This window comes from Ochotona princeps, chromosome 10 (genome assembly GCF_030435755.1).
Source record: "Ochotona princeps isolate mOchPri1 chromosome 10, mOchPri1.hap1, whole genome shotgun sequence".
Taxonomy (NCBI): Eukaryota; Metazoa; Chordata; class Mammalia; order Lagomorpha; family Ochotonidae; genus Ochotona; species Ochotona princeps.
In genome coordinates this window covers 55,663,905-55,734,867 of record NC_080841.1, presented here as the reverse complement: position 1 = coordinate 55,734,867, position 70,963 = coordinate 55,663,905, and the positions used below count along the sequence as shown (strand labels likewise).

General features: G+C 47.5%; 1 protein-coding gene across 2 annotated transcripts; it reads left to right on the top strand.

Moving 5' to 3' along the window:
- The first annotated feature begins 11,048 nt into the window (after positions 1–11,048).
- On the top strand, positions 11,049–67,250 carry PROSER2 (proline and serine rich 2). Of its 2 annotated transcripts, XM_058669477.1 has the most exons (5): positions 11,049–11,066; positions 11,561–11,726; positions 47,679–47,897; positions 62,919–63,171; positions 65,712–67,250. In XM_058669477.1, the coding sequence occupies exons 3-5, from the start codon at positions 47,760–47,762 to the stop codon at positions 66,752–66,754; spliced, it is 1,434 nt and encodes a 477-aa protein (XP_058525460.1). In that variant the 5' UTR covers positions 11,049–11,066; positions 11,561–11,726; positions 47,679–47,759; the 3' UTR covers positions 66,755–67,250. The 2 variants fall into 2 exon arrangements, with proteins under 2 accessions (XP_058525460.1, XP_004588576.2); XM_004588519.2 differs by lacking the exons at positions 11,049–11,066; positions 11,561–11,726 and adding an exon at positions 24,463–24,500.
- The last annotated feature ends 3,713 nt before the right edge of the window (positions 67,251–70,963 follow it).

Below are 70,963 nucleotides of genomic sequence, written 5' to 3'. Positions count from 1 at the left end.
AAAGCCACTGTGTGTGGTGCTCCTAGGAGAAGGAGGAGTGGTCTGCCCAAGGGTCAAATGCTTATCAAAGTCAGTCAGAGGAGGCCTAATTATCATCCTACTGTTGCTATGGCAATTATATCAAATTTGGTGGCTTACCAATTCAGATTTATTACTGTATAGCTCTGGAGGTCGGAAGTCCAACCTGGGTCTCAGTGGGCAAAAATCCAAGCATGTGCAGCGCCGCATTCTTTCTGGAAGACAGTTTTCTTGCCTCTTCCAGTTTGCGGGAACCACCTGCAGTCCTGGATTTGTGGCTCCCAGCTACGGTTCGTCCCAACTTCCAATTTCGTCTATCCGACTCTGCCTGGCTCCCACTTCCTACCTTCGTCCTATACACACTTAGGATTACATCAGGCCCACCTGGATAATCCTAGATTGTCTCCCCAGCTTGTGAGCTTTTCCTTAAATACACGTGCTAAGTGCCTTCAGCCTCATAAATTAACATTCATGGGTTTTGGGAATTTAGCAGGTGGGGAGCTTATGGGTCTGCCTGCTGTAGGCATCGTTGAGATTCTGGGTCCTCACTGCCTCAAGCACCCAATGGGGCTCCTCACAGTTCAAGGTCATTTCTGAGGCTCAGGCAGCAACAGTTCCTCAGGAAGGGTGGTTTAATGTTGTGCATGCCCCCAATGATTCAACTGGCTAATCCTCCACCTGCAAGCACCAGCATCCCATATGGGCTCTAGTTCATGTCCTGGTTGTTCCACTTCCCAACCAGCTCCCTGCTTGTGGCCTGAGAAAGCAGTGGAAGACAGCCCAAAGCCTTAGGACCCTGCACCCATGTGGGAGACCAGGAAGAAGTTCCTGGCTCCTAACTTTGGATTGGCTCAGCTCAGGTCTTTGCAACCACTTATGGAGTGAATCAGTGGATGGATGCTCTTTCTCTGTATCTCCTCTCTGTAAATCTGACTTTCCAATAAAAACTAATAAATCTTAAAAAAAAAATTGTGCGTGTTCTATATACCCTGCTCCCCCACAGCGTGCACGCACACACACACACAGTCTTTCCTTTCCTACACAACTGGCCAAACTGAAGTTCAATGATGACTTGTACTCAGGATAAGGCCGTAACTTAGAGACCGAAGGGTACTTTGTTGTACTTCAAGGAAATAGTGTGGTAGCCCATGTGTGATGGGTTCATAAACAGGTTCCTATAGAAGATTAGGGCTCTGCAGCCTCAGGAGAAAAGCTGAGCTTCCAGAAACCAGCTTGCACCTTTTGGAATGCAAGTTCTTTCACAGGGTCAGCCATCACCATCAGAAAAAGGTGATGAGAATCATTCGCAAATTCAGTGGTGGTAAGACTTTAGCAGGATGACAAACACTGGAAGGCCCGGGACATGGGCTGCAGGTCATGACGTATATGTGTGGAGGTTGGGTGGGGAGGTATGCATCTCAGCCTCCCCCTCCAATCCCCTGAGGTTCTCTCATTCCAAGAGTTTCCATGGAATTTGCTGCTGGCTGGTGGCTGATTCCAGGCCAGGATCACACCCTCCAACTCCCAGAGCTGTGGGTTTTCCCTGTTTGTTTTCTGTCCGGTGGTCTATTGGACTGTCCACCCCGTGCGGTTTTGCCCTCTACTCAAAATCCATTTGTCCCCTCCTGTAGCAGAGCTGACGTTTTTCTGGCCAGCTCCTTGCAAATAAAACCACTGTGCTGACTGGGGCACGTGGACCAGGGATAGGAGGAGCAAGTTCCACTGAAGGGCTGTAGGTGCTTGCTACCCTGACCTGAAGCTCATGCTGTCTTTCCAAAGTTATTGCTGCTCAACATGTCTGCCTCTCGCCAATTTTCAGGGCAAACTTGCTCGTATTTATATGCCATTAGAGCTTGAAGGCTTCCTAAAGTTTGAAATGTGCTGAGGCGTGGTTTTCGCCACTTTGTGCTGCTGCCACCATTGGCCTGGTCTGACCCTCACCTTGCTCCAGTCATTCATATATTCTGCCTGGAAGTGGGAAGGTCTGGGAATTAGACATCCCGGCCACAGTGTGGGAGTGCAGAGGAATTGCCATTTTTTTTTTGTTCTAAGGTTGGTTTTATTTATTTGAAAGGCAGAGGGATACAGAGACAAGGAAAGTCGAAGAAAGAAATCTTCCATCTGGGGCCAGTGAGAGGCTCAGTTGGCTAAATCATCTGCTTGTGGCCTGGGAGAGCAGCAGAGCATTGCCCAAAGCCTTCAGGGACAAGGAAGAAGCTACTGGCTTCAGATCAGCTCAGCCCTGGCCCTTGCGGGCATTTGGGGAGTGAACCAGCAGACGGAAGATCTCTCACCCTGCTCTCACTCTCCTTCTCTGTTATAACTCTGCCTTTCTCATAAAAATTTATTTATTTTTTTTAGTGCAGAGTGGAATCTGTAAAGAATGCTGTTCCTGGTCCCTGTGCGGTGGCCTAGCCCGATGTTAAAGGCCTCGCCTTGAACATGCTGGGATCCCATATGAGCGCCAGTTCTATTCCCAGTGGTCCTGCTTCCCATTCAGCTCCCTGCCTGTGGCCTGGGAAAGCAGTCAAGGACAGCCCAAAGCCTTGGGATTCTGCACCCATGTGGGAGGCCCGGAAGAAGCTCCTGGTTCCTGTCTTTGGATTGGCGCAGCATCAGCTATTGCCATCACTTGGGAAGTGAATCATCAGATGGAATATCTTCCTCTCTGTCTCTCTTCCTCTGTATATCTGCCTTTCCAATAAAAATAAATAAATCTTAAAAAAAAAAAAAAGAATGCTGTTCCTTTACAAACATCTACCTTACTCAAGATAACCCCCTCTGGATTGTCTCAGACCGAAAAGCACTGAGAGCAAGGCCCCTGTCTTGAAGGCACTCTTCAGGGGTTGGTGGGGGGTGCGGAATTGGAACAGGGACTCAGCATGCTCACCCACAGTGCACCAGCACAGTGTGTGACAGGCACAGAAAAGCCTCTCACCCCTTGGGGACACAAGAGGTGATTTCCAAAGAGAAGGACACACAGGAACTCTGAATGTGTTTTTGTTCAACTGCCAGGTATTCATTAGGAACTTTCACCTAAATACTTGAGATTGTTTTTGAATAAATTAGCACACCTGAAAAAGAGAAGTACTGAGCACTATGAAGTGATATGCTGCCTTATTGTAAGTTAAAGATGGACAGAGAAAAGAATCCTGAATTAAGAGCCATGGGACAGGTGCTTGGCCTGGCAGTTGAGATGTTGGCATGCTGGAGTAATCCCCATCTCAACTCCTGTTTTTGGCTTCCAGCCAGCTCAGATCCCAAAAGGCTGCAAGCAGCGATGGCTCAAGTACTTGGGTTTGTGCCACCCACATGGGGGACCCTGACTGAGTTCCAGCTCTTGTCTTTGACCCGGCTTATTCCTGGCTGTTGTGGGCATTTGGGAATTAAATCAGCAGATGGAAATTCTCTGTCTCTCAAATTCATGAATGAAAAAGGAAAGATAATCATCATAAAAAAGAACAAAAAGACCCGGCTTCCAGGCCCAGCGCTGGGCAGTGACCTTGCTGTGTGACTCACAACAAAAACATTGACCATTTTGAGAAATTGTGTGCATAGGGGCAAGTCCTTTTTAGTTCAAATGCTTTGTGGTTCTGAGAGTTTTAGGAAATTGGTGCAGAAAATGGGGCACTAAATGTTGGGAAAGAATTCCCGAAACAGAGAGAAGAAATGGGGAGTGAAGTCACAGCCAAATTGAATTATCAGAGATAACATTCAAACAAGTGGCCATCTGCCGGGTCTGAGAGGGAGCGAGCCTGTGGCACAGGCCCAGTCCTTCAGCAAGCTGGGCCCCTTACAGTTTGGCCTCTTGGGGGTGTTTCTAGGGCTCCAGGAATTCCAAGAAAACAGAGGATTGACTGGAACCAGAATATTTTAAACTTGGTAGGTCTCACTCCACCTGGGTGAGTGTGGGGTGGGGTTGGGGGCCAAGGTAATACAGCCACTGGGGTGAGGAGTTGGATGGTTCTTTCTCACAATGCAATGTGACAGTCTCTGGTGGGAAATTTTCTGTTTTCTAACTGGAGGACATAAAGCACAATTTTGTGCTCTTGTTCCCTTCAGGGAGCATAGGGTGACCTTTGTTGTACAGCAGTCCTCAGGGAAAGTCTTCCTTGGACCACAACAGGTGAAATCTGAGAGTTGCCTTAGACAATGCATGAATCCCCAGAATGGGCAGGGAGGGGTTGGGAAGAGGTGGGGCAAGGGCACATAATCCCATAGAAACCAAACGCTGTTTCTAATCTCTGGGAGCCACACTGCCACCCACCTCTGTGACCCCGGGCCATGGACTAAGGGGACTCTCCACAGCTCCCAGGGCTAACATTCAGCTCTGGGTGCAGGTGTCTCATTCTTTCTACAACAAAGGGAGGAAAAGTACAGGTCTGAATTAAACAGTAGGCTGAGAAAACTCTATTATAGGCAATGAGAAAGATTACAGAAAAAGAAAAACCACCCTCTCCATGGAATCCCAAACCCAGTGGAGGACCAGGCAAATGAAAAGGCATTAAAATTCATCATACTCAAAGGAGGAGGAGCTGCAGGAAGTGATTAGCAAGACCACAGTCATAATTACTGCCAGGCACAGGAAACTGAACTGTGCTTATCTCGTTAGTTAAATTGGATGCAAATCAACAGAAGGGGGGGTGACCATTTCCTTGAGTGCCTCAAGGGAGTCTTTATTTTTCATTACACAGAGCTGAGGAGTTGTCTGTTCTCAGCACACCCTCTGCACAGCAGAAGAGTAAAGAAAGAACTCTGCTAGGATGAGGGGTTTTACTTCAATTCTAGAACATTCTTGTTGGCTCTTCATTTTGAAATGAGGATGGGGTGAGTGTTTAGCACAGCCCATCCACATGAAAAGCTGTGATGAGCATAAGAACGACTTGTTAAAAATATAATTTTGTATAGCCTTCCCCCCTCCTTAAACTATGAAATGTGTCAAACATTAGCTCATAGAATGTAATGTTAACTTAGTATGATAATATTAACTTAGTATAGGACTAACTAGGAAGTATGTACTACTAAGATAATGATTCCCAACCCCAGGAATCTGAAAGGAGATCAGAGAGAAGCTGAAGGCCAACCAGTCGGCAGCCAGCACTGGAGAAACCAGGCCAAGAAGATGAGTATAAAAAGGGAGCCATCGACCAGCTCTCGACCAACTCATAGAGGGACAAATCTGTGTCTGCAGTGCCCCAAGCTCAAGCCTAAAAGAGAGACCAGCACTGTTGCAGCTCAGACAATCGCCTCTCCTTCCCCCTCATATTCCCTTCAGGGAACACCGAATAAGTAAGCACAACTATCTCAGGACACGATTCCTATGGCAAGTCCTTGGTTCAGTTCCTGTTTCTGGCTTCTCATGCCAGCTTCCTGCCAATGCAGACTTTGGAGAACAGCAGGTGATGGCTGCAAGTGCTGCCACCCACAAGCAAGGCCCGGGTTGAGTTCTGGGCTCCCAGCACACACCTCGGAGGAGGCAGTGTTTGGTTGGCGCAGCTGAGCTCCATCCCTGTTGGAGGCCTGGGAAGAACACGAGTGCCCCCACATAGAAATCAGGGTAGGGGAGCAGGGCCTGCCGGGAAGGCATTCAGAGGCACCTAAAATATTCATTTCTTGTCATTCTGACTCTGGAAAGTTCAAGATCAAGAAGATCCAAGGGTGTGGTGAGGGCTCCCTTCCTGGTTTGCAAGTGGATGGCTCCCTCTGTGTTCCCCCATGGCTGTGTCTCACATATCTTCTGAAAGGACACTGGCTCCACTCTCCCAAAGGTGCCACCTACTAAGGCTATCGTTCTAGGGGGTAGAATTTCAACAAGTGAATTTGGAACATGGAAGACCCAAACATTCAGTCCAAAGCATCCTCTCTACTCCTAAACCCCAAAGATTGCTTAACTCCTGTAACTCCAGCCTGTTTTTTCTGGCTGTAGATATTTTCTAGCCAGGTTGGCTGCTGGTCATCCAGCCTCCAGAACTTGCAGCAGACTGAGAAAAAGTAAGAATAACAAAAGCAGACATAAGACTCAAAAAAACATGATCACTTAGCCACAAAGGGAGCAAGAGCAACACAGTGGTTTAGTGGTGACATCTTATACCTCAGTACATCAGCATTGTTAGGATGACCCTGAAAAATAAAACAATTAAGCTCTATTCACTGAGAGGAAGCAAAGATGTCCATTGGACTTGGAAAACAATTCTACAGAAATACTAAATACCACAATTATGGCAATAGTTACTAACAATAGTCTCAAAGAGATGAATTTCAGTTCTCCTTAATGACACCAACTGCTGGTAGCTATAATTACTTACATCACAGTGAATTGAGAAGCCACCCTTCCTAAGGCTTCAGGGAACCTCTACCTATAACAGATTTAATTACTGAAAGATTGCAAAATGAGCAAAATGGGTGTTTTTTTTCATACAAAGCAGTTAAATAATTCCTTCCAATCGCAAATATTTTAAAAGAGCACTGAGATCTCATATCATTATATGAGGTATTTTTAAAAAATTATGAAAAATTACATTAAAAGATATTTATTTTTGTGCAAAAATTCTTCTTATTTTTATTGGAAAGGTAGATTTATAGAGAGAAGGAGAGACAGAAAGATCATCCATCTGCTGGTTCGCTCTCTAAGCGGCCACAAAGACTGGAGCTGAGCCAATCTGAAACCAGGAACCAGGAGCCTCTACTGGGTCTCCCACGTGGGTACAGGATCCCAAGGCTTTGGGCCATCCTCTGCTGCTTTCCCAGGCCACAGCAGGGAGCTGGAAGGGAAGTGGAGCAGCTGGGACATGAACTGGCACTCATAGAGGATCCCGGAGCATACAAGGCAAGGATTTAGCCACTGAGCCATCATGCTGAGCCCGCCAAAAATTTTTTGTTTAATTGAGGCATAGGTTTGTTGTTGTTTTTCTGGTTTGCTTTGTTGCTGTTGTTTTGCTGTGATTAAGCATATTCCATGAACTTTTGGAAGACCTCTGGTATTGCCCACTTGTAGGAAGAAGTATCCCCAGGAGTTGAGAATGCAATTGGTGCTCTCACTGTGTGGTGCAGTCTTAGCCCAGCCCAGGCTATCATGAAAAAGGAGGAAGAATGAACCAAGAGGTGGGAACTCAGGGTGTGTGTGTGTGTGTGTGTGTGTGTGGCCCTGCCCAAACATGAATACTTTTCAAAAAAAAATTCTTTATTATTTATTTGAGAAGCAGTTATGGGCTGGCAGTGGTGGAGGCAGAAATCTAAGGCCAGGAGCCTGAAGTTTCACCCACAACTCCCACATGGGTGCAAAGCCCTAGCATCTGCTGCTTTTCTGGGTGTAATAGGAGGGAGTTAAATTGGAAGTAGAGTAGCCAAGACTTGAACTGGCACCCATGCCAGATGCCAGGGCTCAGTTTAACCCACTGCACCACACTGCCAGCCTGGCAAATGAATACACTTAAAAAAAGAAAAACACAGCTTTTTTCAAGGCATGGTTTTGTAGTTTGCATATTCTTGGAAAACATTTCACACAGGGGATTTAAACCTGAAGGTTTGGGGCAGACATTGTGGCATAGAAGGTAAAACCACCTCCTCTGACACCGGCATCACATAAGAGTGCTGGTTCAAGTACTGGCTGTTTCGTTTTCCATACCCGTACCTATACACGAGTTTGGTCACTGCATTCTGCCTGGAGCACCCTGACTTGGCGGTTTGCAGGTAGCCACACTTGCATTCTCTGACAAGCGCCTCCCACTCTAAAGCATTTCAGCAATAAAGGGGGAAATAGCACTACTCCAGACATCAAAATCCCAAGTCCTGGCCGCTCTCCGCCCCACACTCCCCCATCCCCCTCCCACTCCAACCCCGGCTGAATCCTGGAGATCATGCAAACCCAAAGCTGGCAGCCACTGACCTGAGTCTCTGACTGACGCGGTTCTTCAGGCCCCTATGTCAGGATTCACCACCTGGGTCCCGCTGCGGGGAAGAACGGCCGTTAGTCAGTATCTGTGGCCAGTTCTCAGTGGGGCTTTACCCCCACACAGTGTAGGCATTCAAGCGGCCCGCTCCCAGAAGCCACACAAGGCCTTTCAGCCTTCATGCAGAAAAGGGAAGCTCCTGGGGACCCACCCTGTGTCAAGGAACCCCACGCATCCTTACCTCCATTTCGTGGCCAGAGCGGACCCCCGTTGTCACGCCTGCTTGCAGAACTGGATCTGGGGACTGCTCTCCCACCTGCCTTCCCTGAACGGGCCCTCCCAGGGCGTCCCCAGCGAGCTCCACACACAACCTGAGCTTCCCTTACAAGAAAGTGTGCCTACCGCCTCTCCCCAACCTCAACTACCCTCACAAGGTGTACCTACTGCCTCTCCCCTGTTCCCTGTGAAATAGATGGAGGTTTTCTGCGGAAATCCATAGCAATATGCGCCTGGTATTTCTCTTTGAGCTGAACCAATGGGCAAAAGGAGGAGCAGCCCAGAGAAGCATGCGCTCATCCACACTGGGGCTGCCCGGTGGCCCACCAAGTGGTCAGAGCAGCACTGGGCATGGGAGCTGACCATGAACGGCGTCCAATTATGCCATCCCCCGTTCCCCGCACCTGGCTCTAGCGTTATCATCACTGAGCTGAGAATGCAGACAGCTGTGGTTCGAATGAATCCCTTAAAAGGCCTTTAAGTTGGACCTGGCATCCACAGTTCGCAGAGTAAGCCTCAGAGGTGGGACCTTCCCCGAGAAAAAGAGGGTTATGTAAAGTCGTGAGGGCGGGGCTCCCACAGCAGCCTTAATGGTTTTCTGAGAGCCAGATTAGCATTGCTGGCTGTGTGTCACCACGGAATGGGCCTGCCTGGTCGTGATGCCGCCAGAGGGCTCTCAGCAGAGGACAGCGCCAAGCCCTTGGTTGTGCCAGCTTCCAGGACTCCGGGCTATGGAAGCCTTTCTTCTTTGTGAATGACCCATTCTGTTGGCATGCAACTAGAGGAGCAGAAACCAACTAAGATGGAGACTGTGTGCTTTGTATGCAGGCACCATCTGATATCTCCTCCAAGTGTCCTGGGCCATCTGGAATGTTCTTTGAGCTGTGTGCTCAACGATTGGCCACAGGCATGACTCAGAATTCAGTGTTTCTCTTTCTAGAATCTCCCACAGTGTCCTTGCCATATGGTCCCTTGTCCCATGGTCCCTTCTTCAGCCATCATTTACTAGAAAAACTACCTCACAGCCTCTTTGAACCATCACCACCCCAATCTCTTGTCTTTCACTTCCTTTCTGCTTTTGCTTCTTGATGAGTGGAGAGAAAAGATTTCTTTCTCCACCCATTGCAACATATATGGCTGAGACGCCTATAGCAGGAGACAAACTTCACAGAAGTATGACCAAATGTGTTAAAAATGAATTTGATGTCACTCAGGTGCTTTCAGAAAGACTCCAAGATACAGTAAAACCTGTGTTGTATTTTTACAGATGGTAGGTCGGTCTGCTGTGCAAAATATGGCTGCGGGACAGAAGGACGTGGCCTCACTGGTGGTATTAAACCGCGAGCTTAGCAAGGCCTGTGCCTTTAGCATTTTGTTCCGGCCCTGTGAGACATTCTTTCCCTCTGGGTCCAGGGCAGGATGCATGTCACAGGAGGGTCATCAGAGGAGAAAGGAGGAAGAAGACCAAAGACACACAGAGAGAACCTCCTGGGTCATGGCACTTGCTTCAGGGAGAAGAGGGAGGGGAAGGTGAGAGTGGCCATCCTGCCTCTGCTAGCATCTCCAGCACCAAGGTGCCATGCTCTGGGGTAGCAGGTTCTGAACTCCATCATCCCGCTTCGCTTCTGAACAGTCTTTGTTCTGCTTTCTGTCAATGCCAGGCAGGTCTCGCTTGTTAAACAGTGAGTCTGGCTCCTGCACTAAGAGCTAAGAGGAGTGCACGTGGCCCGTACTTCAAAGAAAATGAGACAGCCTTGACCCCCAGGGCTGTTGAGTAAGACAGGTGTGTGACCGTGGCAGCCAGCAGGAGTCAACAATCATGATAAAGAGAGAGAAAGGTCAGAGGCAGTTGACGTGGCTGTGTGGTGGGCCTGTGTGCTTTCTGGTTTTTCTAAAGATTTGTTTGTTTGCAAGTCAGAGTTGCAGAAAGGGAGGAACAGGTCTACCCTCCACTGCTTCACTGTCCAAGTGGCCACAACAGCAGCCAGGGCTGAGCCAGGTGAAAAACAGGAGCTGAGAGCTTCATATGGATCACCCACTAGGGTGTCAAGGATCCAAACACTTGGATTATTCTCAGCAGCTTTTCCCAGGGAGCCAGATCAGAAGTGGAGAATCCAGGACACAAACAGGCACCGTTATGGCATGCCGGCATCAGAGGTATGAGGTTTTACCTGCTAGACCACAACGCCAGCCCCTGGGCCTGTGTGTCTTAATCTTTATTCCCACAGGTTCTTGTTCCCGTAGAGATAAGAATTCAAAGCAGAGGTAACACTGCACACACAGGGGTCGGCATCATAGCACAGCAGGTTAAGCCACTGTGACGCCAACATCCCACATGAGCATCAGTTTGATTTCTGGCGTCTCCACTTCCTATCCAGCGCTCTGTCAATGCTCTTGGAAAGGCAGAAAAATATGACCCAAGTGCTTGAATCCCTGCCACCCACACAGGAGACCCAGATGGGATTCATGACTAATGGCTTCAGCTAAGCCCAGTCCTGGCTGTTGTACCCATTTGGGGAGTGAACCAGAGGATGGAAGATCTTTATCTTGTTTCTGTATTTCCCTCTCTCTCTAACTCTGCCTTTCAAATAAAATAAATAAATCTTTAGCTGCTTAAGGGGAAGAGGCCAAAGAAGGATCTGGAAGCATGGTCAAGCACACGAGAAAGATCCTTCCCACATTGCCAGTCTCTTTGAGGAGATAAGGGGTGGTGCCTGACTATACATACAGGGTGGAGGTTAGCGTGTGTGAGGCTGTCTGGGAGCCTCATGATGTCACCACGTGAAGTTTAACTTCCAGGTGGTGATCATGGCGTCTCCTCCTTCCAGGTCCTAGATGAGACACAGGTACAGCCTGGGATGAAAGAGGCTCACAGATCCACAGGTAAGCGGCTAGAGTTCTGATGCAAGGGCTGGCAGGAATTCTAGTTTACCTATTCTTACCCAGGTTTCCTGCCTGGTTCCCCTATAGCAGCCAAGGACACCAGGACAACCTTCCTGAAGGAGGGGGCATTCAAGCTGAATGTCCAAGGTCGATGAGAGTGTTATCGAGGCAGGATGAAAACAGTCCAGCAAAGGCCCAGAGCCCAAAAGCTCGAACAGGACTCAAGAAACCGTGGAGTCACAAATGTCTGGACAAGAGGAGGGGCAAGGGAATGGGGTAAAGCAGACCTGGGGTCTGAGAGGAAGGCAGGTCCAACCTAGTGAGCACCCGTGTGTTTGGGAACAGGACCTGACAAAGGAGACATCAGGCAACAGTAACACATCTCACAGATGTGGGCCTATTTCAATGTTCCATTTATTAGAACAAAGGAACACAGTCGCCATGACAACGGCCACAACCTATCCCCTGAATTCTTTGATGCATTTCCCATTAAGGAAGAAAAACAGAAGAGATAATCCAGCAGCTACATAATCAAGAATAGACCGCAGACTCTTCAGACGAGCAGGGTCACTAGTTTCCATGCTGAGCCTCACACAAATAGAGCCTGAGACACCAGCCTCCTCCCTCATCAGTGTGCCAAGAAAAACCACCAAGTGACAGGTGGGTCACTTCCCTGCCCCCTTGCCCACCTCTGAAACTACTCAGGAGCATCTCCTGTGGTGCTGAAGGGTCCTGGGCCACCCACCTCAAGACCCCTCATCAGTTCCCTGCCATGTGGACACCTGAGCGAACTGGGTCATCAGGGAACCACCTGGAAATGCTTGCCAAGAAAGTTCCTTCCTCAGAGCCTGGTACTCACCGATCCTGGAAGGCAAGGCCCACGCGGTAACAAACAGCACCATCAGGGGATAGCGATCCTCCTCAGGCAGGGTGGTCAGTGGCGGGCTGATGCTGAAATGTCACCTCCCTTGGCACCTTGTCATCCTCCTGTGTCAGTTACCAGATACATTTTCACTTAGTTAAACATAGCCAGCCAGTGCCACCCCAGAGCCATCTCTTTGCTAGGCAAGAGGACACAACCTGTGTCTTAAGAGGTATCAAGTATATATACAGACTTAAATGTCTTCCCTTCCCCCCTCCATTTTGACATAGGTGCATTTCTTTTTTTTAAATCAATGGTCTGACATGTAAATTTGCCAAGAAAAAAAATCACAGCATATTATTCTAATGTTGCTTCATTTTAATGTTATACTGATGGGCAACTTTTGAGCCTGGGGGTTAAGCTACTGCTTAAGACACCTATGTTGCATGTCAGTGGCTGGGTTTGCCACCTGGCCCCAGCTTCCTATTAATCCACATCAGGGGAGGCAGCAGTGATGGCCCCAGGGCTAGGATTCCTTCTTCCCAAGTGACAGACTTGCAGTGAGCTTCTGGCCTCTGGCCTTAGCTCCCCAGCCCAGGGTCAATGGAGGCATTTGGACAGCGAGCCAGAGGACAAGACTTTCTTTCTCTCTCAAATAAAAATTTAAAAATAGGGCCCAGGGCAGAAGCCTAGCAGCTGAAGTCCTAGCCTTGCACGTGCCAGGATCCCATTTGGGTGCCAGTGCGTGTCCTGACAGCCCTGCTTCCCATCCAGCTCCCTGCTTGAGGCCTGGGAAAGCAGTTGATGACGACTACCGAAAGTCTTGGGACCCTGTACCACGTGGGAGACCTGGAAGCAGCTCCTAGTTCCTGTCTTGGATCAGCTCATCTCTGGCTGTTGCAGCCATTTGGGGAGTAAACTAACAAATGGAAGATCTTTCTATAAAATCTGCCTTTCAATGAAAATAGAATTTTTTTAAAAAAGAAAAGAAAAACAGTTACAGAGAGAAGAGGAGAGAGAGGAGTCAATCAATCTTGCATCTGCTGGTTCACTCCCCAGATGGCTGCAATTGCTCTACCAATCCAAAGCCAGGAGCCAGCAGCTTCTTCTAGGTCTCCTACATGGGTCCAGAGTCTTAAGTCTTTGGGTCATCCTCCACTGCTTTCCCAGACCACAAACAGATAGCTGGATGGGAAGTGGAGCAGGCGGAACACACCATATGGAATGCTGCTAATTCTTGGAAGTGGAGGATTAGCTAGTTGAACTAAGCAATGGCCCTCCCTCCCACTTCTTAAATGAGACGACTTCTTGCTAGCATGTCAGGTTGAGTCTGTTATCGGATTGGACTGGGTTAACCTCTGCAACTGATGGATTTAGCCAGGCCTGTTTCTCTTTGGAGGTTGTAAGCTCTTTTTCCTCAGAGAGGAAGGAGAAGGGACAATCAATGAAAATTATATTTGTGCTATTTTTAGTAAACTGGAAAAGAGGACTGATGGAGAACAAAGTTCAGATCTGTTGTGGGATGAATTTTATTGCTGTTTCCAAGTGGATGCTTGGAAGGGGGCCTGAGAACAGCAACTCCGCCATCCTAACAGGGTTTGTTAGCCCAGATAGCTTGGGAGCGTGGGAGAGGGGAGGAGCTGGGTGGGAGGGAAGCCGGCCCTGGCCCCAGCTGCAAGGGGACATGCCCTGGGACACCCTCAGTGCCAAGTGGCTCCCATCGCATGGCTCTGTCTTTGCTTGAGTGTTTTGCTTGTATGGAGGGCTTCAGTCTAATGCAAAAGAGTAGATACTTGCCACACATTGGTTTTACTCACGGAATCACTGTGGTTGAATTTTTTGTAAGATTTCTTTATTCGAAAGGCAGAATTAGAGAGATCCTCCATCCACAGGTTTCACTGCGTTCCAAAGCATATCAACAGGAAACTGGAATGAAACCCAGACAGCAAGTTTAGGAAATAAACACAGAAAAAACATCAAGAGCCATTAATATGATCAGCCTGCCACATTTTCATGGGAATCATTTTCAAAGTTAGTAAAGATTTAAAGAAAAAGTCGGGACTCATTTATTATTTTCTTCTGGCAGCTGGCTGATTCAGGATGTTCAATTTATTGTGCTAGAAACATGGAATGATTTTATCCCTGTCACTATCCCTAAGTGCACTTGGTTGAATCCCCATTTCCCACAGAGTAGCAGTACATATTGGCCAGGTTCAATAATTTTCCTAAATTTTTGTATTATTATATCTAACTTTTGGAGTTTTTTTCAATCCTAATTATCATTATTGATTTATGAGGTAGAGCTAGAGTTAGATGATGGATAGCTAGGGGACGGGAGATCTCCCCTCCGCTGATTTACTCCCTAAATATCTAGACTGTCCAGGACCAGTTCAGTCAGATCCCAAGTAAAGAATCCCATGCAGGACTCCCATGTGGGTGTGGGGACTGAAGTTCTTGTCTCATCACTGCCACCTCTCAGGGCCTACTTTGGCAGGGGTAAGAGCCAGGAGTCAAACCCAGCCACTTCGGGGCAGGATATGAGCGTTTCAACTGCTAGGCTAAAAACCACTCTGTATATGTATATGTACATATATACATATATGTTTTTTAAGAAAAAGAAGTTGCAGATGTTGACAAAACTATATAATGGTGCATCAGAAATTTCCACAGGGAATTATCTTACGATTCAGCAAGTCCTATCAAAAATAAGTAGGGGCGATCACCATGGCAGACTAAGCAGTTCATGTTCCAGCTGCACTACTTAGCAACCAGTTTGCTTATGACCTAGGAAAGCAACAGAGATGGGTCAAGTCTTTGCACCCGTGTGCCCACGTGGGAGATTCGAAAGAAGCTCCTGGTTCCTGACCTTGGATCAGCTCAACTCGGGCCTTTGTGCCCATGTGGGGGAGTGAAACCACAAAAGAAAGACCTCTCTCTGTGTCTCTCCTTCTCTCTGTAACTCTGCCTTCACAATAATTTTTTTTTAAAGATTTATTTATTTGATTACAAAGTCAGATATACAGAGAGGAGGAGAGACAGAGAGGAAGATCTTCCGTCTGATGAGTTGCAACGGGCCGGTGCGCACCGATCCGATGCCGGGTACCAGGAACCTCTTCTGGGTCTCCCACGCGGGTGCAGGGTCCCAAAGCTTTGGGCCGTCCTCCACTGCTTTCCCAGGCCACAAGCAGGGAGCTGGATGGGAAGTGGAGCTGCCGGAATTAGAACCGGCGCCCATATGGGATCCCGGCGCGTTCAAGGCGAGGACCTTAGCCGCTAGGCCACGCCGCCGGGCCCAACACAATAATTTTTTATAATCATCTCAAGCAGAGTCTCAAACACATATTTGCACAGCCGTGTTCACCGTGATACTATTTGCAACAGCCAAATGTTCATGAACAAAAGAAGGGACAAACCAAATGTGGTCTGTGCATGCAGTGGAGTATCACTAGGGTTTAAAGAGATTAAATGTGAAACATGTCACAATGTGTGTCAACACTGACAACCTGCTAAATGAATAATAAGGACAACAATAATAATAGCACAAACATTGTATGTGTCTGCTTGCAGGAAGTCCTCCGAACAGGCAACTTCATCATCACAGGAAGTAGAGGAAGGATTGCCAGGGGCCAGGGATTTATTGTTTCCTTGGAACACAGTTTCCATTTGCAAAGATGAAAAAGTCTCAGAGATGGATGTTGATGATTCAAGCACAATATTGTGGATGGACTTCATGCCGTGGAATTAAATCCTCAAAATGAATGAAGTCTTACAACAAAAAAATACCTTTAAAAATTATTTACTTATTTTTATTAGAAAGGCAGATTTACATAGCAGGAGAGAAAAAAACATCTTCTACCTACTGATTCACTCCCCAAGTGGTAACAACAGATTGGCTGATCAATCTGAAGCCAGGAGCCAGGAGACTCCTCTGAGTCTCCTATGTGGGTGCAGGGACCCAAGGTCTTGGGTCATCCTTTCCTGCTCCCAGGCCACAAGCAGGAAACTGTATGGCAAACAGAACAGCCAGGACACAGACTGGTGCTCATACGAGATGCCAGCGCTTTCAGGTGGAGGATTAGCGAATTGAGCCATCACACCAACCCCTGCTGGAAACAAAAAATTAGCTTTTTAAAGATGCAGTTCTAGACATTTAAAAATTTGTGTATCAAATTCAGCTGCCAGGCCCGTGAGTCTTACCCTGGGACAACCTGCTGGCTCAGCCCCACTGGTGAATTCTGTGCTCCTCCGTGTAGAGCCCTGGGAGCCCAAAGACCATCTTCCTTGCTCCTCAAGGGACTTGCATAACCAGCCTCTGTGGGCTTCCAGTCCATCCAACCCTGTTCAATGGGTCACTCTTTTTTTTTTTTTTTTAAGATTTACTTATTTTTATTTAGAAAGTCAGATATACAGAGAGGAAGAATGGTTCATTCCCCAAGTGGTCGCAACAGCCAGCGCTGAGCCAATCCAAAGCCAGGAGCTCCTCCGGGTCTCCCATGCGGGTGCAGGGTCCCAAAGCTTTGGGCGGTCCTCGACTGCTTTCCCAGGCTACAGGCAGGCAGCTAGATGGGCAGCAGGTTAACCGGAATTAGAACTGGCGACCATATGGGATCCCAGCACGTGCAAGGCGAGGACCTTAACCACTATGCTATCATACCAGGCCCTCAAAGAGTTACTCTTGTGAAATCTTCACTCTGGAAGCAGACACAAGTCTTTCCACTTTGCCCTCAACCTTAGTGGGAAGGTGAATGAAGCGGACTTACAAGCAGGCCCCTCGGGGTCCAGAATAGATGCTGTGGCCTCTTTTACCAGGCTTAGCTCCCCATGGCCTGATGGAAGCTCCGGGATCCGAACTTTAGCCAGCAAGAGTCCAACTGGAAAGAAGTGCTGACATCTCTACACTGCCCAGCCCCTTACTGTGACTGACTGCCTTAGCACCTTAGCCCTGCCTTGGTCCAACAATTAAAGGAATCCTCTTCCGGGGAAAGCAGAATTTTCCCCTTTTCTTTTTCCTCCTCCTCTTCTTCTTTCTTCCCTCCTTCTTCCTCTTTCTTGTATTTCTCCTTCTTCCATCTCCTTAACATTCTCTCTCCTTTTAAGGTTCATTTATTTGAACCTTAGGTAAAGGGATGGGCCCTGCACAATAGCCTAGAGGCTAAAACCTTCTCTTTGCATCTGCTGGGAACCCATATGGGCACTGGCTTGTGTCCAGGTTGCTCCACTTCCCACCCAGCTCCCTGACTGCTTGTGACATGCGAAAGCAATTGAAGACCACCAAAGCCCTTGGGACCCTGCACCTGCCTGGGAGATTCAGAAGAAGGTCATGGCTCCTGGCTTTGGATCAGCTCAGCTCTGGCCATTGCTGCCCCTTTTGGGGGTGAACCAGCAGGTCTCACTGTCTTTCACTCTGTAAACCTGCATTTCCAATTGAAGAAAAGAAAGGAAAGGAAAGGAAAGGAATGGCGGGGGGCGCAGGGAAAAGGCAAAGAGAGCCAGCTTGCATTTCCTGGTTGTCTGGCTGTTCCACAAATGCCTGCAGGTAACAGCCAGGGCTAGGTCATACCAAAGTCGGAGCCAGGAATTCCATGTGGGTCTCACACGTGGTTGACAGGCACCCAAGTCTTGAGTCATCACTGCTGCTTTGCAGGCTCTGTGTTGGCAGAAAGCCATAGTCAAAATGAGCACTAGGAATCAGACCCGGCTTTTGGACAGAGCATGCAGGGTTCTTAAGTAGTTTGCTAGATGCCTGCTGCAATTCCTTCCTTCCTTGCTTGCTTTCTTTCTTTTCTTAAGATTTTAAATTTTTATTGCAAAATCAGATATACATGGAGGAATAGAGACAGAGAGAAAGATCTTCCATCTGCTGATCCACTCCCCAAGCTGCCGCAATAGCCGGAGCTGTGCTGATCCGAAGCCAGGAGCCTGGAGCCTCTTCCAGGTCTCCCACAGGGGTGCAGGGTCCAAGGCTTTGAACCATCCTCGAGTGCTTTCCCAGGACACAGCAGGGAGCTGAATAAGAAGCAGAGCTGCCAGAATTAGAACCGGTGCCTATATGGGATCCTGGCACGTGCAAAGTGAGGACTTTAGGCACTAGGCTACTGCACTGGGTCCTCCAATTTCTTTTTTTTTTAACCAGGAAACTTTACCAACAAGTTACCTCTGAAATGTATCAATCCCCTTTTTTCCCTTCTACCTATTAAATATTTATTGGATGTGTGATATAAACCAGACTCACTACTAGGCAACTGTCATTTATTATTTCATCAGAAAAATAAAATGTATCAGTTTTGCTAGTTTTTTTTTTTTAATTATGAAAGGAATAGTTGCAATAGAAAACTAGAAATAGGGGCCCGGTGCTGCAGCCTAGCAGCTAAAGTCCTCACATAAACCAGTAGGAGCTGCAGCCTAGATGGAGTGACCCACAATAAACCCCACCAGACCCGCCCCCCTACCCTGGTTTGCCAGTATGTATCGCAGAGTAGTCCAGTCTGTCCCACATCCCAGTCGGCTCTCATACACGTCAATAGTTATTAAAACCTAGTTCCATCTAACCAGCTCAACTATCCAGCCCTCACGGATGTTGTTGAGTGTCTCTCTGTCTAGCCACCCCAGCCCCTGTCCTAGTTTTCCTGCCCTCTTGCGGGACTAGTGACCCAGGAAGGGGGAACCCACTATTTCCCTCCCTGGCCATTCCCACTCCCTGATTATACATTCCCCAGGTGGTTCTGTGGTTTGACTTGACAGAATTAACCCCCAGTGCCAGCTTCTGCCAGCTGATGCGGCTGCTAAGCCCAAGCAACCCTCATCCACTCTAATTTTGTTTGCACCAGTAGGAAGAGTCAGCCCAGCCTGGCTTTTCCCTGATCTAGTCCACACGAGGCCCACAGGTGTTGTAGCCCTGCCTAGTCTGGTCTGCTCCCATCCCAGCTCACACTCTCCAGTGGGAGTAGCTGTCCAGCAAGGGAACCCCCTCATATTCCCCCTCCGGCCCCACCTCCTCCCTTCCTGGTTCTCACGTGTGCTGGTTGGGTGCTGCAGTCATATCCGGTACAGATACCTCACCTTGGCATTCGTGTTGTGCACTGGTTTTTGTCGCAACCGAACCTGGCTCAACCCACACTCTGTTCCAGTGCTCGGATTTGCCAGTGGATGACGTGACGTGGTTCAGCCTGGTCTGCCCCCAACCCATGCCAAATGTATGTCAGTGGGAAACTTTCCGTGTCCTACTCTGGGCTGTTTCCTATCATGCTTCTTGCGCTCACTTGCCAGGTCTGTGTCCTGCCAGAGGAGTTGCCCAGGCTCCTCCATCAGAACCCTTCAAATGCCAAATTTCGTGTATACCATGGGGTTCATGAGCCAGCACTACTCAGTTTACCTCCTGTCCTAGCAGGAACAGCGGCTTTTCCTGACTGGCCTTCAACCCAATCTGGTTCTTATTGTTGACTGTTTCAGCCCAGCCATGGCTCGTCCATACCCATATACAGCTCACACATGGCTCAGTAGGGGTTGAGACCTAGCCTAGTCCGTCCCACATCTACCCTGGTCCTCCAGAACACCAGAAGGTGTTAGAGTCTGGCCCGGCTTGGTGCATCCAGTCCCAGTCCACACTTGTGCCAAGGGAGACTACAACTGTTTCCTGATCAGAATGCAGCCCCCATTCCAGCCCACGCACCCCTTGGTGGGAACCTCCACCCAGCTAGGGTGTCCCTTTAGCTCCCCAACTGGGCCTGTTCCCAGCCATAGATCACGCACATGCTAGTGGTTGCTCTGACCCAGTTGGCTTGGCACAGCCCCTCACCTGTCCTAACCCCCGCCTTAGACACTGTGGCTTAGCATCCCTGGGTCAGCAGACCAGTAGGTACAACAGCCTACCTCGGCATGACCTTTGCTCCATCCTGGTTTCTAGTTTCGCTTGTAGGCTAAGGTTTGCTCAGTCCGGCCCAGTATAGTCCATTCCAATACCAATTCACACATTGGCCAGCTGTTGGAGCTACTTTGCCCAGCTTGTCCAACCCTCAGGTCTGGACCATGTGTTCACCAGTGGGAGCTATGACTCGCCAGGGGAGTTTCCCAAGTTCCTCCACTTGATCCACTCCCAGACCCAGTTCTCATACATGCCATTGGGTTTTAGGCCAGTGCCCGGTATAGTCTGGCCTTCCATTTGGCTTTGTATGAGCTGGTGAATGTTGCAGCCCGGCCCACCCCACACCCTATTCAGGATGCACATTCGGGTGCTGCTGCCTTGACCAGTCCAGACTGATGTCGGTTCCTTAACCTGTGACTGATGGCAGGTTCCTTGGTCACACCTAGCTTGGTCCATCACTACCAAATCTCTTGAACTAACCCGTGGGCCTATAATTCCCACAGGGTTTGGCCCACACATCCCCCACAGAATCTACCCCTGGATATGGTTCTCTGGCATGCTGGTTAATGTCATGGCCCTGCCTAATGTGACCTGTTTCCTGACCCACCATCATGTCAAGTAATAGGATATGATCCTGCTAGACAAGCCCCGAGTCTTAGGTTTTGCATGGACTGGTGTTCGGTGGTCAGCATTGTTCAGTGACTACAAGTTCTTCAAAGGAAAAGTTGCTCTATCACTGGGAATCTTTAGGATTGATTCACATCCCAGAAGCACAGTGGGTTCAACATGGAGCTACCTAAGCAGCGATTCAAAGAACCAAAACCCCAGAGCTCGCGGCTAGGTGGCCAGCGGGTGGAACCTGGCACCAAATGGAGTGCTGGCTGCCCGGGGACAGCTCACCATGTGCACGCGGTGGCTGGAGTCAGGGATCCAAGCATGGAGACGCCCCAGCCTGGGACCCACCAGCAGCCAGCAGGTTGCCGGAAGTTTCCAAAAGTCTTTTTTTTTTTTAAATAGCTGCAAAGCTAAACTTCTCCCTAATTTAGGAAATTTTAGTATTTCTAATTTTGTGAGAATACAAAATAATGAGACAGTGTATATCTTCATTTCTAAATCCTTGTGATTATTTGTTTGTTTTCATAGATACCTCAGATATAGACTTATTATGTTCAATGTATATAGATATTTTTTAAGTGCTTAAGTTATTTCACAAAACTGGTCTCCAGTAAAGTTATAGCAACTTAGGTTCCCTATAATAGGATTTAAAGTAGCACATATGATTATATTCCTGCTAGAGTTGAGTGTCAGAATTTTTAAGATTGGAGTCAGCATTGAAATGTTGCTCGTAAGACTGGCATCCCAATCAAGCACTCATTCCAGTCCCGGCTGCTCTACTTCCAATCCAGCTCCATGCTAATGGCCCAGGACAAGCAGCTTAGGATGGCTGGTTCAAATGTTTGGGCCCCTGCCACCCACATGGGAGATCAGATGAAGCCCCTGGCTTGGCCCAGTGCTGGCCCCTGCTGGGGAGTGAATTGGTGGATGGAATGTCTATCCATCTCTCCCCCTCTCTTTGTAACTTTTTTGGACGGGGTGGAGGTGAGGGAAGAAGTCAGATATACACAGAGGAGGAGAGACAGTAAGGAAGATATTCCGTCCAATGATTTACTCACCAAGCTGCAGCAACAGCCAGAGCTGAGCCAATCTGAAGCCAGGAGCCTGGAGCTTCTTCTGGGTCTCCCACGCAGGTGCATGGACCCAATGCTTTGGGCCATCCTCAACTGCTTTCCCAAGCCACGGTAGGGAGCTAGATGGGAAGGGGGGGGGCCTGGGACACAAACTAGCACCCATATGGGATCCCAGTGTGTGCAAGGTAAGAACTTAAGCTGCTAGGCTACTGCACCAGGCCTTCTTTGTAACTTTAAAAAATAACTAAATAAATCTTTAAAAAGATTTAAAAAAATTTTCCAACCTAAGTGAAAATGTTTAGTATTTAAAATTAAATGGCATAATTAATTATAAATTTAAAGTCTGTAACACCTTAAAATATATTCACACATGAGCATTCCACGTGGCTAATTATCATCCATTTTTATTTTCGCTTTGGGGAGTTTTTCACATTATTATAGATTTCTAACCGATGTGTATACCCTGTGATATTAGGGATACAATAAACTGTCCCCTTGGTAACACCTTGTGTTATCATGTGGAAGGCTGAGTCTTTGCTTCTTTTTTCTCCCTAGACATGACCCTTTCGCACTTTTCAGTCCTTTCCTACGGATCCAGTTGGCACAAAGGTCCTGTAGGGACTGGGAGGGAACCTGTGCTCCGCATTGAAGTTGGGTCCTTGGCTACGTGGGCGCCAGCTCGGAGCAAGGCCACCTGACTGTCATTCCCACACAGATTTGATGTGCTAGCAGAGCTTGGCTTCGTTCCCTCTAATGCCACTTGGATAAACCTCCTCAATCTCCATTTTCTTCCCTGTAGTCCCTCTGCCTTCTCCCCCCTTTTTCTCTTTCCTTCCTTTTTAAATCCATCATTCCTTGAGTTCTTTTTTCTTTCTTCTTCACCTATAAGATAATCCATAAAAGCCTCAATCAAGTCTAAAGAACAAAAATAAAAAAAATAAAAAACATCCGGAAAGCAGTTATGAAAACGCCTTTTTTTTTTTTTTGCATGATCTCACCTGAAGGTATCTAACAGTATTTAACTTCCATTAGGTCTCTTCATGATGAAATCATTCATATTTAACAGTATATGGGGCAAAAATTTAAGAGGAAAATACAATAGAACATAAGCAGAAAGTTTAGATCCATTCTTCTCGAAGGATTAAGGGGTGTCAGAACTGTTTCTCTCCCGGATTTGGCTCAGAAAGGGGAATAATAATACTTGCCTAATTAACTAGCATGTTGGGTAGATTAAAGTGCTTTGTAAACAATAATTAAAGGTGCAGGGAGTTAGTTGAGGGCAATGTATCATTAGGAGAAAAGTTGTTGTCCCTTTAATCAGGTAGCTCTTCTTGGGAAGGGCAAATAAATGATCTAAGGACTGAGGAATGGGAGTGGGGCTGAGGCCCATGTGGGGCTAGGGACTAAGTCATCCTGCACACTCACTTCCTTCCGAGTTTTCCGTACAATCGGGGATGAACACAGATGTGTTGGGAACAGGGTTGTCATAAAGTTGGCCGTTTTAGTACACAACACACCCATAATTATTAAACTCCATAACTGGCTTTCTCCCTCCGAACCCAGTTGTCCCACCTTCTGGAGACACTGGTAACATTAATTCCCATCCACTTAAAAAAGCCTTCCACAGCCAGCTTAACCAGAGCAGATGTTTCCACAGTGATAAGAGTGAAGAAGAAAAATTAGCAACAAGCAGTGGGGTCAAAAGCATGTGCCCTGATGGGTTAAATTGCTTGGGATCCTGCATCCCATTCCTGGAGCGCCGGGTTGAGTCCTGGCTGCTCCCCTTCCTGTCCAGCAACTGAGGGAGGCCCAGGGGGCCACTGCCACCCAGACCAGACTGTGGTTCCTGGCTCCTGGCTTCAGCCTGATGCAGCCTTGGCTGTTTCATCCGTGGGAGAGAGTGAACCAGCAGATGGAAGATCTCTGCCTCTTCCTCTCTCTGTGATACTGTCCTTCAAATAAATAAAACGTAAAAACAAAACCCAACCAACCAACCAAAAACTTAGAAAAGTTATCAGAACCACAACTTACATTTCTATAAAGTGGTAATAAGAAACCAGAGGTTTAAGGATTAAATGACATGTTGTTCAAAGCCTAGTTCGAGGGCGTTGGTATTGTCAACACCAACTGTTATCATTACATTAAAAATCGCCTCTCAAAGCCATCACACTAAAAGAAAAAAAAAAAGTTCTATCTCATTCAGAGTTTCAAACACCAATCTCTATTGCTTTTCTTCACAGGGCTGACTCATAGTAGGACTTTTCCCCTTGATCATCCCGTAATTGACACTTCCCACTTTCAGCCAGGGCGCCTGTTTGATTAAATGCCGCTGCGGCCGCGCGCAGCGTGTGACAGACGGACCGGAGCCCAGGCTGGGCGGCTGAGGGAGCGCGGGGCTGAGGGAGCGCGCGGCTGAGGGAGAGCGCGGGGCTGAGGGAGAGCGCGGGGCTGAGGGAGAGCGCGGGGCTGAGGGAGCGCGCGGCTGAGGGAGCGCGGCTGAGGGAGCGCGGGGCTGAGGGAGCGCGGGGCTGAGGGAGCGCGCGGCTGAGGGAGAGCGCGGGGATGAGGGAGCGCGGGGCTGAGGGAGTGCGGAGCTGAGGGAGCGCGCGGCTGAGGGAGCGCGGAGCTGAGGGAGAGCGCGCGGCTGAGGGAGAGCGCGGGGATGAGGGAGCGCGGGGCTGAGGGAGCGCGGGGCTCAGGGAGAGCGCGGGGCTGAGGGAGAGCGCGGGGCTGAGGGAGAGCGCGGGGCTGAGGGAGCGCGCGGCTGAGGGAGCGCGGCTGAGGGAGAGCGCGCGGCTGAGGGAGCGCGGAGCTGAGGGAGAGCGCGCGGCTGAGGGAGCGCGCGGCTGAGGGAGCGCGCGGCTGAGGGAGCGCGCGGCTGAGGGAGCGCGCGACCGGGCGGCCCGGGACCGGCAGCGAGGAGCGCTAGGAGCGAGCAAGCGGGCGGCGCCCAGGGTTCCAGACCCCGCTCCTCACCGTCACCTGCCGTCCCCTGCCGTCCCCAGGACAGGGGCTTCCGCTAGGTGAGTGTGGTTCTGCGGACCCTCCACAGGCTACAGAGCGACGGGAGGGCGTCCCGGCAGCCGCGAACCCAGCCGGGGTGCCCGTGCACGGGGGTTTGGTTGTGAGGCGGGGACACGAGGGGCCTTTGGGACAGAGACCAGGGGCGGTGGCGGCGGTCTGCACACCCCCTACTCCCACCTCGTCTCAGCCGGTGCTCCGTGCTTCCCACAGTGCCTGAAGTTGGGGCAGTCCCGGGCGCGCACGTTACGTTAGGGGACGCGGTCTCTAAGAAGTTGGCTCTCTTTCGCGGTATCAAGGGGCGCCAGTGTCGCTGGGGAAGAAGCGCGCAGTTTTCCCTTTGTGGAGTGTTTGCGGGTTTGTTTTGTTGTTGTTGTTGTTCTTTTTGTTTTTCTTGGACGCCGAGAGCCCCCGGCTGTGCCCAGCATCCCGTCCCGTGTTCCGGCCGCCCTTGCCCGGAGCCTTGCGTGGGGTTGGGGTCGGGGGCAGGTTCGGCACCCGGCTTCCCACCGGAGACCTCCGATCTCTGGGCTGCACGGCGGACGGTGTGATCCGACCTCGGCCGGACATGGCCAGAGCCAACCCCTAGACCCGAGGTCCTGTGCGAAAGGTTCAGTAGATTTCCGTCCCTCCCCACCCCATCCCCCATACAAGGGGCCCCCAACAGGTAATCGAATCACGCGGGAATGTGTAGGATCTGCCCAGTGAGCCGGGGGCGGAGGGATTAGAAAGAGAAGAAAATGTGGCTAGTGGAATGTGTTGGTTGAGTAAAAGGCAATAAAATAATCAACTCCAGTATTTCTCCCAGGCTTTGCAAGTTTCCCAGTATTGTTTTACGGAGACTAAATTTAAGCATCTAGCCTCCCCCTCCCCCCCTTTAACTGCAGGAACTAACCTCAGAACCTTTAACTCTGCCAGAACTTACTTAATATAGAGCAGAAAATTGAAAAGCATGCTAAGGAAAGTGATTTGGGTTGTTTTAGTCCTCTTCCATCCGAACAGAACAAAACATCCAGACCTACTGCAGGACAGTGGAGGAAGAATTTTTTTTTATGGTTGGAATTTCAATGAGAAACTTTGTTTTTGAAGTTTTTGTTTCTAAAAGATACAGCAAGGCCAAACTGGGTAGATGTGTCAACTTGAAATCTTTAATCAGGAATTCTTTTCTACTTCTGCTGTTGTTTTAAGAGCTATGGATTTGCTCAAGCTTGTAACATTTGTCCTCAAAGTTCCCTTTCTGAATGTGACAGATTGTTTTTCTAGTTGGAGATATTTTTTTTTCTCTTCCTGAAGCCAATGTGGAAATACAAACAAATGCCTTGTTTACTTGGGATTGGGTGGGATGGATGGAACTTGTCTAAAATCCTGCTCACCAAACTTGACAGTGTATGTATGAAATTGGGGGCATTTTCCTGCCCAGACTAGTAAACAGCCGTTTTTAAGGGTCTGGTCATAGCACTTTCCAATGAGCTTCTCTCTGATCAGAATGCAGATCTGTTTAAAGTAGTCTATTTTCTCAGTGTCTGGAAACCAGGAATCCAACATTTGTGTGATAATTGTGAGAAAACTGGAAGGGGGAGTATAGCTTTAAGAATGCCCGACTCCGTGGCTCCCTGTGGTTGCATGAAAGAGTTGCCTGTTTTAGGGTAGGCCTGGCATGTTCAGTCTTTCATTCAGCAGTACCCATACTGAGCCACAGTTTCCCACTGGGCTTAGCGACTGTTGCAGATGACTGGAACACATAAGGCTCAAACTGAGCAAAAACCAGATCAAGTGAGTGAGCCTTCGCCAGGAACTTGAAGAGACACCTGGCTCTGGCGCCAACGTCCTCAGACGCCCAAGGAGCCTCTAGTTGGCACCCAGTGTTGATGGCAAAGATTATCTTCGATAACGACAGAGGTGGAGCAGGGCCTTGGGACCTGAAGGGAGAGAAATGAAAGGCTTGGGCGGAGCTAAGCCGAGATCAGGGCATCTGTGAAACAAGATGTTCAGGTGCATCTTATCTCCATGGTTGCGGGACAGCTGCCAGTGGTGCCACGGCCCGTGGGGAGCCCGGTGCCAGGGGAATCCTAGGAACGTCCCAGAGTTTGGGCCACCTTCCTTGGTGGCAAAGGGCAGCGTTTCCTTTTCCACTGCCTTTCCTGTGGTAGCATGATGGCTCCCCCTGCTGCGTGTGAGCTCGGATGGACTTGGCCACTTGCTGTCCAGGTGAGTCCGCTGTCCACTGTGGGGCAGCTTGTGTGTCCCTGGAGTGGAGTCTCCACTGGCAGCCACTGCTCGTGAGACCCAGGAGCCTGCCGGTTTTCCCTGTTCTGGACCTACAGCAATGATTTTGGCACCCGAGGCTGCTTTCAGAAAGCTGGGTCTTTGACACCTACAGTCATGGACATTTTGCCTTGTGGGAGAAAGATGCATAGCCTTTATGAAAGTCTGTTTGCATCCTCAGTATTTGCTGAGGCACAGGCACCAGGAAGATTTACTTCTCATTTTTTAATTGTACTAAAAACACGTAATGTATAAGTTATGCACCACTGTGAAGTGCATAAATCAGTGGGCTCAGGCACATCCATTGGTGTTGTATGAACATTAGGACTGTCTGATTCCAGAACATTTTCATCACCCTGAAGGAATACCAATCACATTGAGCCCTTCCTCTTCCATGTCCCCCCACCACTGCAGCCCTGCACTACCATGAATCTCTCTGCATTTCCATCTGCATCTCTGTGGGTTGCCTACTCTGGAATTTGTAGAACAGAATGTTACAAGAGATGGCCTTTAGTGTGGATGTCTTTCATTTCAGTCTAATGTTTTCAAGGTTCATGATATAGCTTGTATCAGTTCCTCATTCCTTTTTATGGCTGAATAATACTCCATTCTATGTGTATGTCACATGTTGTTTGTCAGTTGATGGACATTGGGCCATTTCTGCCTTCTGGCTCTTTTTAATGCTGCTGTGAACAACTGGGTACTGATTTTTGTTGAAACCCCTCTTTTCTTTCCTTTTAATAAAATATTTACTTATCTTAATTTTCATAAAATTTTTTAAAAGATTGACTTATCTTTCTTGCAAAGGTAGTTTACAGAGAGATGAGAGAAGGAGAGACAAAGAGAAAGACTTCTAGTCTGCTGGTTCACTCCCCAAGTGGCCACAACAGCTAGAGCTAAGCCAATCCTAAGCTTCTTCCTGGTCTCCCATGTGGGTGCAAGATCCCAAGGCCTTGGGCCATTCTCCACTACTTTCCAAGTTCAAAGCAGGGAACTGGTTGGGAGGTGGAGCAGCGAGGATACAAACTAGCACTCCTATGGGATCCTGGAGCATGCAAGGCAAGGATTTAACCACTAGGCTATTGAGCCTGGCCCAGAGATTTACTTATTTTTATTGCAAAGGCAGATTTACAGAGAGAAGGAGAGACAGAAAAATCTTCCATCTGCTCGTTCACTCCCCAAATGGTTACAGTGGCTAGAGCTGAGATGATCCAAAGCCAAGAGCTTTCTCCAGGTCTCCCGCATGGGTGGAGGATCCCAAGGCTATGAGCCGTCCTCCTCTGATTTCCTAAGCTGCAAGCAGGGAACTGGGTGGGAAGTGGAGCAGCTGGGACATGAACTAGAACCCATATGGACTGGTAGCGCTTTCAGGGGAAGGATTAGTCAGGTGAGCCATCACGCTGGCCCCAGAATACCTGTTTTCAATTCTTTGGGTCTAAACCTAAGTGTAGACTTTCTGGGTCGTGTGGCCACTGTAGCTGTGCACCATTTTACATTACCACTAACTTTGCATGGCTGTCCTGGTTTCTCCACACTCTTGCCATCACTTGGGGTTTTTCTTTTGCTTGTTGTTTTTGAGTTGCAGCCATGGTAGTGGCTGTGAAGTAGTATCTGGACCATCTTTTTATGTGCTCATTGACAACTTAGAGTAGCTCCCTTGCATTTGCAGTTAGAACTGCAGTCTGGGGCCCGGCGGCGTGGCCTAGCGGCTAAAGTCCGCCTTGAACGCACCGGGATCCCATATGGGCGCCGGTTCTAATCCCGGCAGCTCCACTTTCCATCCAGCTCCCTGCCTGTGGCCTGGGAAAGCAGTCGAGGACGGCCCAAAGCTTTGGGACCCTGCACCTGCGTGGGAGACCTGGAAGAGGTTCCTGGTTCCCGGCTTCGGATCGGCGTGCACCGGCCCATTGCGGCTCACTTGGGGAGTGAATCATCGGATGGAAGATCTTCCTCTCTGTCTCTCCTCTCTGTATATCTGACTGTAATAAAAAAAATGAATAAATCTTTAAAAAAAAAAAAGAACTGCAGTCTGAAAATAGTATTGCAGTGCAATGAGGAATTAATTTTTTTGGAGGGCTGGCATCATGGCATAGTAGGTTATGCCTCCACTGGTGGTGTTGGCATCCAGTAGGGGCTCCAACTCAAGTCTCAGCTGCTGCAAGTTTGATCACTGTATTCGTGCATGACCCTGGGGTTCAGCACTTTAGCCTTCTGGAGCTTGGCTTGCCGGTCTATAAATTAGGAGTAGGGGGCAGAGAACAAAAAAAATTTTAAGGGTAGCCTGAGTGGCTTCTTAGGCTCTTCCTCAGACCTGGGAACTGGAGATTTTTTCCATTACTGATGCACCATAACTTTGCTGTACAGACTTAATTCAAAGTAGTTCATCTTACATACATTCCTTTCTTCTTCTTTTGATATTATGTATTTGAAAGGCAAAACAGCAGAGAGAGAGAGAGAGAGAGAGAGAGAGAATCCTTCATTTGATAAGTCACTTCTCGAATGGCCACAACCCCTGGGGCTGGACTTGCATCTAGGTGGGTGGCAGGGCCCATGGATTTGCTGCTTTCCCAGGCACATTAATGGGGAGCTGGATTGGAAGTGGAGCAACTGGGACAACCAATACCATACGAGATGTTGGCATTGCAGGCAGCAGTTTATTGCACAATGCCACAGCACTGTGCCTTGCACACATTTCTGAACAGAATTATCTTGTGTTGGAAATATAAAGCTTATACTCCTTTGCACTACGCTAGAACTAGATAAGCTTGGTCAGTGGAGCATCCTACAGTGGTGTGTTTGGTATTGTATATGAAGATCAAGGGATTTAAGCTGCATTGAAGTGGCTGTTGTGTCAGAGACAATTGGGAATACAAGCATAGAAGTCAAGAAGGAGTGGATTCTGCCTTCAAAGAAACTTAACAATCTAATAAAAGATGGTGTCAGAAGTTAATCAGAAAAAAAAAAAAAAAAAAGAAGTTAATCAGTCAGACCTGCCTCATGGCACAGCAGGTTAAGCTGCCACTCAGCTGATCCGCTTCCCATCCAGCTTCCTGCTAATATACACTGGAGGCAGCTGATGATTACTCAAGTACTTGGGTCCCTACCATCCAGTTCCGGGCTCGTGCTTTCTGCTTTGGTTCCCTGTTCTGGCTGTTGTAGCATTTAGGGAGCGAATTAGTAGATGGAAAATCTCTCTCAGTCTCTGTTCCTCTCTCTGTCACTCTACCTCTCAAATGACATAATTTTTTTTTCAGGAAAAAAATGAATTGATAAGAAAGAGATCCATTACTCTTTTGGGGGAATAAAAAACAGAAGCAGTGTTTCTAGCAGAGATGTCAGAATATCTGCTTGTAGTATATAGTGTCAGAACTGAGCCAGTAAGGGGAGGAGAGTGAAAAATTAGGCAAAAATGGTTAGAATTGCAGCTTTGATATCATAAAATTCAAAATTTAAAAAAAAAGAAAAAAAGAATTGCAGCTTTGGTTGTCATGCAGAGTTGAACCTGTCATTTGGGAGTCTTGAACAGAAGGATCAAAGGTCAGGTCGTGGTTAGCCGATTTTGGCTGCTGGCTGCGCTGTGGACTTGGCATTGGCGCACTGAGGAGTAACTTGAACAGAATGTTCAGAATTGAGGAAAGGAAGATAAAAATATTGAAGACGTAAAGATAAGATGGCATGCACATGGGAAAGATGCTTAACAATGTAGAATAGAATTCTTGGTGCAAAAAAGAATGTCTTGCGTAGAGGGCTCGAAGCAGGCCTGTGAGACTTGCTGAATCCACAGAAGGGACTGCACCTGACTTCCTCCTGGGTGAAGATCCATCGTCCCCCGTGTCCACTTGCTGGCCAGAGAATTGTTAACTAGGTTCCTGCCAACTCAGGCAGTTCCACTTTATAAAGCAAAGGTCTTTAAAATACACATGTGACAGAAACAGACTGTTATTTTTTTCCTGTTGACTCCCATATTGATTTTAGAGGCATGCACCAAAGAAAAACATTGTGGTATCCACACATAATAAAACCAGACTTCAAACCAAAATTTCCTTTCAGGTAACACTTTCCCTGTCTTACAATGTTAATTATCAGTTCAATTCTAAAAATATGAGGTTAGCCCTATACAGTGCCCAGCATACAGCTGTGTTTGACCTATACCATGAACATCATTGTGTTATTAAAGCTACTCATTATTTAACCATTGTGGAACATTGCCTGTTCAACCATGGGATGAATTTAGCCAGCACACTTGCAAAATTCACAGAAAACGTCTGGTATCTTCCAGTCTTGTTTTTTTGTGCAAATTCTCCTCAGGGTGGTGAGGTTTACCAGTAAGCAGCAGACGTTTCTCCTTAATTACCAGACTGCACTCCTGATCTACTTAAAGGAGCTCTGTTTTCTCACTGAGACTGAAGGCAATCCTTGAATTTCTGAAAATAGTAATATCTTAGCTGGTGGCTGGAATCATCCAGTTACTTTTTTTTTTTAAACAGACATTTGGTTGTCCCATTTCTTGTGAGAGCACTGAAAATCTCTGTGTTTTTCCTCTTTAAAACAGGGTGTGTGTGTGTGTGTGTGCGCGCCCACAAGCTGTGTGTGAAACAGGTGATTTGGGGGTTTGTTGCTGCATCCCCAGAAACAAAATAGGAAGAGATAGGGAGCTCTGTGTGCCCATCCCTTCCTTTAAATTTTTTTTTTTAATTTGAAAGGCAGATTTACAGAGAGGAGACAGAGAGAAGTTTTCGGGTTTGGGTCATCCTCCACTGCTTTCCCAGTCCAAAAGCAGAGAGCTGGATGGGATGCGAGTGCTGCCCGGCTCTGGATTAGCCTGTTGAGCTACCACACTGGACCTGGTAAAATGTTCTATGTCCTTTTCCCTGGTGGGGCTAACCAGGAGAGACCCCTGGAAGGTGAGGTTAGAAGTTGGAGATAGTGGATCAATCCAGCCAGAAGTCATAGGTGAGCTTTGCGCCCCGTGGATTGTATTTAAATCTGTTCCACTTGGGCTAGGACATGTAAATCAGACCCTGAGCTTCCAGACTAACCAGCCATTAGAACTACAAATGCTAAATGAGCATGATCCAAGTCAGCTTTATTTTCATTGTGTGGATGCACAGAAAAATTCTAAGCTTCTTAGGGAGAAAAGCCTTGTAAACTAATAAGGTACAATTATTACTTCCTTGCAAAAGTAGTACATGTTTGTTCAACACGTAATAGATGCACAGTAGTATTTGGAGAGTACATGAAGAGGAAATATAAAAAACTCTTTCAGAAAGAATAACTTAGACTGGGATTTTCCCTCTATTTGGTAAAAATTTGCTCAATAATGCAGAAATGTAACAGGCATATTGAACGTGATTTGGGGGAAAAGATTTATTTATGTGTTGACTTATTTATTTGAAAACGCAGAGTGACAGGGGGCCTAAAATGGACTCAATAGCTGTTTAGGCCAGGCAGAAGTCAGAATCCTGGGCCTCCATCCGAGGCGCTGTGATCTGTAGGGGCCCAAGGACCTAGGCCGTCGTTCACTGCCTTCCCACATGCATCAGCAGGAAGCTGGGTTGGAAGTGGAACCAGTGCTCATATGGGATGCTAGCATTGCAGGTAGTGGCTTAATGCACTGTGCCACAGTGTCAATTGCTGAAGATCACTTTTTCAAAAATGAGTAAAGAGGAAAAAATTGTGAGGTCTGTCTTTGCAGAGATTTCCAACTAGGCATTGCTCTTGTTGATAATTTTTCTATTCCCCTCCTGTCACTTATGGTTGTTGTTGTTGTTATTATTATTATTATTGTTATTTGTTACTGGGCACTAATCAAACAGCTAGTCCAGGCCATCTTCAGGTGAGATTTGCTTTTGGAAAATCTAGTTTTTGCATCTGACTCAGTGATGATAAAGTGGTAGTCAGAGTCGTCGGCCCTCAGGGCCTGCCCAGGTGAGACTACCTGGTAAACCTGTTTGCGTAAGTGTAGGCGAATCAGCTACTTTTATGTGGTGTCTGGTGCTGAGTAAATGATTGCCTCCTATTAATAGCTGGAACTATTTACAGTGGAGACAGTTTGAAATCAGCTTTGGTTTTCTTCATTGTTCAGAAATGACTTTTCAAAAAAATGGATAAATGAAAACATGGGTTTTTTTTCCTTTGGGAGAAGTAAAATTGCTAGCCTTTTATTTTTTATTTGGTTTTAATACCCTTGAATGCCAGTTAGTGTTTAACATAAAGACATTTCAGAAATCAGGCAAAACCCAATTTGGAAAAAAAAGGTTAACTATATAAAGTGCTAGACTGCTCACTGCATTAGCATTTTAAAAGTTCTGAGCCAGGCATGGGCCCTGTGGTCCTGTGGCATAAGCTGAATGTCTGCATCTCAGAAGATTGCCTGCTTCTGGTCCTGCTGTTGCCCTGCCAATCCAGCTCCCTGCTGAGGCACCTGGAAGGCAAGTCCCTGGGCTCCTGCCACTCCCATGGGAAATCTGGATGGAGTTTCTGGTTCTTGCTTTTGGCTTGGCCTAGTAGACCTGGTTGTTGGAGGCATTTGAGAAGTGAACCAGTGAATGGAGGGTCTTCTCCACCTGGGTCTTCTCCAGTTGGCTAGTGCCAACTGTTTAATATATTTTTGTGATTAAGCATCTCCTTTATAGCTGTGATTGAAGTCACTCCCCTCAAGCTTCCCCAGATACCTTGAATGAAATCTGTAATGATATATACTTCCCCTACATGAGAACATGTGAAGGATTTGATCTAAAAGTATGATTGACAGGCCATGAATAGTATAACAATCTTTTTTTTTAAAGATTGATTTATCTTTATTAGAAAATCAGATTTGCAGAGAGAAGGAGAGACGGAAAGAAAAATCTTCTTCTGTCTGCTGGTTTAATCCTCAAGTGGCCACAACAGCCGGTGCTAAGCCAGTCCAAGCCAGGAGCCAGGAGCTTATTCCGGGTCTCCCACGCGGGTGCGGGGTCCCAAGATTTTGGGCTATCCTGCATTGCTTCCCCAGGTCACAAGCAGGGAGCTGGATGGGAAGTAGAGCAGCCGGGAAACAAACCAGCACCCACATGGGTTCCTGGCACTTGCAAGGCAAAGACTTTTAGCCGCTAGGCTACCACTCAGGACCCACAATCTTTTTTTTTTTTTTTATAGAGAGAGATTTATTTATTTTTATTGGAAAGGCAGATTTACAGAGAGAAGGAGAGATAGAACTTCCACCTGCTGGTTCACTCCCCAAATAACCACAAAACAGCTAGAGCTGAGCTGATTCAATGCCATGAGCCAGGAGCTTCTTCCAGTTCTTCCATGGTCTTGGGATATTCTCTACTGCTTTCCCAAGCCACAAGCAGTCAGTGAGCTGGATGGGAAGTGGAGTAGCCAGGACACGAACCAGTGTCCATATGGGATACTGGCACTTAAAGGAGGAGGATTAGCTAATTGAGTCATCACACCAGGCCTTCCAACTCCCACCCAGCACAACTGTCTTAACATGTTTGAAACTACTGCTAAGTGTTTACGCTTTTCTTTTTAAAATCTGTTTTCATGTTTTTTTTAAATGTGGTTTTATAGGTTTACAGTTTGAATTTTGGTTACATAATGGATATTGACTAAATCTGTGTTTTAGTATTATCTAAAACGTGTGGCTGAATTGAAAACCACTGTGTAAGGAGTTTGTAATCTAATTGGAGGAAAGAAAGAAAGCTGATGTGAGCGGTCATATCAGTCAAACAGGTGCACTGTAAACAGTGCAGCAGGAGCCAGGCGGGGCCGTCCGCAGGAGGTTGGGAAGGGAGGTCAGGCAGGGGATTGAGTGGGGCTTTGAAGACTGGGAAGAGAGCCGCAGGAGTGGAGGACGAGGGTGCTCACAGCTGAGCAGCACTTCACGGAGACTTGGACAGGAGCAGAAGGTTCCGGTTGTGGAAAGTAAGGTGGAAGAGATAAGCTGAAGCCAGGATGGAGAGATACTGCAAAGCCTTATGTTCTTACACATGGCTCCTTGGCAGTGTAGATTAGCACAGTGAAAAACCTCTGCCAACTTGACCAGCCAGTGGCACCACAAGTGACCTGAGGTTTCAGAAAGCATATTACAAATGCCTGTTGATTTTCTGGGGGTCGTTGTACTGGATCAAGAACGGAAATGCTTGGGAGGTTTGAGGCCCAGCCATTGCGTGTTGCCTCTGTGGGTTGCTCAGTCCCTCTGCTTACATCCTGTGGGACAGGAGGGTGCGATGCTGTGCTTGCTGGGTGAATGGCAGACTGGAGAAAGCTGTGCTCAGAACTATCCCGTGTGCTGTGGGAACTAGAATACAACCCTGTTTTCATGGAAATAGTGTACAAGCTATTTTGAGGGGGAGGAGGAAATGATTAATTTAGTTTAGGATTATTTTTAAGCCGTAATTAGGTTGAATGTAAGAGAAGGAAAGAGCATCAGTACCCAGTTTCCTTTTAATTTATGAATTGATCTCATTAAACTATAATAGAATTTTCTAGTAAAGGCATTCTTGTAAAACTCATTTTTAGGACAGGATTTACATAAAACAGGAATTAACACAGAACCATTAACACAGAAAATATAAAAGTAAACTTTTAATAACTTTAAAATCAGAGCAAAGTGCATACAGCATAAATGACACTCAGTTTGTGTCCATATGAACCAGGGTTGTCAGGAGCCACTAGCATTCGGGCCCACAAGGGCTGGTTTGTGTTTCCTGATCTTTGTTTTCACCCATTTGTTGAACCATATGAAAAAGTCCACGCATGCTAATGAGCTGTGGTGATTCAAAAACAGTTCCCCTGTGAAAGTCTCTCATGTTTAAACGTTGTTGAAGGTCAATATTCTGAAACTCGCATGGCTTTTAAGTCATCATATTAGGGTTTTTTTTTAAGATTTATTTATTTTTATTACAGTCAGATATACAGAGAGGAGGAGAGACAGAGGAAGATCCTCCGTCTAATGATTCACTCCCCAAGTGAGCCGCAACGACCGGTTCTGTGCCGATCCGAAGCCGGGAAACAGGAACCTCTTCCGGGTCTCCCACACGGGTGCAGTGTCCCAAAACCTTGGGCCATCCTCAACTGCTTTCCCAGGCCACAAGCAGGGAGCTGGATGGGAAGTGGAGCTGCCGGGATTAGAACTGGTGCCCATATGGGATCCCGGTGCGTTCAAGGTGAGGACTTTAGCCATTAGACCACGCCGCTGGGCCCATATTAGGGTTTTTTTCTTTTCTTTTCCAGGATGAAGTTTCAAACATAGTTTGCTTTCCTAATATTGTTTTGTCTACATCATTGCAGAACAGATCTTCCCCAAATTCTTACAAATGCAAGTGAGAGAATAAAGTGATCAAAGAATAGGAATTAGGTGGAGCTTCAGTTCTGCCCTGGTCTGTGGTATGCTCCCTGCCCTTGGCCTAATCTATAGGTGTGCATGTGAAGCCTGCCCTCGTCTATCAATGGGCAGACTACTCTCATTATCTATAGGTGTGCGCATTGATCCTGCCCCATTAGATGTGCCTGTTGCCTTTGCCCTAATCCAAAGCTGTGTGTGTTGACTCTGCCGTGGAGCGTAGGTGTGCTCCCTGGTGTTACCATAGTGGACAGCCTGAGATGGAAAGGGGGCTGTCTTCTCTGCTCAGCTTGCTTCTGTTGACTGTGCATTAACAGTGTGAGTTAATGTCTGAACGAGGAGGGAGTGGCCGTAAATTTTTATTGCATGTAGGTCCGTGAGCTTCCAAGTTAACCTGGATCTCTTCCTTTGGGACAAGTGTGTACTGGCAATGAGTTGGAGCAGTTCTGATATTAAGGCGAGATGCAGGACACACTAAAGCAAAGTGAGTTCTGAGTCTCTTTCTTAAGGAGAACAGCTTTTCCACTCTTCTGATCAGAACTACCAAATATGCAGTTATTGACTGTGTGATTTTTGTTTGACCTCTCTGTAGGAAAGCCTGGGATCTTCAGTAATTCAGTCTGGCTAACCTGTCTCTAATGGAGTCAGAGCTTATTGTGTCTAAGGAAAGTTTGTCCTCAGAATTTCTCCTCTTCCTTTAGAGCCATCCCACCCCAGTGCATCCCCTCTGAATTGCCCAGTGATGGTGTGTGTCATCTCCCCCTCCCTCCTGGTTCCCTGCCTATGAGTCCACCATGGTCTCCTTCAATGCTGGGCTTCTCAATGGCTTAAAGGTCTAAAATGACTGGAGAAATCATCTTTCCTCATTCCTCTAGGAAACCTCCTGTTTTCCAGCAGCAGGGATCTGGTGCTTAAAAAACAAAGCAAGCAAGCAGGGACCAGCACAATGGTTCAGTTGACAAATCCTACCCCTTCAAGTATCGGGATCCTATATGGGCTCCAGTTCATGTTGCAGCTGCTCCACTTCCCATCCAGCTCCCTGCTTGTGGCCTGGGAAGGCAGTCGAAGACAGCTCAAAGCCTTGGGACCCTGCATCCGAGTGGGAGACCCAGATGGAGCTCCTGGTTCCTGGCTTCAGATCGGCTCCTGTCATTGTGGCCATTTGGGGAGTGAACCAGCAGATGGAAAATCTTTCTCTCTGTCCTCCTCTGTAAATCTACAGTCAGGTACCCTTGTCTAGGTGTAGGGCAGTCAGGTCGTCACACACGCCCTCACTACCTCATCCTTATCATTGCCCTGTGATCCTGCATGCAGATGTATAAGACAATGTGTGTGTGTTATATTAAATGTATCTACAACAGCCATCCCTGTCTGAGGGGCACATCCTCCCAAACTCCTAGTAGATGCCTGCTGCCACTCATCTTTTCATTTTAAGGTAGCCCTTTCCCACCCCTTGCTGTAGCTTTTGAAGTTTCAAATGTGACAGCAAAGCTAGCATGCATTATTTCACCTTCTCAACTTCACTGATATGATTGTTTTTTTTTAATTTATATTTTATTGGAAAGGCACACTTGCAAAAAGTCGGAGATAGAAAGATCTTCCATGCATGGGTTCACTACCCAAGTGGCCACAATGGCAAAAGCAGAGCCAATCTGAAACCAGGAGCCCAGAGATTCTTCTGGGTCTCCCAAGTGGGTGCAGGGTCCCAAGGCTTTGGGCCATCCTCCACTGCTTTCCCAGGACACAAGCAGGGAGCTGGATGGGCAGGGGAACAGCTGGGACACAAACCAGAACCCACACAAGATCCCGGTGCATGCAAGGTGAGAACTTTAGCCACTAGGCTACTACGCCGGATTCATAAGATTGTTTCTTGCAGATCATAGCACCCTTAGCTTATGATTATTTTTTTCTATCATAATTAAGTCGTGAACTTTCACCTTGTCACTTAAATCTGCCTTTCTCTGTCACCCTTTCAAATGAATAAATAAAGACAATTTATAAGAGGAAGAAGGGGTAGGTGTTATGCACAGCTGGTTACGCCATGCCTTACAATGTATACATCACGGGGCAGAGTATCAGCAAGAATCCTGCCTCCACCTCTGGTCTAGCTTCCTGCTGATGCACCTGGAGGCAACAGCTGATGGCTCAGGCACCTGCCATCCCAGTGGAGAAATCCCGGTGGGCTCCTGGCTCCTGGTTTTGGCCTGCACCAGCCATGGCTTATGTAGCCATTTGTGGAGTGAGCCAGCAGATGGAAGATCCTTTTCTCTCTGTCTCTTCCCCTCCTTTCTGTCACTCTGCCTTCAAATAAGGAAATAAAACTTATTATTTTTAAAGGAAGCACTTTTATGGGTTTGGGATTCCTAGCATTACCAGCCTTGTGCTTTGGGGGCATTTTAAAGTAAAACAAAGGTTATTTGATTCTGTGATTGATGTTACTGAGTGGTAACAGGTTAGAAGTATGTGCAGTGTAGCTACGCTGGACAGGGCACTGATTCACATCCCAGGCAGGATGGAGCAGGGCAGTGTGCAGGGTCATAATACTACTTGAACGGCATGCAATTTAGAAGTTACGGGTTGTTTATTTCTGGAATTTTCCATGAATGTTTTCAGACCGCAGTTTGACTGAGTAACTGAAACTGCATAAAGTGGCAGCAAGGGTCGAGGGTAAGGCAACACTACCATCCACGGCACTGTGCTAAGAAACTAATCCTAACGTTGCCTGCTGTGTTCCTGCCATCATCCAGTGGACTGCTCCCAAGTGATACCGAGCGTTCCGCAGTAACCTCTGTTGTTGCTTATTCCTGGAGTTCTCGGTGCTGGATGAACCCAGAGGGCCCTTGGCTGTACTCTGCTGCCAGCCATGGGGAGATAACTGCCTCTGTGTATGTTCCTGTGGGTTCCTGGTGGAGCATTCCCACAGAGAGAGGCCCGAGTAGTGTGGCTTCTGGGTCACAGGACACGCTTAGTTTGAGAAAGTGCTGCCGGAATGCTGGTGCTGGTCTGCCACTCCCAGCCGCGGTACAGATTCCTGTTTGCCCACATTCTCGGAAACACTTAATATTTTTTCATTATCTAATTTTTGCTAATCCAGTAGGATAAAAGCAGTGTCTCAGGGTACTTTCAGTTTGTCCTTATTTTGTCTTCTGCTGGTGTTGCACACTTCTCAGAACTTCTTAGTCACCTGGTATCCGCTCTTATGACCTTGTAAGGACCCTTTTCCGTGTGTTTTGTTTACTTTTATTTTTTTCCTGATGAGTTTCTTGTTTTTCTTGTTAAGTTACAAGAGCTATCTGTCTCTCTCTCAGTTCTGGAATCACTCAGCATAGTAAATATTTTCTACTAGCTTGCCATACTTTTGTTAACATTGTTGATGGTGCCTATAATTTTGATATAGACAAATTAATTACCTTTATTAACATTAAGTTTCATCTTATGATTAATGACTAGAAAGATTCCTGGAGCAGAATAGGAGAGTTAGAAATAGAACCAAAGAAGCATAATTGTTTAATGTAAAAGAAAATTGTCTTTTTTTTTTTTTCAAAATAATGAAAAGATGGGTTTTTTATTACACACATTTGAGCAGTTGATTAGTCTTCATGGCTTGAGTGCAAGGAATGAATCTCTCACATACTCACATTAATTTTTAACAATTACTTATTTGAAAGGCAAAGTGACAGAGAAAATGATCTTGCATCTGCTGGTTCACTACCCAAAAGACTACAACCGTCCATGCATGGCCAGGCCAAAAGAACCACAGAACAAAAGAAACAAAAACCCAAGCAAACCTCCGGAGTCAGGGCTTCCATCGAGATCTTCCACTTGTTTTGCAGGCACCTTGGCAAGGAGGAGCTGGACTGGGAGGGGCGCCTGCTCTGTGACTGTTTCAGTGCAGCCTATACTGCTGCACCACCACTCTGGTCCCAGTTACAGGACTTTAAATTCAAGTTGAAGCATATCTTTAAATGTGAAAAGACCATAAAAATGCTAGTATAAAATATGGAGGGTGCTTTTATTTATATTCTGAGGATAGAAAAGGCCTTTTTAAGTTGAAAAACCTTGAGCCATAAGCAGAAAGGCTGATAAATTCGACTATATGGGGCCTGGTGCAGTAACCTAGTGGCTAAGGTCCTCGCCTTGCACATACCTGGATCCCATATGGGCACCAGTTCTAATCACAGCGGCCCCACTTCCCATCCAGCTTCCTGCTTGTGGCCTGGGAAAGCAGTGGAGGACAGCCCAAAGCCTTGGGACTCTGCACCTGAGTGGGAGACCCGGAAGAGGCTCCGGGCTCCTGGTTTCAGATCAGCACAGCTCCTAAGTGACCACCTGGGGAGTGCATCAACAGACATAAGATCTTCTTCGTGTCTCTTCCTCTCTGTATATCTGACTTTCCAATAAAAGAAATTAAAATAAATCTTTAAAAAATTGACTATGGAAATGAAAACTTCTTCAAGTTGAATTGCAGATTAAGGCAAAACAATCTTTGCAACTTATAGCGTACAGTGTCTGAGCCTCTTACTGTGTTTGTTATGTTTGTCTCAGAGCTAGAACTTGTGTCCTACAGCTCTTCTTTGAAATAACTTTATCTCTTTAGTTCTTTGCTGTCTTTTAATAACATTTTTTCCATAAAATTTTATTTATATTTTTTAGATCCACCTCTAGTATACAAATGGCTATATGCAAATATAGTATATTTATTTTTAATGGTGGCTAATTATATGCATTGTTTGTGGCTAATTTGAGTTTTCAATTTTTATTTATATGTAGAAACTATTAATTTCCTGTTCCTTTAGTAATTTATGGGTTCTTTAGTTTTCTACCCAGATAGTAATTATTTCCAAATAATGATATGTGTATCTTTTTTTTAAGATTTATTTATTTTTATTGGAAAGTCAGATATACAGAGAGGAGGAGAGACAGAGAGGAAGATCTTCCGCCTAATGGTTCACTCCCCAAGTGGCCACAATGTCTGATGCTGTGCCGATCTGAAGCCAGGAGCCAGGAACCTCCTCCAGGTCTCCCACGTGGGTACAGGGTCCCAAGGCTTTGGGCTGTCCTCAACTGCTTTCCCAAGCCACAAGCAGGGAGCTGAATGGGAAATGGGGCCGCCGGGATTAGAACTGGCGCCCATATGGTATCCTGGTGCGTTAAAGGCGAGGACTTTAGCCATTAGGCCACAGCGCCAGGCCTGTTTATCTTTTTCTTACAAGTTCTTCTGTGAGTGCTTTTTTTTTTTTTTTTTTTTTTTGCTTGCTTGGTATGTGGCTTAGCATGTACAAATAAAACACAGCATGCTAGCATGCAACAGGAGTGGTTAAAAGTGAAGCAATGGGGACTTGAACCTGTGGATATGGGATGCTGACATTGCAGGCAGTGGCTGAACCCACTATGCCAGCCCCTTCATCTGTGTTCCTAGGTGTAGTTGGCCTGTATTTTTTACCTTCTTGTACGTGTTTTCGTATAAAGGTTTCAGATGATTCAAAATGAGATGGGATGTTCTTTTTCTGTAAGCTTGGTGTTATTTGTTCTTTGAATGTCTGAAAAAGCTCCAGAAAAAGCTTTCTGGATCTTCTGTTGTCATTAGAAAACTTTCTGTGCCCACTGATTGATTTTCTGGCTTTTTAAAAGTTTTATTATTTGAAAGACAAAGTGGTAGAGAGACATAGATCAATCTTTGATTCATTGATTTGCTCCCCAGTGTCCACAAAAGCTGGAGCAAGGCCAGGTAGAAGGCAGGCCCAGGAGCTCTATCCAGGTGCAGGCAGCCAGGTGCCTGGGTCATCCTCTGTTGCCTTTCCAGGCGTGTCAGCAGGAAACGACTCCAAAGAGCAGAGCAGCTGGGACTTGAACCAGCACTCCTGTACAGGATGTGGCCATCCCAGTCAGTGATTTAATCCCCACAGCCACATGATGCTTTCCCAGGCCACAAGCAAGGAGCAGGAAGGAAAGTGGAACAACTGGGACACAAACTGGCACCCATATGGGATCCCGGCTCATGCAAGGTGAGGATTTAGCTACTAGGCTACCATGCCAGGCACTGTCATTTTTGTTGTTGTTACTAGGATTTATTTGTTTTTATTTGAAAGGCAGAGTTACAGAGGGAGAGGGAGAGACACAGATGGAGATCTTCCAACTGCTGGTCCATTCCCCAGATGGCTGCAATAGCCAGAGCTGGGCCTGGGTCTTCCCACAGGGGTGCTTGGGCCCAAGTACTTGAACCATCCTCTGCTGTTTTTCCAGGAGCATCAGCAGGGAGCTGGATCAGAATTGGAGCAGCTGGGACTCAGACCAGTGCCTATATGGGATGCTGGTGCTGCAGGCGGAGGCCCAGCTCATTACTCCATGGCGCTGGTCTTGGCATATCATTTTTAATAGGGATCTATTGGTAGCAAACTCCAATTTTCTTTATATGAAAATCTGAAATGTTTTCTCCTTTTTTTTCAAACTTGTTTTATTTTTCTCTTGAAGACAAACAGATGGAAATCTGACACCCATGGTTGTCCAGATGCCCACATAGCCAAGCCTGGGCCAAGCTAAAGCTAGGATCCAAGAACGCTCTCTGTATTTCCCACATGAGGGGCAGAGACACAATTACCTCAACCATTACCAATGCGTTCCAGGGCCTACATTACCAGAAAGCTGAAGTTAGGCCAAACTGGTGTTCAATCCCAGGCTCTCTAATGTGGGATTCAGTTAACCCAGAGTTTTAACTGCTAGATTGAACACCTGCCAACTCATTTTTTAAAAAAAAAATAATGTGCAATACCAAGTTATCAAAATTGCTTATAAGTTCTTCCCCTGCCCATCCAAAGTTGCCGAAGTTATCCTTCTAAGCTGTACGTGTGATCATGCCACTCTACTGTGTATATCAGCTCATTTTTGGTTTCCCATCACTGTGGATGAAATTCCAAATTCAAACCCTTTTTTGTTTTTACTCTGGACAAGTTGGTCATGTTGCTCCACGTGCACTTATCTTATCTCCTTTGCAGCTCATGCTGTACCTTGTGCTTTAGTTACGTTCAGTGCTTTGCCCTAATCGCTCACCATTTTTCAGGTAGGTTAAGCTTTTCTGCATCTTGTTTTTTCTTTTTTTGTGTTTGGACTGGGCATCAGAACTTAACTGTCAGTCTTCTTAAACCTCACACAGTCCTCAAGGCTTGCCTTACTTTTCACCTTTGCTGTCAAGTCTTCCAGCCCTCCCAGGAGGTTGGCACAGAACTTAGTTATACATCTATCTTCCATTAGAGTTGAAGCTAGATCGCAGAATCACTCATGGGACTCCCATGAGTCCCATGTGTGCCCATGCGTTATTCCTGTGAATATATTCAGTAGATCCGGGTCTGAGTTCCAGTTTCTACTGCAGTGTCTCAATTAAGAAGCAGAGCCAATGTGCAATTTCTCTATGAAAGGTTGACTCTTTTTCCTCTGTTTCCCCCCAAATCTGCTCAGTGTGATGTAGAAAACCAGTAAACATCAAAGGATTTGCTTAGATTGGAAAGGAAGATAAGGTTCAGGTTGAAGCAGGTACTGGCTCATTTGAAAGCTTGTTGCCAGCGGGTTACAGCTTTCAGGAGAGTGGGACATGAAAGATTAATCCAACAACTATTGCTTCTCAGCCTTTTGGCTAAGATCAAGTGAAGATTAATCCAACAGTGATATGGTCAGGGTGTACAAAAGATGAAAATGAAAGAATAGTTCATGGCCAAGGCAGTAACGGAGGTACTTTCTAAAGTGGTCCTGAATGAGGTAGAAGACTCAGGAAGAAAAGTTGTGAAGCTTGACAACTGAGAGAGGAACTGATGTTACAAAGCTTTGGTTGTGTGACAAGGCTACAAACCCCTGTACTTGTGGATGGTGTTGCTTAGTGTCATTTAGTTGTGCAACTGGGCAAAACCAAAGCTTTCCTGTGAGTGACAGAAAGACCTACTTACTCATGTTACTCATTATACTTGAGCATGGCTATTTCGAGCTGAGATGGAGGGGAGTGATGGTGAGAGGAAGGCTCTATGCAGGCTGCTAGGTAGGTCACTTCAGGTATTTCTGGAGGGCAGGGAGATGCCTTCTCTCTTCTTGCTCCAGTACATTCACTTCAGGGAGCCAGAGGTCACTTGCCTCATGACCTCAGCCCACCCACCATATCTGCTGGAACCACTGCCCTGCTCAGCAGCTGACCTTGGGCCGAGCCCTGCTGGTCAAATGTGGATTCACTAAGACAAGGACCAGCTGTGACTGCGTCCTTGCTCTCTTTGTTCAATTAATACATGAGACTGAAGCAAAAGAGAGAGAGAACTAAAATCAGGAAATGTGAAAGAGAAGACAGGTTGGGAACACACCTGGCTCGTATTTCTGCTTCTATCATGTTGAATTTCCTGTCATTTCTTAGTGAATCTCGCTCTGTTCACTTGCAGGAAGTCAGTTCCATTATCCATGGGGCTGGCTTCTTCCTAGGGGTTAGCCTAGACCCAGGCCGCACCGTTGACAGTGTGCACTGTTTACACACCCAAAAAGGGAACCCTGGGGTGGACAGGCCGAGCAGAAGTCTCCTGGTGGGAACGACCTTTCTGGACTCGAAGCCATGGCCGTACTCTCAGACCTGCCTGCCTCTGTCCCATGCTCCCTTCCCAGAGAAGATGCATCCCTGACCTCCCCTTCAGAAGACTTTGCTGTCTTCACAGTGGACTTTGTGTAGACCGCTGCCTTTGAATTCCCAGGGCACTAGCACTAGGGGAGCACTAACTCCTCCAAAGGTCGCCGATATCTTGAACTGGTGAAGAAGTTTTCCCTTGTTCAATGGCAACTCTTCTGGCAAATTCTGGTTAGCTTCCTCCTGCTCCTTCAAGAGAATAATTTATACTAAGTCTAAAAAGTATGGTTTGAGTTAAAAGTACAGTAGCTTGAGAAAAAGGTGTATTCCCGAGTGGTGTGTTAAGTTCCCATTCTGCAGCCACGCCTCGCTCACCCACACCCAAATTCCAGATCCCTCCCTACAGCTGAGGCAGATCCACCAGGCACCCTCATGGCCCAGGGCGAGTTGGTATTTTACTACTGGTTGTTCCTGATGCTCCTGTGGGTGGGGAAAACTGGGGCCCTCAGCTCTCTGCTTCCCCCCAGGCGCTGAATCACTGAGTTAAAGGAATGACTTTAAGCTGAGTCAGGGGGCAGGCATCTGCACAGCAGGAAGACTGAAGATATTCCCATCTGGAGGCAGAGCCTGTCCCACCTCCCTCTGGCTCCAGGGATAGAGCCATGACCATGCATCCACCTCGTTGGGCTTGTCCCCAGCCACCAGGGACATCCATAGAGGGAGAGGGAGATAGAGAGAGAGAGAGAGACAGTGAGTATGTGTGTGTTTCCCAGGTCCCTGTGAGGTATGTAATCTGGGTTTTGATTAGGTTTTCATATTATAAAATGAAACTTAAACTGCCTTACAAAAAAAGGACAGATGTGTGCTCAGCTTCTTGTGATTCCCTAACATGCATTTGACCTGTACTAACTTGCCTAAAAAGTGAAGAGAAACGAGCTGAGGATGGGAAGAAGGGGCGTTAACCAAGGTGGTGCAGAGGCTCACATCTTGTCCCAGAGTGTCCAGCCCCAGCTCCTGACTGCTCTTGGCTGTAATGCAGGAGGCCATCGTGATGGCCCTGTGACCATGCGTGAGACTCGGGTTGTATTTCTGACTCCTTGCTTTGGCCAGAACCACTGCTAGCTCCAGTGGTCATTCAGAAAGTCAGCTGACAAGTGAAAGCATGTTCACTATGTGTGTGTCTCTGCCTCTCAGAGAAATACATAAATAAGATTTTACAGAGATGTCTACAGCATTTTTCTCTGAGTTTTGCCACACTACTTTTTAAAGTTTCAAGTGATCAGTCCTGTTACAGGTGTTTAACTCTAATGGAGCTTTCTCCACAAATGATCATGTTTCTACTGCTTTTTTAACTAACAGAAGGCTTATTCCCATTAGTCTTCTTTGATCTTCTAGAAAGTTGTTAGTTGTTTTTGAAAGGTAGCGAGATTGAGATCTTGTCCACTGGTTCCCTCCCCCAGATGCCCACAACAGTGAATACTGGGCCCGGCGGTGTGGCCTAGCGGCTTACGTCCTCACCTTGAACGCCCCGGGATCCCATATGGGCGCCAGTTCTAGTCCCGGCAGCTCCACTTCCCATCCAGCTCCCTGCTTGTGGCCTGGGAAAGCAGTTGAGGACGGCCCAAAGCTTTGGGACCCTGCACCCGTGTGGGAGACCCGGAAGAGGTTCCAGGTTCCCGGCTTCAGATCGGCATAGCACCAGCCGTTGCGGCTCACTTGGGGAGTGAATCATCGGACGGCAGATCTTCCTGTCTTTCCTCCTCTCTGTATATCTGACTTTGTAATAAAATAAATAAATCTTTAAAAAAAAAAAAACAAAACAGTGAATACTGAGCCATGCCAAAGGCAGAAACCTACAGTTATGAAGTAGGAATCCATGTGGGCAGCGGGGACCCAAGTGCCTGATCCATCCCCTGCTGTCTCCCAGCATGCACAGCAGGCGGCACTTGGATTGAATTCAGACACTTTGATATAGGCTGTGCCCTAGTGACATCATAACCACAGCACCAAGCGTCTGCCCAGGAGTGTTTCGTCGAATTTCCAGCTAAAGTGGTCAAAGGACTGTATGAACCTTAAAAGGACTCACTTGATAAGGGTGTCTTTTTCCTGGAAGTAAAAACATGAACTTCCAGATAATGTTGATTTCTATATCACTTTTTATGTAGCAGTTGCAGTAGCTTTGGGCTGGCATTGTGGTACAGTGGGTTAAGCTGCCATGTGTGATGCTGGCAATCCGTATGAGCACCTGCTGAAGTCTTAACTGCTACATTTCCCAGTGGGCTCCCTGCTGATGCACCTAGCAGGTCAGAGATGGTCCAAATACCTAGGTCCCTGCCACCCACGTGGGAGATCTGGATAGAGTTCCAGCATCCTGGCTTTGGTCTGGTCCCACCTGATTACTACAGCCATTTGGTGAATGAACCAGTAGATATACAGTCTGTCTGTATTTCTGTCTCACTCTCTGTCATTCTGCCTTTAAGAAAGAGGAAGAACAAGAAGAAGCTGCAGTAACATCAAGGTGTCCAAAAGTCCTTAACCTTAGAAATGTTGACCCAGCTCCCACTGGTGGCTGCTCAGCCCTTGCTGGCCGAGAGTAGCTCTGAACTTCAGTGAGCTGAGGAAGGAGCTGCCCTTCTGTGGCATCCGAAGCAGAAAAGGCATGGCAAGCCAGAGCATGACTGTGTGGGAGCACCAAAGTATAGCCTCTCGGTGCAGAAGGTATCGCCATAGCAGTCATCGGGTTCCAGCCCCAAAGTCACTTCTACTGCATCTGTCTCCCCTTGCAGATGATTTTTTATCTTCGGAGTGGGTGGTAGTAGGAAGGAGATGTAGACACCAGCGCCCCATACAGATTGACTGAGGGTTCCTGAGTCCGCGGAGTCTCACGGTCAGGTCTGTGACTGCAGGGGACTCGGGCTCAAGCCAAGTCTCTTGAACTTGACAAGCTCTAAGACCTCTGATGCTTGGGCTCACAGAGTGTCATTCTTTTGCTTTCTCTAGAAGTCGTCCTCCTCCACAGAATGGGCCCGTGGCTCCTTCCGGACCTTCTGTGAGCCGCCAGGAGCTGAGGTTTCTGTAGGGATGCCTGTGGGCCAGCAGAAACCAGACTCCCCAGAGATGGACACCGACCTGGCCCCCAGCTGCGGCCTCAGCGACTGCAGCAGAGGGGGCAGTTTGGAGAGTCGAAGCAGCAGTTCCCGGTCCCGAAGTTTCACTTTGGTGAGTGGTGTTTTCTTCCATGTTCTGCCATGCTGGGGCCTGTTGTTTTGTCCCAGCCCCTCTCCTCTTTAAGGAACCTTGGACAGAACCCTTGGCTGTTATGCTTTAGAATACTTCTTTGTGAGATGGCAGTTTCATTTTTCAGTCTCTTGAATTTTGCCCAAATGTGGAGCCTGATGCACAGCAGAGTGAATTTTTAGCTGCAGCCATGGCCCAGGGAGCACAGGAGCACCCGCGGGTGCCGTCACAGCCCACGCAGGGGCATCTGGGCCCTTCCTTCCATTCCATGACTGGAAGAAGAGAAGCACCCAGACAAAGACGACACACTTGAAGACAGATTGTTATGACTGTGAATGCTTTTGGGTCTCTTTCTTTCAGAACCCAGACCCTCTCCCATAGCTTTGGGAGTTTTACATAAAAAGTCTTTAGTTTTCAAATAAGAGGTGAATGTTTGCACTTTTCTCCCTCTAAGGACATGTGTCTTTCAGGTGAGGGAGGCCATTATGTTCAGAGGGGGAAGTGCGGAACGGAACTGACCTCTGGGCCCCTCTCCCTCTCAGGCCATCTTCTCCCGGCAGGAGCGCCAGTTCCTTTCAGACACACTGCCCTCTCGGGTCAGCCCCTGACGTGTTATGCAGGGTAGTTAGTGATAGTGATAGGGTTTTATAGACTGCTGCCTGAATATTTTCTTAAACCATCATGGTGGTAAGTAATAAACATGGTTTGATTGGTTCATTGATAGAAAAATATAAACAGAATTACCTTAGGGTAATGATTTTCATTTGTAAAGGTAATATAAAATGTATTGCAAGAATATGCAGAGAGGGCATAGATTAATATTCTAGTGATTAGTGGAATCTGTTTTCCAAAGCATAATTTAGGTAGTGGATTTAGCTGAGGTAGAAGGATATTTTACAAGTCGGTGTGGTCAACTTAGGTACAACAGTCCTACCTTGTGCATGTGATGATGGGTTCACACTAAAAATGTTTATCAGATGACCTTCGTATCTAAAGAAATGGTTGTAGTGAATTTGAAGTCAGGATATTTGAATTATTTTCATGTGTTTCATATTGCTTTTCTTGTTGAACTTCAGGCATGGCTCTTAACATTTTTGCTAGAGAGCTAGCATAAAATTGGCCCTCCTCTTCATGGGAAAAACCAAGCATGTAAATGTTTTGAGTTTGGGGAAAGAACATTGCTATTTTGTGTCTCCATTCTAATCCCATTGGGTCTGTTCTGCATCGTGACTGCTTTTAACTGAATCCTGTGTGGTAAATCAGACTCATGTCCCCTAACAACAGATGGAACTTCATGGGCATGTACAAACTTGTCCACTGAGGCTTAGAATTATCTATCTGTTCTAATTTATCCTTCCATTTCTTCATGTGTGTGTATGTGTGATTTATATATGTGCTGAAATATGAAAGCAAAATTCTGTCATAGCAGTTGGGAGGACAGGCTTGTGGTTGTGGTTCGTTATGACAGAGCAGGTTGTTGCGTATTTGCAACACCAGGCAACAGAGGGTAATTGGAGGTCGGCATGCAGGAGGCTTATCAGCAGTGTTTCTAGGATCAACAGCTCCAAGAGGAAGAGGACGCAAGATTGGACAGAGAAAGGGAAGGTGAGCTGTGAAACAGACCCAGCGAAGGCCCGCACTGGAGCTGGGCTAGCCCTTCAGTTGTCCTGCACTGGCTGAAGCTGGGAACTTCATGTCCAGTTGGTGATATTGTGTGTAAACTACCAAGGAGTGACCATAACAAATTAGTGTCTTTCAGCCAAGGCAAACCCCAAAAGAGGGCTTACAGCTTAGTGCTGTCTTCCAGCCACACAGCCCCAGCTAGGGGACGGGATCCTTCTTTCCCAGCTGGTGATCTGGATGGCAGTCACACACTGCTGCAAAGTTTTAGGAGGAAAATGGAAAGGAGCCTCTTGGAGAGATCTGATGCAAGAAGGGTCCCTGAAAGAGACTGGAACTTCAAGAAGCAAATCTGAATGCATGCATGGAGCGTTCACATCCAATCAGCTCTTTCTAGAATGTAGAAAAATGGGATATTGGGGCTGGGATAGTAGTTCAGCAGGCTAATCCTACACCTGCAAGTACCAGCATCCCACATGGATGCCAATGTCCTGGCTGCTCCACTTCTGATCCAACTCCCTGCTTATGGCCTGAGAAATCAGTGGAGGATGGCCCAAGTGCTTGGGTACCTTCACCAATGTGAGAGACACAGAAGAAGCACCTGGTTCCTAGCTTTGGATGTGCTCTGGCTTTTGCAGTTGTTGGAGGAAGGAGCCAACAGATGGAAACCTGATCCTTGAGCCTTCACTGCTGCCTCTCCAGGCACTTGAAGATGCAATATATGCATCTTGGCACTAGGTCAAATACCTGCTTCTCAATACATTTTAAAGTCACTTTCTTCTTTTATTAACCAGTCAGCGTCACTTGTTCAGATAATAAGTTCCAGGGCCCGGCATAGTAGCCTGGCGGCTAAAGTCCTTACTTGAATGCAGCAGGATCCCATATGGGAGCAGGTGCTAATCCCAGCAGCTCAACTTCCCATCCAGCTCCCTGCTTGTGGTCTAGAAAAGCAGTACAGAATGGCCCAAAGCCTTGGGCTCCTGCACCCATGTGGGAGACCTGGAAGAAGCTCCTGGCTTTGGATTGGCTCAGCTCTGGCCATTGCGGCCACTTGGGGAGTGAACCTTCAGACAGAAGATCTTCCTCTCTATCTCTGCTCCTCTGTGTATATCTGGCTTTCCAATAAAAAAATAATAAATCTTAAAAAAAAATAAATTCCACAGCCACACCCCTAACTTTTGAGAAGTGCTGCCTCCTATTTATATTGAAGTTGGTGGTACATTTCAAAGGAAAAGCATATGTAAGCTGTGTGCTCTTAGCCAGGTATTCTAGAATTTGACCAGTTGGGTAGATGCAGCTACACCTTACTAGAAGGTATTCAGAAAAAAAGAATCACTTATAAGGAAAAAGTAAACCATGAGCAGCCTCTTGAGAGGTCAGACTACCTTTACTATAAACCAATACATTACATTCTTTTTTTTAAACTGTTTAATTTATTTTTATTAGAAAGGCAGATAAATAGAGAGAAGAGACAGAAAGATCTTCCATCTGCTGTTCACTTCTCAAATGGCCACAATGGCCAGAGCAGAGCAGAGCTGATCTGAAGCTAGGAATTCCTTCTAGGTCTCCCACACAGGTGTAGCATCCCAAGGCTTTGGACCATCTTCTACTTCTTTTCCAGGTCATAAGGAGGGAGCGGGGTAGGAAGTGGAGCAGCCAGGACACAAATCAGTGCCCATGTGGGATCCAGGCACTTGGAGGTGGAGGTAGTTAGTGGAGCAATCACGCCAGGTCTGAACTTGAACTTCAAACTTGTCATTCCTATGTAGACAAGGATGCTCAGTCACCAAGTGCAGCACTTGGTGAAAATCAGGTGTTAACATGATAATTGAAAAATCTTTACTTGTCATTCAAAATGAGATGCCAGCATTTCTCAGCTTGCCAGTTGTAAGAAAGACACCAACTGTGAAATAATGTGATGACAACCAGTATTTCTGCAAAGGAATACTCTGGAACACCATGAGCAGGTGTATGTGAGGACTAAGGAAACCTCCTGACATGCAGTGACAGAAACACAGTGGAATACAGGACAACATCATGTAATGTAGAGCATAAAGAATGTGCTGTAATCATGTGCTTCCCAGAGGCGGGAAGGAAAGTGCTGCTTCTGCCCTATGTTCTCGTCTCCACAGTGGTGGGCACTGGGCAGTAGACAAATACACAGAGATCACAGGGTTATTTTCTGATTCTGCCAAATGGGGCCAGCATTGTGTGCAACAGGATTTGCCTGTGATGCCTGCGTCCCATATTGAGTGCCAATTTGTGTTCCAGCTGCTCCTCTTCCAGTCTGACCCCTTGTTGGTTTTTTTTTTTTTTTGAAGATTTATTTATTATTATTGGAAAAGCAGGTTTACAGAGAAGGAGAGGAAGAGAGAAAGAGCTTCCATCCGCTGGTTCACTCCCCAAATGGCTGCAAGGGCCAGAGCTGAGCCAATTTAGAGGCAGGAGCCTCCTCTGGGTCTCCTACTTGGGTGCAGGATCCCAAGGCTTTGAGCTGTCCTCTGCTGCTTTCCCAGGTCACAAGCAGGGAGCGGGATGGGAGGTGAAGCATCTAGGACATGAACTGGCGCCCATATGGGATCCTGGCACTTAAAGTGAGGGTTTAGTCACTGAGCTATTGCAGCAGGCTGGGATTCCTGGTAATGTGCCTGGGCTAGCAGTGGAGGATGACCCGAGTGCCTGGGCCCCTGTCACCCTCGTGAAAGACTCTGATGGAGTTTCTGACTTCTGGCTTCAGCCAGACCTGTCTGCCATTGTGACCATTTGGGGAGTGGACCAGCTTATGGAAGACATTTCCTTTTCTTTCCATCTCTGTAATTCTGCCTTTGAAATAAGTGAATCTTTTAAAAACAAAGATCTGTGCATACTGTACAAATGTTTAAAAAGGAAAAGATCTGGGCCCAGCGCCATGGCCTAGCAACTAAAGTCCTCACCTTGAACGCCCCAGGATCCCATATGAGAGCCGGTACTAATCCCAGCAGCTCCACTTCCCATCCAGCTCCCTGCTTGTGGCCTGGGAAAGCAGTACAGAATGGCCCAAGGCATTGGGACCCTGCACCCGCGTGGGAGACCTGGAGGAAGTTCCTGGCTCCTGGCTCCTGGCTCTGAATCGGCACAGCACCGGCCATTGCGCTCACTTGGGGAGTGAATCATCGGACAAAAGATCTTCCTCTCTGTCTCTCCTCCTCTCTGTATATCTGACTTTCCAATAAAAATAAATAAATCTTTAAAAAAGAAAAGATCTTATCAAATAGAAAAGAACCACTGAGGTTAGTATTCTTTATGTTCAATGTGATTCCCCATAATGGGACTGACAGAATTAAGAAATTGGTGAGCTACTTGGCAGAAAAGGATGATCTTACTTTCAGTGATCAAAGACAAAAGCAATCTAGAAAAGCCCACCAGTAGGAGGAAGAGATGCAAGGAAAAGCATGGACGGTGGTGGAATTCCTCTCAGCTTGGAAGCCTCAGCGGATAGTGGGGGAGAGAGGCTGCTCTTACTGAGTGGCTGCTGAGCCTTCCCTTCACCGTAAGGCCTTGGGAGAATGTACCCCTTTCCTTACTCAGGAACTGAGGGTGACGAGTTCCTCCGGGGAAACCAGCATGGATGAGAAGCTGGTTGGTCTCCAGCACCGTTGTGTTTATTCTGAGCTGACCTTGGGAAGGATTTAGAGATGTGCATCAGCAGTGGGTGTCTGATGCTACCAAAGCAAGCTTTGGGTGTCAGGCAACCTGTGTTCTTGACCTCATCACTTGGGCTGATGTCCCAACCCCTCTTCTCCCCTGTAACCTCCTACGTGCCACTGCTGAGGGCAAGGGCTGCCCAGTGTCAGCAGTCCTGGCTTCTTGCTGAGAATGTGTTCCTCACCTCTGCCCTGCTCCTGGGCCTGCTGCAGCTCCCTGGAGAATCTGGTTTGGCTAGCTGGAGAGAGCAGGAAGCCGTCATTGCTTTAGGACTGTCCCGTGTCTGCCTCTATGGCAGTGGCTGGGGGCCATCCCACGCATGCTTCTTGCCTTGGGCAAAACCCAGGAAGCAGTTTCTGAATGAGTTTTGGGGATTCAGTGCACTGTGTTGGAGCTCCCCTCTCAACACACACACCCCATCTTCTCCCTGTGCTAACCAGTGACGTGGCTCTGGAAGTGACAGTTGGGGTTAGAAGGTAACAGAAGCAGTGGCAAAGATTTTCCTCACAGTGATGTTAGACTGAAGCCTGCGTAGCACACTGGGAACTTGTCAGGATGTTACTGGTTTCATGGCAAGGAAAGCCCCGGAGGATTGGACAGGGAGAGGCAGACTAGCCCGTCAGTGACCCTGTCCTCCTTCTAAGTCTGGCTCCATACCCCAAGATGTGTGCATACTGTATAATACTGTATAAATGTTTAAAAAGGAAAACAGAAAAGAACCACAGAGGATAATCCAAAACCATCCCGAGGATCAACAACTGGTTTAAAACACAGCTAAATAGCTTTCACAAAAACTAAATTCAGTAAATTTTTAGTAAATACATGCTGTTTACAGTAACTGATAAGTAATGGGCTAAGACTGAGTTTTCATGTTTTCAGAAACTCAGTATAGTGACAAGGCAGCCATGTGAAGAGGTGGACACTGTGACGCCAGCTAATAAGGGGGTTGGGACATTTAGAATACTACATTCCTGAGCTGTTTGTTTTCTCTGTATGAGACACTGACCCAGGAACAGATAAGAGATCATGATTTGTTTAGCTAGTTTTAAGAAGTTCAAGGTTCTCAGGATTCATGCCCAACTGTAATCCCCTGAAGCCATTACTCTTTAGTTCTGTAATCAAAGCTGGATGCAGATTCCTGGCACACTGGTTTGTTGATACCTCTCCTGCCAGAAGTACAGGTCTCAGTGAGCCATAGATAAAAATTACCATCATGTCTAGTTAGAAATGACCATAATTAAGCCCTGATTCTGAGACTGGAGAAGCGCCACGTGTACTTGTGACCTTTCTCAGGAGGCTCCTGAGGAAAGCAGCAAGCGTGGCCTGGGAAGCCAGGCAGAGAGTTGGGGTCATGTCTTCTCTCTGCCCTCATTCCAGCTTTTGAGCATCTCATCAGCCTTGATGGTCAGATCAACAGGGCATTGCTCAAACATCAGGGACACAATGTTGGTTTTTCCAAGAGGAGTCTGTGACCATCAAGTGCTCTGCTAACAGCAGTCCTCTAGGCTGCCTGCCTGGGAATCTTGGTGCTTGGCTCATTTCAGGAAATTGGGGTGGACACAGTGGTTCATTCTTAAGGCATTGCTTGGGATGCCTGCATTGCCTGTCAGACTGCTTAGGATTAAGTTCCACCTGCTTCATGTCCCAGCTACTACACTTTTGATCCAGTTTCTTGAGGATGTACAAGTTGGAAGGCTGTAATGATAATTTGGGTGCTTAAGTCTTTCAACCACCCACCTTGGGGGCCCTGGGTGGAGTTCAGTACTTGTAGCTTCTGTCTGGCCCAGCCCTGGCTGTGTTTAGTCATGTGCAGAATGAAGCAGCAGATGGGAGATTTTGCTCTGTGTGTGTGTGTGAAAATAACATTTTGAAAATTATGTATTTAAAATCTAATATACATATTGGGAAAGGAATATAATCCTTCTATTTTAAAAAAGTTAATTTATTTTCTTCTACTTAAGAGAGCAAAAGAGAGATTGTACTCACAGATTCACTCCCCCAAATGTCCACAACAGCCAGGTCCAGGAGTCCAGAACCACATGCGGGTCATCAGCTGCCTCCCAGGCACGTTAGCAGGGAGCTGGATGAGAAGCAGAGTAATCAGCACTCAAACTAATGCTCCCATGTGGGATGTGGACATCGTAAGTGGAGCATTAACCTCCCACACCACAACATGTACTCCATTTGTCACAGTGTTGAAGAAAAGCAGCCATCCCACACATACCTGCAGAGGCCTGTGGACATCACCCGAAGTCAGCATGGTACAAGAGAACAGGGCAGGTGTGGTTTTCCAGTCTCTCAATCTCTGCAGAATTGTGGCTTTAAAGAGCTTCCTTTCATTCTGCAATTCAGGTTGGTTCATTAGAAACACCCAGACAGAAAGGGGTTGTTTCCTTCATTTCTGCTGTGGTGACTCCAGCTTCCAAATTTATAGGGACAAACTTGGATTGTGTTTTGTTTAATCCCCATTCCCTGAGAAAACTACTGTTTTGCATTTATCTCTGTTTCCTAAGTCAGGGAGTGCTACTTCCCAGGGTGCCACCAGCCCAGCAGGGGCCCCCTGGTTTCCATGGAAGATTTGCAATATATCTACATAGTTGTGTAGCCACCACCACAGTCAGTTTTAGGACATTGGAAACTCCCAGCTGGTAGCAGTCACTGCATCCTCCTTCCCACTGCCCTTACACCATTGAGAAGGAGCTCTGAGCATTGGCCTCTGTTCCAGGCGCTTGTATGTCCTCATCTTACTTGTTTAGTTAGTTAGTTAGTTAGTTAGTTAGTTAGTTAGTTAGTTAGTTAGTTAGTTGAAGGGCAGCTACCATCTGTCAGTTCACGCCCAAAATGGCCACAATGGTTTGGGCCAGACAGGAGCCAAGATCTTCTGGGCCTCCCACATGGGTACATTGGCTCAAGTACATGGGATATCTTACACTGCTTTTCCATGCACATTAACGGAGTTGGTCCAGAAGTGGAGCAGCTTGAACTGGCGCCGCAGCCAGTGACTTAGCCCTCTGTGCCTCAACACTGGTCCATCTGTCTTCATTTGAGAGCTGTGTCCAGTGTGTCCTCCTAACAAAAGGAGGGCTAGGGCCATGTCCCATTTTCTGACCCTGCAGTACCCTGCCCTCCTGCCTCGGCTGCCAGGTTGCTGCTTTCTCTGCTCTCTCAGGAGCACGCAGATTCCAAGTTCATCTGGAGGGCATCTGAGCCAGGCTGATCCCAAAGAAGGCATTTAGGGATACACTCAGTCAGCCAGCCCATACTGTGCAGCCCTAACCCTCGAGAGAAAGACATCAGAGAGACTGAAAATGCAAGAATCTTAAGTCTCCTGGGACCTGGATTGCTTGCCCATCAGCCTGGCTGCCACAGGTGTGTGTGTCTTTTGCATAGACCACCCAGGAGCAGGGAAGGATTCTGCAGTAACCGTCAGCAGAGGAAGGGCAGAAGAAGACACACAGAACCTGGGCAGGTGTACCAGCAGGGATCTGGTGGTGCTTATTAGTAGATAACTAGAAAGGGAAGTGGCAGAACAAAGCAAGCAGGGCTGCAGTTCTAATCTTGGCCCCTCCCACGAGGCAGGTGTGTGAGCTCCAGGAAGTCACCTTATGCCCGTGATGGTGGTGTTATCGGCTCTCAGCACACACAGGACCAGAGCAGTTCTATAGGGCTGCCTGCCCTCCCTAGCTCTTTGCAGAATCTCACATTGGGGCTGCCCCTGATGGCTTCCCAGTCCTGCCTTACTTTGTCCTGTGGGAAGTTGGGACATGTCTTAAGTGAGGGTTTACAGCCCAGGAAAACAATTCCACCTAACCCAGGTAGATTCTCCAAGAACTCTGGAAGAGTATGGTCCTGAATTGGGGGAAGGGGCAGAGAGTGCTGCTCTACTACCCTAGTCTTTTATTCAGTGGTTGTGGTTAGGACTTTGGTTAGGACTGTAACTGTCACGTCAGCCTCACAATGTCCATTATGGTTCTGTTCACCAGTGGGATCTATCTTATGCTGAAAGCCCTGAAGAATATAGGCTTGTAAGGCTTTTATGTTGGCTCCCTGAGGTAATCAACTCCTTGTGGCTAGGAGGAGGAGTAGTCCTCGGGTGACGGAGAGTAGCATGTGCTGAGTTGATGGGAGATGGGGTAATCCAGCAAAATTAAGGTGTACGAGGAAGAGATGAGGCAGGAACGCATCACACCATGCCCTGTAATCCTGGATGGCGCCACCAATCTTAAATGCATTCTAAAAGTCACAAAACAGAGAGGGTCACAGATGTCTTAGGAGTTTCATGTTCTGGTCATCAGCAGGTCAAATGAGCACACAGGAGAAGGCAGCTACAGATGTTTGGTTGCAGTAGCTACCTGGTGGGTGCCAGGAACCATCGATGCTGTGTGGGCAGTTTTCTTGGAAAGGCAGATTTACGTCAAGAAGAAGGGACAGAGAGAAAGATCTTCTATCCCTTGGCTCACTTCCCAAGCGACTGCAACAACTGGAGCTAAGCTGATCCAAAGCCAGGAGCTTCTTCTGCATCTCCCACATGGGTGCAGGGTCCCAAGGCTTTAGGCGGTCCTCTACTGCTTTCCCAGGCAACAAGCAGGGAGCTGGATGGGAAGTAGAGCAGCCACGATACGAACTGACGCCTATATGGGATCCCTGGCCATGAAAGGTGAGGACTTTAGCCACTAGGCTACCGTGCCAGGCCATGAGCAAACTTTTTAAAAGCACAAATTGACATCCTTTTTTCAAGTCTTATTATTTCTCTATTTGAAAGGCAGAGTGACAGAGAAGGTGATGGGGGTAGGGGAAGGTAGGAGAGAGAGAGAGAGAGAGAGAGAGAGAGAGAGAGAGTGAGTGTCTTCCCATCAACCTGGTTTATTCCACAAATGGCTTGGCCAGACCAAAGGCAGGATCTAAGACCTCTATTCCAGATCTCCCATGTCGGTGGCAGGGCCTCAAGCTCTTGGGCCACCATCCACTGCCTTCCCGGACTCACTGCCAGGAAGCTGGATCAGAAGTGGATGCCAGCATTGCAGGTGGTAAGTTAACCACCGCAGCATGACACTAACCCCTCTACTTAAAAAACAAACCAACCACACAAAAAAGTATTTATTTCTTTATTTTGATTTTACCTCTGAGGCAGCACGACAGAGATAAGAGAGACAGAGATCTTCTGTCCATTAGTTCACTGCTCAAATGCCTGAAACATCCAGGACTGGGACAGGCCTATGTCAGGAGCTCCAACTCCAAGGAAGCAAGCTCGTTGTTCACCCTGTTGTGTTTCCACTTAGTAGACACTTGAGCATTTGAGTGTGTGATTGGGTTGTCAGTGCTTTGGGAGTGGATTACAGCTGTATGATATTTAAATTGGGCCACAAAGGTTGGATGAGATGGGGCTCTGGAGACTGGGGTCATGGCTCAACAGGCCAATCTTCTACCTTGTGGCATTGGCATCCCAAATGGATGCTGGTTTAAGTCCCAGATGCTCCACTTCTCTTTCAGCTCCCTGCTAATGGCCTGGGAAAGCAGAGGGTGGCCCAATTCTTTGGGACCCTGCACCCACATGGGGACCCAGGAGAAGCTTTTGGTTTCTGGCTTCACATCAGTTCAGCTATGGGCCATTGTGGCCACTGGGGGAATGAACCAGTGGATGAAAGATTTTTCTCTCTGTTTCTCCTTCTCTCTTTTAAATCTGCCTATCAAATAAAGATAAATAAATCTTAAAAAAAAAGATTGGCCTCCAAAAGATAGGCATTGTTGACAAAGAAACAAATATAAGAGACACCACATGATTTGATTCTAGAACAAGAGTTGACAACATCCTGTGAACTAAATGTGGATGCCCACCCAGCGCCAGTGCCTTTTTGTAAATAGTGGATTAGTGTGCTGAGGATAAGCTCATTCATGCATACTGTACGTGAATGTACATACTGTGCATTTTTTTTGCTACATCTGTGGTATTGAATGGTTGCCACCACCAGAGCCCCAAATCCTTCGTATTTGGTCCTTTACCAAAAAATAAAAAATAAAAAAGTTGGCCAAAGCTGCTGTGGAATCTGATAGGGAAAGTAACAGGAAGTGAGACTCAGGTGAGTAGAGCCATAACAAGTGCCAAGAAAACACACAGACAACATGCCTAGTACAGGCATGTTGTGCATGGCATGCTGCCAGCCCTGCTGGGTGGTAGTCTGGGTTTAGCATGATCACTTCAGAAAGCTGTTGAGCTGGATATCTCCCAATGTGGAGACACTACAATTCAGAAATTGTCCTAGGACTGCATCTAGCAGGTGCTTGCTGCTCATTGTCCCTTGTCATGTTCATTGTATCTGCTTACCTTATCCAGGTATACTTTTCTCCTGAGTGTTCATTCCTTCAGAAGCAAGCTGATAGCCAGGTTATGATATAGCATGTAAAGCTACTAGCTGCAATGCCAGCAACCCAAATGGGCACCAGCTCATGTCCCATCTGGCCCACTTCTGGCCCAGATGAAGCTCTTGGCCACTGCAAACATCTCAGAGTAAACCAATGGATGGAAGATCTCTCTCTCTCAACTCTCTTTTTTATTTTTAAGGTTTATTTATTTTATTTAAAAAGCATATTACTATATAGAGAGGTCTTCTATCTGCTGATTCACTCCCCAGATCACCACAAGGGCTAGAGCTAAGCCAGTCCGGAGCCAGAAACCAGGAGCTTTTCTGAGTCTCCCACATGGGTGCAGGGGTTAAAGCATTTGGGCCATCCTCTGCTACTTTCCCAGGCCATAAGCAGAGAGCTGGATGGGAGGTGGAGCAGTCAGGACACAAACTGGTACCAGTTTGGAATGTTGGCATTTTCAAGGGGAAGACTGGCCTGCTGAGCCACCATGATCGCCCCTTAACTCTGATTCTTTTTTTTTTTTTTTTTTTTTTAAAGATTTATTCATTTTATTACAGGCAGATATATATACAGAGGAGAGACAGAGAGGAAGATCTTCCGTCCGATGTTTCACTCCCCAAGTGAGCCGCAACGGGCCGATGCGCGCCGATCCGAAGCCGGGAACCTGGAACCTCTTCTGGGTCTCCCACGCGGGTGCAGTGTCCCAATGCATTGGGCCGTCCTCAACTGCTTTCCCAGGCCACAGGCAGGGAGCTGGATGGGAAGTGGAGCTGCCGGGATTAGAACCGGCGCCCATATGGGATCCCGGGGCTTTCAAGGCGAGGACTTTAGCCGCTAGACCACGCCGCCGGGCCCAACTCTGATTCTTAAATAAATCTTTTTTAAAAAACCACACTGGGCCTAGTATGATGGCTCAGTGGCTAATCTTTGCCTTGCACATGCCAGGATCCTGTATGAGCACTGGTTTGCATCTCGGCTGCTCTACTTCACATCTAGCACCCTGCTTGTGCCTTGGAAAGCAGTTAAGGACGGTCCAAAACCTTGGGACCCTGCACCCGCGTGGGAATCCCAGAAGAAGCTCCTTGCTCCTAGCTTTGGATTGGTTCAGCTTTGGCTGTTGTGGCTCTTTGGGGAGTGAACCAGCAGACAAAAGATCTTTCTCTCTGTCTCTCCTTCTCTCTGTAAATCTGCCTTTCCACTAAAAATAAATGTCTTTAAACACACATCACACACACAATATTTGAAATGGCTGCATATTTTATCTGTAAATAGGCCATGGTTTGTTTAGCCATACCCTAACAGACATTTTAGATTCTTGTTTTTAGTTTGCTTGCTTATTTTCTTGCTATTAAAAATACTTGCATTAAAATAAACTGGAGGGGGGAGAATATATATATATATAGAGAGAGAGAAAGTGAGAGAGAGAGAATTGATTGATTAAAGATAGAGGATGGGAGACAAATGTTTCCTTATGCATCATTGGTCTTCCTATGATTGCTTGGTTTTGTGCTTAGCTCTCTGGCATGTTGTGAGCTGGACTGACTGTTGACTGCACAGCTAGACTTCTGGGGATGTCACTATTTTTTTTTCTGAGAGTCCTGTGACTTTCTTGTCTGGATTGTCCTATTTCCTTGCTCCTGTGTCATTGTGGCTTACTCCCTTGTTGAAGGAGGAAACCACATGCCCTGCCACCTTGCAGTAGCTTCTTGAGAAAGACAGATGTGAGAGCTCAGCTCATCAGACCTTGTGAGTCTTAACAAATGTCTTTGTTTCACCATAATCCTCATTAATAATTGGATTACATGTGGAATTCTAGTTTAGAGTTTATTCCAGGTTTATTCCATTATTCCATTATCTTCTGACTTCCAGTGTTGCTGTTGAGAAGTCTGAAGCTATTATGATCCCTAATCTTTTATTTGTTTTGTTTAATTTTTAAGGTTGAAATCATTTCAGACTTACAGAGGAATTATGAGTAGTACAGAGAACTCCCACATATTCTTTACTCAGATTCACAAATTAAATTTTTTCTTGCTTTTGCACTCTTGTTTCTATTTCTGATGCTGTGTCTACACACACACAGACACACATACTCTTTATTGTTTTGGGATCATTTGAGAGTAGTTTCCATTATGCTATCTTGAGTATTGAAGTGTGCATGTCAACCATGACAGCGGCTAAACAGGCTAATCCTTCACTTGCAAGTGCCTGTATCCCATATGGGTACAGGTTCATATTGCAGCTACTCTGCTTCTGATCCAGCTTTGCTTATGACCTGGGAAAGCAGCAGAGGAGAAAGTCCTTGGGACCTGGCACTCATGTTGGAGATGTGGGTTCAGATCAGCTTAGCCTTGGCTGTTAAGGCCCCTTGGGAAGTGAACCAAAGGATGAAAGATCTTTCTTTCTGTAAATCTGCCTTTCCAATAAAAATAAATAAATCTTAGGGGAAAAAAGAGAAACTTATTTTAAAAAACAGAGCAGTGAGGACATTCTCTTACTCACTGCAGTCACCTCTATGCTTGAGTTCTCATCTTGTGTATGTGACCTGATGTCTCAGTCTGAGAAGTGTTCAGGATCTTAATTTTTCTATTCACTGGAAATTTCACAGCAATGTTTGTTGGTATTGTTTTATCTTGTTCATTAGATTGTATACTAATGATCCCTTTCCATTTGAAACTCATACTTCTGCAAGGGACATTTTTACAAATTATTTTCTTCATGTTAATCATATCATTTCTTCTTCACTCTTTTTCTGTGATTGTTCCTGGAATTCTTCACTCAGATGTTGGCCTTCCCAGACTGACCTTCTGTTTTCTTTTCTTTTTTTTTTTCCTGCTTGTTCATCTTTCTCCTTTCAAAAAATTGTATCTGTTTATACAGTTGACAAGAGAGGAAGCAAGCAAGTGCACTCCTGCATTACTGGTTCACTGCCCCAGATGCCTGGGAACCAGGACCCCAACCCAGATCTCCTGCATGGGTGACAGGAACCCAATCACTTGAGCCAACACCACTGCCTCTGAGGGTCTGCATTAACAGGAAGTTAGAATCAGGAACCAGAACTTGGTGTTGAACCCAAACACACTGATACATGATGTTGGCATCTTAATTAGCTTGTTAACTGCTAGGCCAGACACCCATGCCAGTGGTTCTTTTGTTTTTCATGCAGGTAAAATAGTGAGGAATACGCAGGCGCACTCTGTCCATGTTAGGGATCTTTTAGCTGCAGGGCATCCTGCCCAGTGCTAGGTACTACAGATCACTATTTAGCCATAGCTTTTCCTCTACAACCAAACCACCGTTTATCTTCTCTCTCCCATCTCTGATCCCCACACCTCACAGGACGATGAGAGCCTGAAGTACCTCACACACGAGGAAAAGGATGTTATCCTGTTCTTTGAAGAGACTCTGGATTCCCTGGAAGATGACTTTGAAGAGCCAGCCCAGTGTGACAGTGGGATCCACTGCCACTCCCCACAGTCTCTGGAGGAGAGCACTTCCAGCCACTCCGAGCCTGAAGATGTCATTGATTTGGTACCACCAGGACCTGCAGCTGGGGAAGCTGAGTGCCTTCCAGATGTGGCCCAGCTAGCAGGTGAGGGCTGTCCCCATGAGATGGGCATGTCTACCTTGACCAGTGTCAATGTTCTTGAGGCCTAGCAGATTTTTACCTGGAAGAGGCAGGTATGTGGCCCTGTGGTTAAGCTGTGGATTAACCCACACGCTGGGAAGCAGCAGGTGATGGCTCAAGTACCTAGGTCTCTGCCATCCACATGGGAAATGTACATTAAGTTCAAGGCTCATGACTGACCTGGCCCAGCCCTGGCTGTAGTGCACATTTGAGGAATGAACTAATGGATGAGGTATATTTCTCTATCTCTGTTCCTGTCTTTTAAGTTAAAAAAATTAAAACAGACTTTTAGAGATTAACATCCTCAGTCTAATTGTCCAACAAAGAAACTCCAAAAGGACTGGAATAAAGAATGAGGCTAATTAATTATATAAGTAGGAAAATTGGATGGATGGATGGATGGATGGATGGATGGATGGATAGTGAGGTAGGAAAAAGGGAGAAAAGGAAGGAAGGAAATTGGAAATGGCTTCCAGAAAACAATTGCATTCCCTTTTTTAAAGAAAGCTTTTTTTTAAGATTTACTTTTATTTGAAAGGCAGAGTTACAGAAAGAAGGAAAGACAGATTTTCCATCCACTGGTTCACTCCCCCAAATGACCACAATGACTAGAAGTAAGCCAACAAAAGCCAGGAACAAGGAACTTTTTCTGGGGCTCCAAAGCTTTGGGTCATCCTTGACTACTTTCCCGGGCCACAAGCAGGGAGATGGATTGGAAGCAGAGGATCGGAGCATAAGCCAGTGCCTATATGGGATGCTAGCACTGCAGACAGGGGCTTAGCATGTTATGCCACAGCATTGGCCCCACAATTATATTCTATAAGGAAACATAGGATACCCTAGTATTTCAGGGCAAGCCTCTACCTCATTTCTGTGTCCTGACCTCCTGAGATAAGAGTTTAGACTGAAAAGCCAGCATGATTCAGAAAAACAAGAGGCTAGCAGCAAAATTTGGCTCAGCATCTGCTATATCTGTTTTGCCTAACTCCGATCAACTTATAGGGAACTGTGCCACAGGGTGGACTTGGGGGGAAGTGGACCCAGAGAAATTCCCTCTGGTCTGTGCTTTTCCTGATTCTTAGTGGTTACTTAGAGACAAATGTGGGCAAGGAGGTAGGGCTGGGAAGGATGAGGGATGAAGAGGAGGGAATACGCTTGCTCCACTCACTTTATAAAATGCTGCCATTCGTCACGAGCCTCCGGGAGTGTGTGCATGATTGGAAGCATGGCTGTGTGTCACTCTGAATGGCACATGGGCCTGCTGTGGCTGATTTTTCCTCTTAAAGACAGAGCTTGTCTACAGCCATCTTTCCTGAGAGCAGACAACGTGAAACTCATGGTTGTATTACACTTTTCTGCCTTGAAGTGTAGCTCCTGCATGTCATCCAAGCCTGCTGAGCCTTTAAAACTGCCAGCTTCGCCAGCATCCCATTTAGGTGGCAGTTCAACTCCCATTGTTCTACTTCAGTGCAGTTCCCTGCTAATGCCTCTGAGAAACCAGTGGAAGAGGTCCCAGTGCCCTATACCCACACGGGAGACTCTTCGCCCCTGGCTTTTTCTTTTCTTTCTTTTTTTCTTTTCCTTTTTTTTTTTTCAACAGATTTATTTGAAAGGCAGATTTACAAAGAGAAGGAAAGATAGAAAGATATTTGATCTGCCAGTTTACTCCCTAGATGGCTGCAGCCACCAGTGCTAAGCCAATTCAAAGCCAGGTGCCAGCAACCAGGAGCTTCTGAGTCTCCCACATGGTTGCAGGGTCCCAAGGCTTTGGGCCACCCTTCACTGCTTTCCCAGGCCATAGTAGGAAGTTGGATGGGAAGTGGAGTAGCTGGGACATGAACCGGTGTTTGTAGGCAGAGGACTGCCAGTTGAGCCATCGTACCAGCCCCAGCCCCTGGCTTTGATCTGGCCAGTCCTGTCTGCTGCAGCCATTTGGGGAGTGAAACAACAGATGAATGATCTCTCTCTCTCTGCCTTTTGAAACCTTGTCAGCTCACATAAACATGCTGAGGGAAACACGTTTTGAAAATAGGCCCCCTACACCTACTAAGTTGCTTTTCAGAGCAGTTCTAAGTGCCTCCTCAGTAACCACTTCGGTAGCCAGTATACTGTAAGAAAATGGGCAGGGCTGAGTGGGGGCTGTGGGGCTGGCCCCTGGGATCTCACCAAGGCTGCCAAGAGGCCTAGCTGGAAGGACCCAGGGGCGCTGCTGCCTGGGGTCCCCTTGGCGGGCTCGGGGTTGGTGCCCAGCAGCCCTTTGCCAGGATACTTGCAGGTGCTGCTCACCTGCAGGTCTTGGGCTGGCCCAGATCGGGTTATTCTGGCTAGACTGGGCCACAGGGACCTGAACGGCTTGTTCAGAGAGGCGCCGTGCAAGTGTGTGTGGTGGGGAGGCAGAGGGAGTCGCTTCGCTTTATGCCTCCCTTCAGGCCAGGGAAAAGGAACATATGCATTTCCTATAACATCAAATGGCAGCTAACGAAGCTTCTTCCCCCTCCTCACAGGGGCTGCACCTGTCGGAAAGGAAGATACTCCCACTACCCTCTCTGAGTGTGGGAAACCAGAGGCCGAGAGTTCGCGGCCGCTGGACCCCACGGCACCAGACGCCCTACCTCCGCCACCTTCCCTACCCAGCATGGAGGCCCCAACCTCCCAGAGGAAAGAGACGCTCTCCCCTCCTCCCGCAGAGCACCCGAAACTGGCCCGCTCTGTCCCCACCCCTCTGGTCATTGCCCAGAAGATTTCAGAGAAGCTGGCAGGAGGCGAAGCGTCCTCACCTACATCGCCCTCAAAGGAGGCCAGGCCTGGAGAATGGAGGACACCGACGCCACCAGCGCCGCGGTCCGGGGAGCCCTCCCTGTGGCACCGACACTCGGCCCAGCCCGCGGCCAAGGTGCACCGCTTCCCCAGCAACATCAGCGTGACCAACAGCGCGGGGAAGGAGTTCAACAAGACCATCTCCAAAGCCGCCGTCAACGTGCAGGAGCGCAAAGCCCAGGTCCTGGCCAACATCAATGGTGTCTCCTTCCTGGCTGCATCAGCCGCTCACAGGGAGGACCAGAAGAACGAGTTCGCGGGGGAGCAGGGGAGAAACGTGCCTGCAGGTGCTGCAGCCCCTGAGCGGAGCCGAGCCGGCACGGCCGAGGCCCCGAGGGCAGCACAGACTGGCCGCCAGCACTCCCGAGGCGTGCAGACGGAGCGGGGCCCTTTGCCGGCTAGTGGCTTCCAGAGCATCCATGATGTCCTCCGGAGTGAGCCCAGTCCCTTCGTCTCCACCGGCAAGACCGTCACCTTCCGGCCAGACCCAGCTGTCACCAGTAGTAAACTGGCACGCCAGAACGCCAGCAAGAGCTTCTACACGCACAGGCAGCAGCCAGAGGACGGAGGCGGGCCCCCAGCAGACACGAGGCGGCGCGCTGGCTCGCTGCCCAGGGCAGTGGGCTTCAGACCCCAGGGCATCACCGTGCAGTTCTCCGGCCGCGGCTCTACTGAGGAGGCTCGCCGGGAGGCCCTGAGGAAGCTGGGGCTGCTGAAGGAGAACTTGTGATGGAGGCTCCGGGAAGCTGCGGGAGGCATGATCGTCAGCCCGAGCTGGCTGGCAGGATGGCCACACAGACCGGCCTTTCCCGCTCTCATCCTGCACATCTACAACCTTCCCTAGCCTGAAGTGGGCAGGTCTTCACAGAGCAGCGGCAGCTACTGCTGCCCACCCTGGGGAGGATCCCAGAGAGAGGCAGCCAGCTGGGCCTCCAGGGCTGGGGAAGGGAGGGTTGACACTGCCCATGCTGCCCACCTCCGGGCCTGGCATCCTTCTGCAAAGGAAAACCCTGGCATGCATCTTCCGGGACTGTGGTGTGGGGCGAATGGCCTTGAGACTGAGGAGCTTCTGTGTGTTTTGGGGGGTAGAGGTGGGGAATGGGTGTGATTTGTGATGCCTGACTGAGTCCCATATCCAGAGCCAGCACAGGACACAAAAGCTCCTACTCAGGATCTCCCTTCCTTTCCTGAGAGAATTAAAAATACTTGGTAAATGCTTTCATATATTTCTTCAGGTTGTTTCCTTCGGTTTTGAGGGGTGAACGATGGTACTTTGGTTCCAACTGTGCTTTCATTTCCTGACATAATTTTGCTTCCCTGGTGTTTTTACTGAAAATAACAGACTATAATTTTGAGTCATGAGAGTGAAATGGAGGTTGATTTTGGGAAAAATGGTAATTTTGAGAAAGCCAGTCTCATTGCATTATCACATGAGTAGAAACTTCTGGAAACCCCAGATATGAGCGCTTCCTGTTCTCTTGATGGACTCAGACACCTCAGTATTGAGATAGGCGACGCGAGCAATTGTAAGCATCCCTTATGGACATCTGTGGTGACACAGAAGTGCCTTCCCTCAGCACTGGTTTCACCTGTTCCCAGAGTCCCTACTTCCACATCAGAAAAAGCACGCTCCCTTTGCAGTGAAGAGCACTGAAAAAGATTCGTCTTGGTTACCTCATTTTAGTTCCGTGCATTCCAAGGGCACCAGTGAGCTGAAGGAAATAGTTTGTTGTTGTTGCAATTCTAACCAAGTTTTATTGAGGAAATGAAGACAGAAATGTGGGTGATAGACCAGGCAGGCATCTCTTAGAGCTGGAAATAGATTCCTGGAAGTCCTCCTGCTGATCACAGTCCACAGGTGAGCCCCTCAGAGGGACAGACGATGAACAGGTTACACCATATGCCAAGAACCAGGTGTGTCCCAGGCTGAGGCTTGCATGCTGGGCTGAGGCACCCAGGGCTATGGTGGATGCCCCAGGAAGTCACCCCTTGAATTTGTCTGTAGTGAGTGTTTGTGAAGTTCAGACTTGGCAAATCCACCAGGAAGGACATTGTCCACAGTGTACCACTCATTGCATCTGTTAACAAAAACCCATGAGGTTCCTCTCTGCCTTGGAGTTACAGGTCTCATCCAACTTGTTCTCCCAAAGTCATCGAATGGATTCAGCAGGATCCCGATTCAAGTAGGTAGTTTGATCTTTCAGCACTGAAAAAGGAGTTGGGTTTAGGTATTGAAGGCATTCCTGAGGACCCCGTGTCCTCTTCACAGAGCAAAATACTCTCACAGCACCCAATGTGGCAGGGCCTGACTCCGGCGTATGTTGTCAACATCCCATGTGGGGCCATTGTTCTCTTACCCTATGGTTGTGTTGCGCACAGGGTGAATTTGTCTATGTGTTAGTGTTTTGATCTCCAAATCTGAGAGACAAGTTTAAGAGTTTTACCATAAACATGATTAACTATTTTCACATCACATGTTGTATTCTCAGGCACCTTCTTTTTAATGGTGATAACCTTTTATTTATTCATAATTTCTAATTATCCTGGGGTGTGTGGGTTTCTTTTTTCTTTCTTTCTTTTTTTTTTTTTTTTTTTGTCCCTTCTGGTGCCACAAGCCCTGGGGATGAAAACCAAAGGATCTGTACAAGGTTCGCATCGTAGCTGTCGGTGCCCTAGCCTGTGGGTGTCTATCAGGTTAACACCATGCCTAGGCTGCTGAAGGCCAGCACCGTCCCTACCATGACTACGTGATGGGAGTCTCTTGAAGGTCATTTTGTTCAAGGTCATTTGTATGGCCACATTTCAAAGCAGAGCTATAGTGAACAGGAAAGCGGCTCCGCTGCTACACAGCCTGGGAGGCAGCAGATGACAGCTCCAAGTACTAGAATCCCGTGGGAGACCTGGAAGTGGTCTCAGTTGCTGCCTTCTGGCTTCAGCCTGGCCCAGTCCTGGCAGCTGCTGCTAGCATCTAAGCAGTGAACCAGCCAGAAGGAAGCTGTCTCTGTTTCAATTAAGATGAAAATAAAGAGGAATGATGAACTCTGAGAGCCCAGAGCTGTCTTCTTCTTTCTCAAGTGATGCTTATAAACCAGTCTTCATGTTTATGAATCTCTTTATCTTAATGCTTGAAAAACAAGGAGAAAAGTTCTCCTTTACTCTCTGGAATGGGTGTGCAAATGACCAAACTGGAGCCTAGTCTGTAGCAAGTAACTTGGTAGGCCCCAAGGGGAGTGGGTGTCTTCCCCTGGGTCTCGCACCTCCTTACTGCCTGCTGTATCGTCCCCTGTAGTCATTCTCCCTGCCTAAGCCCTGTGCTCCCGCATGCTGGCTGATGGGGGAGAGACACAAGAAGGAGAGCCAGGAGGTGTCAGGGGTTGGCAATGCTGTATTTCACCGGATCTGACGGCAGGGAGCCTCAGTCTCTGCCCTCTGGGCTGACTCAGCTTTTAAGGGAGACCCAGAGACCCAGAGGCCAGGGGCCAAGGCCTGGGATGCCCTCCTGTCTCCTCGGGCTGCACAAGCTGACATGCACTCAGAATTCGTGGTAGGCAGCTCCCATGGGAGCTGAAACTAGCTTTCATGAAGATCTCTGTGCAGCCGGAACTCTTTAGGTTGACTTTCTAAAAAAAAAAAAAAAAAAGAATTCGAGGGACAAGAGGCATCGGAGGCATCAGGCAGTGAGTGAATCGTCGGAGGGCTGGCTTGGGTCCTGGCCACTCCCCTTCCACCCGGCTTCTTGCTCATGCACCTGAGACCTACAGATTTTGGTCCAAGTGCTTGAGTTCCTGCCATCCACGGAGGAGACCAGAATGGAGTTCTGTCTCCTGGCTTTGACCTGGCCCAGCCCTGCCTCTTGTGGGCATTTAGGGCAGGGCAGGGGGATTGAACCAGCAGATGGAAGATCTCTGTCTCTCTCTCTGTTACCCTGCCTCTCAAACAGATCTTCTAAAAGCAATATCAGAAATGAATTCTTGTTCACTCCCCACAGCTCTGGCTCTCCCCACAGTTCTGAGCCTTCGAACGCTCGGTGCTGGTATCCCCCATCCAGAGTCAGTCCTTTAGTTAAGAAGAAAACAGACCTAGCGAAATATGACCATTCATTGCCTGAGACAGTTGCAGCTGCTGCGCTGACGTGTTACGGGCCATCAGAGGGCATTTTATCGCTGTGACGTGGCACAATGAATCTACTGCTTTTGCCCCAAACTGCAAACAAAGGAAAGTGTCCTCTGAGTGAGTGGTACCCTTGTCTTGTGCTGCTGGCCCTCTGCCCAGGGCCCCAGCCTGCAAGGAGGAAGGGGAGGCTCACCTGGGAAAGGTTCCTGTTTCCAAGTGCCAGGACAAGTCCCCAAACAGGTTTTGTGTCTTTCTTCTCTTCACAACAATCCTTTTTTTTTTTTCTCTCTCTCTTCCCTGCTTTCAAGTATGGGAAACAGGTTCCCCTATCCTTTTCTGATCTGCTAGTTGAACAAGCCCTGCTTTTCAAATATCTGAGCGCACGGGGAGGCTGAGCTGTCAGCTGCCACATCCAGTGGAAACTTGAGCTCTTCGTCCTTGGACTTAATGCAGAGACACAGCTGTAACTCCTGTTCAGGATACAGACTCTACCCCCAAGCCTGCTCCAGCATAGCCTCCCTGCCAGCCCGCTCCAAAGTGGCCTCATCCTCCCGCATCACTGCCTTTTCTAAACAGAAGAGCCTTGGCGGTGGGGGGAGAGAGGCGGTGCTCACCGTGCAGGAGAAAGAATCCAGGGCATCTCCCAACCCACTCTGTGGCACAGAAATGTCAGCTGTTGGGGTGGTGGAGTCCTTCCAAAAAGGTCTGTTTATGTTTTTAAGGATTAATCTTATTTTTACTGGAAAGTCAGATGTACAGAGAGGAGAGAAGAAGATCTTCCATCCATTGATCCACTCCCCAAGTGGCCATAATGGCCAGAGCTGAG

Coding starts and splice junctions, on each gene's coding strand:
- PROSER2 (XM_058669477.1), top strand. CDS start 47,760: ATGCCTGTGGGCCAGCAGAAACCAGACTCCCCAGAGATGGACACCGAC. Junction 47,898..62,918: donor GGTCCCGAAGTTTCACTTTG/GTGAGTGGTGTT, acceptor CACACCTCACAG/GACGATGAGAGCCTGAAGTA. Junction 63,172..65,711: donor AGATGTGGCCCAGCTAGCAG/GTGAGGGCTGTC, acceptor CCCTCCTCACAG/GGGCTGCACCTGTCGGAAAG.